This window comes from Coffea arabica, chromosome 5e (genome assembly GCF_036785885.1).
Source record: "Coffea arabica cultivar ET-39 chromosome 5e, Coffea Arabica ET-39 HiFi, whole genome shotgun sequence".
NCBI classification, from domain to species: Eukaryota; Viridiplantae; Streptophyta; class Magnoliopsida; order Gentianales; family Rubiaceae; genus Coffea; species Coffea arabica.
In genome coordinates, this window is record NC_092318.1 from 39,015,874 (window position 1) to 39,087,962 (window position 72,089).

Below are 72,089 nucleotides of genomic sequence, written 5' to 3' on the forward strand. Positions count from 1 at the left end.
TGCATATCATTAAAAGAAATTACTTCACACAACTCATGCAATTGGTCTTGTATTCTACCAAAGTGAGAAGTTAATTCATCTAATCTTTTCTCAATCCTAGCAAAACGGTCGGCTGTTGCATTAGCTAGTCTTTCTAAAGCTAACTCCTAAGATGATTTAGAATCATTAGCTAATGGTTCACTCTCTAATTTTCAAGGTAAAGATGCATTAGCTAACTTTTCTATTGCTAATTCCCAAGAAGGTTAGATTCATATTGGACACATTCGAATTGTAAATCATATAAGTAAGGAGAAACACTATTAACACATTGATTATCCCAACCAGAAGCATACGAATTGCCCCAATTAGGACAATATTGATCAAAATAAGGATTGCAATGTCCAAATTCATCAAAATAATTCACATTTTATACTTGCCTACATGTATGAGTAGCATGATAACTGCCACACAAGTCACAAATCATATTATTAGAATTAAAAGAATTAAAATTTCTCTTTTGTTCAAGCATATTTGAAATGGTGTCCAATTGAATTTTTAACATTATAACATCAAATTTAGCTTTTAAGCATCTTAAACCATCTTCAAATGACATACCTCCGGTAATTTCATGGTTACCTCTATTCAAGGAGCTTTGCATGTAGTAACCATTCGCTACTGAATTTCCATTTCTCATGTATTGTCTGCCCATATTTTCTACTCTTCTTAAGCCCCTAAACATGTTTTCAAAATAATTCAAAAAATACGTTTAATCATGAAGAATAGATGACTCTAAACATACAAAAAATATAAACAAAGATTCAAAAAGGCACTAAACTTAACAAGACACGTGACCTAACAAAAACACCAAAAACACGAAAAATTATCTAAATTAATAAAGTTGTTCTTAGCACCGATATTGACAAATCTTCCCTGAGAATGACGCCAAAAACTTGACGAGTGCGGGGTACACATATATCAATTAGTTCATCCACAATCAAGTTTTACATTTATAAAATCCTAAATACCCTACACACAATTTTTCGTAAGTATACGAATCGTTTATTGAGTATAGGGGTATTAGGTGTTGATCCCACAGGGAAGATTGTCAATTACCGGTGATTTTCAAACTCTTTTATTATTTAAACTATCACAAGTGCAAGGAATTAGATCTACACTATAAAAGTAACAAAAATACAATAAAAAGCTCCTAGAGGTAAGGAATTGCTTACTATTCTTGCAAATAAAGTTATCGGTTAAGTGAATGCTATTATCTTGAATAGTTATGGCGTAATTTCCTCATGTATGTGAAACCTACTCTCGTAGTGAATCAACTATACTTGTAGCTAAACCATACCTACTCTCGTGGTTATGAAATTAACTACAAGTTCATTTCTTCTATGAAATTACATGAAACATGTCATTTAAGCCACATGAGTGCTCCTCCACTCTCGTGAATGAACTCCATAGGTTTATTACTTCCTTGAACTAGTGTTAAATTCTAATTCTCATTATAAATTTAACACCTTTAGATTATCACAATTAATGGTCGGTTAATCAGGATTAGAAAAGTAAAAGTGATAGATAACTTGCTCAAAATAATATCACCAAATAATCAAGTAAACATCACTAACAAGATATAGAAAATTCATCCATACTCTAGACATAAACTTTAGCAACACATGTTAAAACATAAAGCCAAATTTATATTATAACTAAATATGAAATCCAATACAAGAGAAAAAGTAATAGAAGAGATATCAACCTTGTCACATGAGATCAACCTCTCCATATTTGCTCCTTAATCTTCATCCAAATCAAACTACAAATATAAGAAGGAAAAACTACACTAACTATACTATACTAATGAACTAAGAAAAACTAGTGAAAATTATATTTTTGTGAAGTTTCTCTAGCCTTCTAAAGTTGTGAAAATGGTCTCCAAAGGCTATATTTATAGAGAGATTCAAGTTCAAGGTGAGTTGTTTTTTGGTTGGCAAAGTTGGCTTTTAAACTCACCAAGAGTTGTTCTCCAAGTTTTCACACTCTTCTTGGTCAGATATAGCCGAAATTATGAGTTGTAGATGAGCTGGAAAGGTTATGTGAACAAAGAACAAGTTGCAAAGCAAGTTGCAGCAGAAAATGAAGAATACACGACTTGAAAACGGGACCTTAGGTTGCATATTGCCTACCCATGTTTTCTCCTTTGTAGGTTTGCATTTTCTGGACAGAATTCATCCTTGCTCTGTTTTGGGTCCAATTACAACTGATATTTTCTCTATGTTAGAGGCTGAACTAGCTCTTCTGTAAAGCATCAAAGTTGTAACCCTTTGCGTTAGCTTTCCAATGCATCAAGAATCATCCAATTTGGAGCTCTTTGCACCAATAAATGACCAAAATACCCTCGACTCATCAATCTTCTGTTTCAGCTTTTGACAATGAAATTGCACTTCTGTATTTCGACTTTTTGACAAGGAAAACGATTGAACTGGATTTTGATGTTTTCATACCAAATGTAAATCTATCTCATAGCTTCAAAATGTATAAGAATCACCTCAATCCGATGCGTGTAACTCAAGATATAGCCAAAATATCACAAGATATCAAAGCTGAAAAACTTGCATTTCATCCTTTGAGCATTTTGCACTTCATATTCTCTTTTTATCACTTCAAATCATCAATAATCATCTAATTATCTTCTCAATTCATGCCATTTGATAATTGAATCATTAAATCTACAAAAACTTGAAGTTTTCACCATTAAAATCCATAGAAATGCAATTTTTACCACTTAAACCATAAAATGCATATTTTCACTAAAATCGTAGTTAATTAGCTATAAAACTAAATAAAACACACCAAAACTAACTAATAAAACACACTTAAAACACATAAAATATGCACTTATCAGAAACTGTGAAATATGAGGGACAAAAAATTGATTTTGTTAAATGTGAGGGATTATAGATCAGATTATGTAAATTTTGATTTCACAATTTTGCCCTTCAAAAATGATCATGTGCAAGGCACGTGGTGGATTCCGATAAAAAAAATAGCTGAAAATCTAGATAGGGACGAAATTTGACCAATATGAATTTGTAAGGAATGTAAAAGTATACTTTTAAAAGCGAAGGACAAAAAAAGTTATTTTACAAAATGTGAGGGACGTTTTGAACAATTTTCCCTAAAATTTAGTCTTTCCAAAATCCTTGATTTCAAATTCTTTTTTTGCAAATATTTAACGGCCTTTTGGAACTATTCAGGAATTCCAATCAAATTAAGATCATCAACACATACTACAATAATTACAAAATTTGACCTATTTTTCTTTATAAAAACACATGAAGATATTGGGTCATTGGTATAACTTTCTTTAATTAAACATTCACCGAGATGGTCATATTACATAGGTCCAGATTGTTTAAACTCATATAAAGACTTTTACAGTTTAATAGAATAAATATCTTTAAAATTTGATTTGCGTGCTTTTGGCATGTTGAATCCTTTAGGAATTTTCTTGTAAATATCATTATCAAGATTTTCATATAAATAAGTAGTAACTATATCCAATAGACACATATCTAGTTGTTCATGCACTGCTAACTCACAAGATATTCTAAATGTGATCACATCCACTACAGGTGAATACAACATACCTAAATATGATCGCATCTACTACAAGTGAATACGTATCGTCATAATCAAATTCAAGTCTTTGTAAAGATCCTTGGGCTACAAGTCTTACTTTATATCTCATAATTTTATTTATTTTTATTTATAGCCCACTAGCTTTGCACCTTTTGGGTATTTTGGACTATAGGTCCAAAGACTTTTTATTGTGCCAATGAATTTGATGCTGATAGAATCGTATCTTTCCCTTTTGGCCAATCATTTCTATGTCGACATTCATCAATCAATATATATTCATGATCCTCATTTTCTTCCATGATATCAAGTGCTATGCTATATGTACAAATATTTATTTATATTCGTTTAGATTCCCACTTTAAATTTTTTATGATTTCATTCTCTTCAGGAGTAAACTTTGTTAACTCTTTAGGAAGTTGAATTTTGTCATGATATTTATTTAATTTTTAGAGATATTTGAAATCAAAATGTCTATCTAGGTAGACCAACCTTAAATTTATTTGTAGCACTTGTATATATCTTTCAGGGACATCAATTTTAATCAAATTATTTCCTGCAAGAATATTTGCTTTAATAATTCTTCTGGAGTCAATATATTTGACAATTGATTTGCAATTTTGTGCAAACGGATAATCTTTTGAACTTCCAGTTCACATTATTTTGTATAAGGATTAAGAAAATCCAATAATATTTTTTAAGTGATGTCCTTTTTTGACCGATCATTTCTTCCCCCTAATGTTGGGAATTGTAGTTCATCAATAAATTATTCAATATATAGATCACCCATCAAATTTCTGTTTAATTGTAAACAATGATTTATACCCGACATAGATTTTCAAATTTCTATTAGAACCACATATAATATAAAGGGGTATATATGAGCATTTATTAGCTTTTAAATCATGTAAATTCTCACTTTTTGTCAAATCATAAATCCATTGAAATTAGTAAACTACTAGTTTACAATGAGTGATGATTTTGAATTAGTTATGAACCAAATGAGAATGAAGATAATTATATCGATAACCTTTTCTCACTCGAATGGTTATTGTGATATAACCAACATTTGTCTCACTTGATTTCTAAACATGATATTTATTATTGTCTCATTAATTCCTTGATTTGATGTTCATTTTGGTGGATATCTTTAAAATTTAATAAATTCTTCGAGACTTGGGAGAGAGTAATGCTTCATTTATGACAAATTTTTTTTCCTTCGAGGAGAAATACTGCAGTGGCTCTTTCGGAGTTTTCAATGAATTTTAGGACTACAACTTATGAATTCCAATAAGAAAAACATCTTTTATTTTTAAGTATAGTATGCATAGTAACACTATTAATGAGGCACATATCATCATCACTATAATTCTTGTGAGACAAATATCATCACCATAATACTTTGATCCCAAATATTTGGTATCCATTTCTTCAAGAAGAAAATATAAGTATTACTATTATAAATCAAATCGATCATCATACACGTTTAGAGCGTTTAAAGAAATTGACCATGTCAAGATGTTTTATAATTTTGGTTGGTAAAATATATTTCGGGACATTTATTTTCAAGATGTTTATTTTCTTGTCCTTATCATTCTCATTCCACTTCACGTGGTAATTTTTTATCTTACCATGATGAGATACATCTTTATTAAAACCATAGTCATGACCATAACCATAACCATAATTAACAAGTTGAATTTTAGTCAAATTCATTTTTGAGAATGGACAAGAGCTAGTTGGTTGGCTTTCATTGTTGTATTCATTTACAATAAGTACAGAATACTTCTCAAAATTTTCTCTTGACATTGTTGCCACAGGAGCATTTTCGAGGAATCAAGTGTGGATAATATTTTTTTAACATATTTCGTGAGTAATGTTTTCTTTACACAATTTTAACTGAGAAGTAATTCTGAACATTACAGAATTATGTTCTTGCAACCGTAGGTAAATTTACCATACTAATCTTTTGAAAGAACAACCATCTTCAGGCAGTTGAATCTTTTTCTTTAATTATTTCAAAGGACAAGTGGATTCTCAAGCATAATTGATTTTCGACAATAGTGTCTCCAGAACTCGTTGCATCAAAATGTATTTTAACATCTAATATCCATAATAAATAATTCTCCCGATAATAAAGATAAATAAGTAGAATAGAAAAAAGAAATATTACCTCAAAGATACCAAAAAGTATATATTTGTGTTTAGTGATTGCTCAGCAGTATGCACTTGTACTCAAAAGGAGAGTTTAAGAATCGAAAATGTGTTGAACAATCATTCGAAGTAGAGATTCGTGCTTCACTTTCGCCCGAGGTAAAAACTCGTGTTTCATTTTTACTCAGAAGTAGAGACTTGTACTGATAACATGTTATAAAACGTCGCCAAAACTTTGAGAAAAAATGTAACATGAACCTTTTGGATTTCTTTTCCCATTATTTAATTTCACAATTTTTTTCAATTGGCATTCAAATAATCAATTAATCATCATTTTGGGGTTCAAAATGCTAATTTATGTGAGAGAAACTTTTTTTTTCCTTTTAGTTGGAAATGTCTTTTTTTTATCTTCATCAAACTTATATGTAATGTGGAATGGTTATGGACAGTAGGGCCAAATTAATTTGGTTGTATAAAAGATTAATTTTCAGAATAAACGAAACCTCACAAAAATTGTTTCTTAATCTTTTCATGTTTATAATCACATGTTAATGAAACTTAAACTTGGCATGTGTGAAGCCGAGAACAACATAGATTTAACGTTGATGCCATATATATTAGTCTGTAAAATGCAATAATCAAAGAAAAGGGACCTTAGAAAGGATGAAAAAGCCTAACAGCTATTCTTGATGGATTAAATAAGTGAGAATTGATATCCTTCTTCTTCCAAAACATAGATTTAATTACAAAGGTGTAAATTGGTTCATCATAAATCCGACGCACAACATTAATAAAGTTAAAAACAAAAAATTTTAGCATATATCATAAAGTTCGATAGTAATACATCAGAACTATTCAACACATTATCTGGGGATCAAAGGGTAAAAAAAAAAAATGATCTGAGTAAGTTATTTGATGTTGCTCCCAAAACTTATTCAGATTTGCTGCATTATTATACATCTCCTAGTTGTTACTTAACCCTTATTCGAGGGACAATACCATGCCATTTATTTTTTCTTGGATTTGTAAAGTCAAAAGAGATTGAGTTTAAATCCCCTATAGGCACCCAAAAAAAAAAATCCCATATGGGCACCAAAATTTTATGTTAAAGTATTCATTTGAAACCATCTTTAACACTGAATGGTTTTTTTTTTAAGGGGTGTCCCGCAGGGAGTGGACCCCGCAGACTATTCTCCACCCTCCACAACTTGCTGGCAGCAAGGATCGAACCAGGACCCAAGGCTCCATCTTCAGCAATCTCAACCACCAGACCAAACCCCGGAGGGCGGGCATGAATGAATGTGAGTTTGATATTGTGATTGCACATTCTCACCTCTTATCTTGTAGACATTAGTTGCAAGACCCGGTGAGGATTGTTTTGCAATTGTTTTACCAACGTAGGTCATTCGTTTCACTTCAAAAATTTTTCTTCTTCATGAAAAAATAAATTTGAGCAGCCACATATCTCGTTCACGTCAACTACCATTTAATCCTCAATTCCTTCTTCTATTGTATAAGCCTCAGATTCCACAGATGTAACTGTAAAAGTCTCAGATCCCAGAACTTCAGTTTCCATAGACTTGATCATGGAATACTCGTATTTCAAGATCTCAGTTTCTAAATGAGGAACAAAAATCTTAGAATCCTTTTTGGGGGATGATAATGCCATTAATGCAACGATAACAGATCTCATGCTCGGCCTTGATTCAGGTTTTTTATGTGTGCAAAGTTTGGCTAGCTGAAACATCTGCAATCAACCGAATTGTTTTCTTTAAGAAACTAAAGACACAGTTGCAAGAGGACAAGTGCTCAAGTCGTCATGTACTAATTTTTACCTTGCTGACTGATTCGATTGGGTAATTATCCCCAAGTCTCGGGTCAACCAGTTTGCGAAGATCATCATTTGAATCCGGTATTATGGGAACTTGTTCAAACTGTCATATGAGCAACAAAATTATTAGGTCCTCAGAAACTGAAATTTACAAGCCAACAAACAGCCACCAAGTAAATTTAAAGTCTTGGGAGCTATCCGTATTTCTGAAGAGTTTACGGATACAAATATGGAAAGCTCTCAAGTCAAGGAGGTCGGTATGAAGAGTTTTATATAGTTTAACATAGAATCTTTCTTCTTTTTTTTTTAATATCCAACTTTAGTGCATATAGCAATCAAATTTGCCTCCTTATGCATATAAACTTACCAAACCAACAAGGCCCTTAGTATCAGTAGTAGAGCCTCCATCAACTACAGCTGCCTTAGCTGAAATTAGTTCATAAAGCATAACACCAAAGGCATAGACATCAACTTTAGGAGAAACAGTACCACAATTGGCATACCTGCACAAAAGTAGAATGAAGGTTGTTATTGCTTCATGCCATGTAAATCAGATAAAACCAGCAAGAATTCCATCCATGAAAAGTGACTGGCTTGCTCTAGAGAGAACAAAAAAAGGGGGGACTTATTGTTTCTCTACGTGAAAAGCATCATAGAGAATCCAATAGCCAATAGAGGTATTAAAAATGCAAAGATCAGAGTGGCAGGACTGGTGCAATAGTTGTATCTTGACATATTAAAAAATCTATACAAGGAAGCTGGAACCCTTTCACTTTTGATGCCTAACAAATTAAATATGGCTTGAATCTGATATGGCATCATTTTCATATCGACAATTAGCAAGTAATAGTTATAATAAATCCATTAAAAAGAAAATACACAAAAAAGTTTTGCTGCTACCAAGCCATACTTTTAATTACTTCTCCTGAATAAAAGCAAAATGTATGAGCCCAAAACAGAGACTTATGTTCTGCACATAATCGAACATTGCATACACTTCGCCTTAAGTGTCCATAACTCGAAAAAGTGGATCCGAGGGCTGCCTGTCTAGAGCATCATAAGGAGAGAACATATGAATTTCAAGATTCTTTTGTTATGGCATTAATAAGAACGAGTTTTTTTTTATTTTATTACAGTCCTCCAAACCAAGTCAATTCCGGTCTTGGAAACTAAAGGCACAAGCAGCAAGGGACCAACCCAAAGAAAAGGACACTTTTGTGCCAAAAATTTCTCCAGCTTGACGAATGAGTTTAATTGAGAATTTCAAACCCCAACAAATTATCTATCAGATCAGGCCCAAGCTATTTAAACTTAACATCTATGCCAAGTCCCGAGTAGACACTTAACCAGTTTCCTACTTCAAGTATTTTTAGCACATTTACTTGAAGGACTAGGACTCTTCTAGTTAGACAATAATGGAGAAGTTTGTTTTTATTTATGTGCCTTGGTGATTTAACATAGGAAACTAGTTCATGTCATCAAGTATAATCAACTAGTGGCAGACATGGAGCTAATTGTGATGTTTTGCAAAGATAACGTCAGTTGTCAGGTTTTGACTGATAACAATTGTCCTAAGGAATGGTTCCTTACTTTTACTACTATATCATTCTGGAATCAAAACTATTTACTTCACGAAGTTTCTAAAGGCAGATTCTATAATCCTAGACATATAGATTGCAGTCCTGCTAGACTTTTAATTGATGCTTTATTTGAAGCAAGGAAACACGTCTGTGAATGGTTATGTGCAGGAACTCCTTGAGCTGTTTATCAAAATGAAGTTCTTGAAGGTCCTCAGAAGAGGAATACTGTATTTAAAGCTAATTTGAAGGATGAAATGAGGAACAAGTTACAGCAAAAAGTTTTATATTGCACAAAGTGGGTTTTGGGCAACTGTTCATGCTGGCCAGCAATTGGGACACCACAAGAGTCAGAATTAGAGCACATAGTGGACTTCATATTTCTGTGTTCTCAATAGTAGTTGGGAGTTAATTGGCATGATTTTCATATTGTGATAGTAGCAAATATCTCTTTATTGTTTGACAATAGTGCTTATCATTAATCAATTAGTAACTAGTTGTTACTAAATCATGCTAATTCAAATCCAACAAATTCTGCTCCTATCCAATTTCAAGGTTTGAAAATCAATTTCAAATTTAAGTTCAAGAAGAACTACTGCATAATCCCAGAGACAGTTCTAGGAACGAGGTCACAGTACTTCAGATGTGATGGCACGTGATTAACTTGTATGTTTGAGACTATGTAAGAAGAACTACTTTACTGTCTTCATCCGACTAGCTTATAAAAATTCTCCCTAGTATATTTTTTAAGCCAAGCCTTGTTCTCTTCCTTCACATCAGGAAAGAACAAGGAAGGCCTAAATAGTGGGGCGAAAGGAATACATTTGCACACCTCCGAGAGCTGACAAAACCTTGAAACGATACTAGATTTTGGGGAGTGACTAACACAAAGAAAGAAGTCAAAACTTTCTCATTCTCCTCGAATTTTGAATACACAGCTCCTTAGCACTGGAAATTCCCGGGAAGAGTTGAACAAACAAGAGAAGCCATGGACAGAAAACCAGTTACAATTTTTTCACTATGGGCTTTGAAATTCGGACTCTTCTTAGGAAGGGAACTCATAAGATAAGGAAACACCAGAGATAGATTTAACAGGGTAAAATATGTTCAATTTGCAATGTAGCATAATATACGCCAAACTTAGTTAAAATTATCTAGAAATTGAGGATCAAGGAATTTCAACTTGAAAAAGGAATTATCTGCAAGCATTTAAGTAACAGATTTCACTACAAATTCTTTGCAAAACCTAATATTGACATAGCAATGACACAGTTACGTTAACAGTAGTACTAAATTAACTAATCAAAACTTACTCTGGTGCCATGTAGCCAAATGTACCCACAAGATGTGATTGCAAAGATGAACCTCCGACCTCAGCCAATTTTGCTAAACCAAAATCTGCAACCTGCAAAACAAACAATTTAAGCCATAAATTTGGAGATTCTTTACATGATTCATCATAGAACTAGGACCAGGTGACACTACCTTGGCACGAAAATCTTTATCTATCAAAATGTTTGCTGATTTAATGTCACGGTGGATGTAGGCAGGAATAGTATGCTCATGAATGTACTCAAGACCTCTTGCTGAATCCACTGCAATCTGCACCCTGCTGGACCACGACAGTGTGTCGCACCCTAGAACAATCCAGATATCTTAAGAAACACTCACACTGCTAAGAAGAATTACTATCTCTACACAACCATGCTTCAAACCTGTGATTCCAATAAGGAACGCTAGAAAAATAAAAAAAAAACTGATGATGTATTCCAAAAATTGTGAGTAACAAGATGGACGGGTAAAAGGAACTGAATGAGTTTATAAAGATGTAGAATAATAACTATAGATTGACATTACTGGTCCCTTGATTTTGAAACTCGTTTAATTTCTTATGTTTATTAGGTTGTGCCATGTATTGACAATTAACATTTGGCACCATACCAAATACACTTTTGTTATCTAATTGACATATTCTGCTCCTGCCAAACTTTACTTATATAGCCACAGTATGAAAAAAAAAGGTGATTTTGTCAGTAAGAAACACTAAACACCTAAAACATCTTACTTCTATCTTAAGATGTAGGTACTAATTTGAGTACAAATACAGCTCATAAAGAATGCATCAACCACAATGAAATGCGGCAATGTGAATAAAGGCAGATTATGATTGTAACTCTAATGTGACGTACAGTTTATTTTATGATATTCACGTATAGTGAATGACCTAAAAAAATGCATGGATGTTTACAGATGAAATAAAATGACAAAACATTAAGGAAAAATTTGTAAATATGACAGACTTTTTGTCATAGGAAATGATGCATTCCCACCTAGCCCCTGCCCATTCCCTTCCCCCTTCTTCTCCCTTCAATCAGAAACTTTTCAAGACTCATGCACTTGCGATAGATCCAGCTTTGCAAAGGCCTGCCTTGGGGTTTTGCTACTCCATAGAAAAATAGTGCAAGTATGAAAATACGAGAAACACAGATCCAACCATGCAGCCTACAAGTCCGTGGGAATTCTTGCATAACAAACAACGTGTCAGAATTAGCTAGAATGGTGGCAATTATCTTTAAACAATGATCATGACTTCAAATACGAATTGCTAGCTTACCTGATCCTCGAAGATGCTGGCTCAAGTTTCCATTGTCAATGTACTCATATACAAGAAAAAGGGAACCCTTCACACAATATCCAATTAAGCGCACCTGTTTTTCTCACAAATGATTAGTATCAAATGCCAAAAGCACCAATACTATCAGCTTATATTGAAAAGACAAATAAAAAATAACACATGTCTAAGATATGGCCTTACAACAATCGTGCTGTGTGTTTATATCAATCATAAGCAACAGAATCACTGCTGTATAATTTAGCAAACATTTAAACCAACAGTCGTGCGTATTTTCCTAGTTAGAATGAGCTAATTGTGACTAGGAAAATACACAAAACTCTTGGAAAGTCCATAGCACTACTTCTAGTGCTTATGATTTATTAAGAGAAAATAAGCGGATAGCTGAATTTGCAGAGAATTGTTTGCCTTCTTCATTAAAGCTCATGATGGAAAAGAAATCCGTTAGATGCATGCGTTTCAATACAGAGTCTATGCAAAATGCTGAAGTGGAGAAAACATATGGTATTGAAATCTTTCAAATCGAGAGTAGACGGGATGTTAAGATAAGAGCAAATTACATTTTATCCCCTTGTGGTATAGCTAATGTTCATATAAACCCTCTCTAGTTTTAAAAATTATATATAACCCCCTCATAATTTGAATAAAAGTGTTAAAATGGCGGAAATGATTATCTGTAATGGAATCTATGAAAATGTCAAAATTACCATTGTTTAAAAACTAAAATGAAGTTTTATGCATACAAACGTAATATGCATGACACTCTAACCCCATATGATTTTATATTTTACCATATAATCCCCTTATACTTTAGTGCCTTAACATATAACCGCTTTATGATTTTCAATATATATACATAACTCCCCTGTGGTTAATAAATAATTTTTAACTTTATATAGGGATATTTTTGATAACTTAGTTGACTCCGTTATGGATTGCAAATTCTGTCACTTTGCCACTTTAATCCAGACTATGAGGGGTTATGTATAGCTTTTAAAACTATAGGAGGGTTATGCAATAAAGCACTAAACTATAGGGGGGTAAGTAGTAATTTGCCCTTAAAATAAATACTACATGAGTGAAAGTGATATAATTTCTGCACGTACAAATAAGAAAATCAACAGCTAAGTAAAACACATCCAAGAAGCATAAGATTGTTTATTACCAGGTTCTGATGATGTACATGTGTTAAAACCCTAAGTTCAGCAACAAATTCTCTTTTTGCTTTCAAGTCCATTTTCTTGATTGCCGCTTTCTGCACCAGAGTTGGGTGTTAGGAAAAATATAATACATGCAGTTATCATAAAGAAACCTAAAATAAGAAATAAAACCAACTTTGTTTTGGCACATGTACAACAATGGACAAAAATAAGGCAAGGGTTACCATAATAGGTATATATGAGATGTTAAATTGTGTACCACTGACAATAAAATGCTAGAAAAAGCGTAGGAATTCAGTAATTCAGAGACATGTTCGATATAATTCGAGAATTCTCTAAATAACATGACGAAGCTACTCAAGTATGAACAAAAAGACATGGATCCTTGTTCGCATCAATCTTGAAAAAAAAAAAAAAAAGTTTAGTCCTGAAGTAGAATTTCATGGTGCTCATATTACCAGTTTAACATTCTTTCTTTACATGTTGCAGTACATATATGTATGCAAAAATTAGGCAGTCAAAAAGCGTCATAATCAGCTACCATGTTACAACAGAATATCTTGTCAGCAACTACTCACGGCCAATCTAGGATGACTTGAGGTAAAACACCATATAGCCCATAACCTATCTTAAGGCTCAGCTAATGTATCTATTGGGCCACTTTTAAAAGACAAGAAAATCGTGTAATGCGTCTTGCATGCTTATTCTTCTATAAACATTGGAGACATAAAACAAAAAAGCAAAAAAAAGAAAAATAATAATTTGTATTGCTTTGCAGGAACAGGGCAGGGATGGTTGATCTATTAATCGTTCCTGAACAATGTAATATTTTTTGAACGTTTTATAACTCTATGTAAACGTCTTATACATCCTTACAACTAGGCATGTCAATGGGTAGGATCTGGGTTAGATCCCTTTGATCCAGATCCAGACCCATTTAATTTAGTTAGACCCAGACCCAAATCCAGACCCTTTTGGTTCTAAAAAAGTAAATCCATACCCAGACCCTTACGGATCTGGGTATCCAATGGGTATCCATGGGTATTTTTTGAAAATACTAAAGTAAAAATATATTAAAAATATATAGAGTTCATAAATAATAGAAATATCATCCAATTTTTGTTTTCAACTAATAAAATTAACATTCAACAAATTGAATGCAATATTTTGAACTCAAAGAAAGAATTATTATTGACTACTTCTATATATTTTTAAAGATTCAACTGCATCCACAATATTTCATTTATTTGCCTTTACCTTTTCTCCTTTTCTTGAAAAAGTCTGTATCAATTACAATGATAGCTAGGATTAGTTTTTAAAAAAGAAAACAACCATAACATATATAAATATTTAGTTTTATTGAAAAAATGTAATTTTGTACCTCTTTTGCTTATTTAAACCTCAATGGTGGCAGATGTCTCGCAATCCAACACTAAAATAGTGAATGAGATAAAAATCTTTTGATTAAGACCGATGGTGAATAAATAATAGCATAAGAAGATTTATAAACACTTACTCATTTTTTCTTTCATTCAATCCAATCATCAGTAGTCACTAATGTTTCAACAACATCTAGAAACAATTTGGCACGAGTCTCATTAATCGTCCAACCAGCAACATTAATTGCAGATTCTGAATGCCATAAAATCTTACTGTATTTGATCCAATAGCCATAAAATATTATATTATTTTATAAATTTTCTAATATATATTATTTAATTAAATATATATGGGTCTGGATTTGGATATCGATTCTAGAAAACCAGACCCTACCCACACCCACGACTCTCTCATCAGGTCTGGGTCTGGGTAGGGTCTGGATTTGAGAAATTAAATCCAAACCCTACCCAAATATATTGGGTCTGGATTAGATTTGTGGGTCTGGATTGGATTTGGATAAGACCCGACCCATTGATATGCCTACTTACAATTGAGGTGTGATATTTTGTTATTATTTATGTGGATCCCATATGTAATAATTGTGCCTCTATTGTTAAATTTTACAAGTAATTCACGTAGAATTACACCTTATTAAAAAAATGTTATATTGTTCAGAACGGTTGTTACTGAAAACTATTCGTGCCATTTGTCTTTGCTTTACGGATCATACCTATTAATGGCATGCTCTCCTCCACCTTACGTGGTCCGCCTACTACCTCCCCTACTCCCTACCAATTGTCCGATTCCAAGGAAAAAAAATCTAGTTGCTCCCCTAATGCCATCCCCAACTCTGTAGAACTGAATAAACAGCATACTAGGGGTCTGTTTGATAACATAAAAAAGTGCTAAAATTGAACCTTTTCAGGCATTCAGATGTTTTGTGTGTTTGATAAATGAAAATCCATCCGCTGAACTTGTTAAGCAGTGCTATTTTTTTCAGCACAAAAATCCTAACTGAATGCATAATTCTGATAACAATCAATAGAATTACTTTAACTACCTTATATTATCTATCAAATCTACCCTTGTTTGTTAATTATGTTCAAAATTCTTATTTAATTAAACAACCTGATATTCTCTATCTAACGATTTTTTGTTTCTCTTTTTTAATGATTTTCACATCTTCTCCATACTCCTCATATAATATATTTGATCTTTTATATTAATTTGATTTAAAAATAAATATTATCATTTTCATACCTAACAATTTTAAACTAATTAAATCATAGGTTCTATTTCTTTTTTGAATGAAAAGATATAAGGGAAAAATTGTCAAATTAAACTTATTAATCATTCAGTTATAAATATTTATCAAATAGTATAAATAAGATTAGTATTAAAATTCAGACATTCATATATTTTTTTCAGTGATTAAAATTTAGCAAATTAATTGTTTCAGTATTCAGATTTCAGAATTTAGACTTCAGAATTCAGATTCAATTTTATCAAACCAACCTATGAAAGTGTCACAAATAAAAACAACCCAAAGCCTGGTGAACTCCATTCCCACACTAATCTCCTGCCTTCAACAGATCACTATTCCACATCCACCTGCATGTGGCTGGAACCATATCACCAAGCACCACTTTCCCCACTCCCCTCCATCTGCCCAAAGCCCACTTCCCCACATCTCAACTCCACGCCATCCTAGGCCTCCTTCCATCTAGCTACTCAACTACTGTTCTCGTTCCATTTTTCCCACCTTTCCTACCGGCAACTATTTAGAGAAGATTGAGAAAATGGAAAAAATAAAGAGAGAGAGAGAGAGAGAGATTGTAATCAAGTGTTTGCCCTTCGTTGAATGTTGAGACAAAAATCAAGCAGCTATTATGTGGTGTTTTCCAATCTTGAAAGGCTTAAAACTAACAGGAAAACCAAGGGACACAAAGGTGTTTTACCCCTAATTATTTATGCTAATGGTGGATAGGGCAACTCATAAGGCATCTGCTAGCAAATGCTGATTCCATGTTAGAAATTGTCACTGATCATCATTGACCTTACATAGTTAAGGAGTTCAACCTCCATATTGTTGAAACTAGCTGCTCACTGATCACTACCACACGACCTTTCTTTAAAGCTTGTCAATTGTCAAACTAGAAGATATGAACTGAGTGCTATTTCATGAATAAAGAACAAAAGAAATATTGTAACAACTAGGGCTGTGGGCGTGAATTTTAGGGAAATAAGGCATCACTAAATTCAGCATGATGTGGCTGATAGAAAAGAAGCTAGCCCTTTCAGTTGGAGGTCAAGGAGATAGGATCTCAGCCTGTCTTCTAGTAAACAGATATGTATGAGAAAGAAATCCTGAATTCTTTAAATAAACAAAATTTCATGTTAAGGAATCAAAAGCTCCACCATAAGTCTCTTTTAGAGATAGAGTGGTTTGCATGGGTCTGACTTCTACTGTCCTATGTGCATGATAACAAAAATTTGAAGGCAAAGAAAAATAAATTGCAAAAAAATAAAAAAGCAAACTGGTGCGAAAAGAAGATCTGATTTCATACTCTACCCTTTTTTTTTTATTTTGATATAATCAACTTGCTTTTATGGGGAAATCAAATGAACATGACCAGATTATCCTCCAGGGGAGCTTCAAGGGAACCTGTCCACCCATCATTTGCCAAATTCAAGGTGGCTCATTCCCATACAGCTTACATTCAAGAGCAAGTGAAAAATCTTACTCTGATTCAGTAACCAAGGAACTTAACTAAGAAAGAACAAGAATGTGTGCAAGCAATTTCATCTTTCCTTATGCTGCTGTATAGAGAAAGAGATCAACAAACCTCGCCCCCAAGCTCAGCATAATAAACAGAGCCAAAGCCGCCTTCGCCTATCTTATTAGCCAAACTGAAACCTTTAGTAGCTATTGCAAGCTCTTCATACGAGAACTCAAAAGATCTCTCAACAACTACTCCACCAAGGCCTGGAGAATCCCTTTTAGCATCATTAACAGACTCTGGAGCTTTAGCTGCATTATCTTCAGGGTTTCAACCAATGAAGAGAAGAAGAGGATCAATGGAGTCATACATTCAGCATAGAGGGAATACTGTACTGGAAAGAAACACTTAAAATACGCAAATGCTTCTGAATTAGTGAACATAATTCAGTAAGCGTACACGTCTCACTCTGTTGAATTTAAATAATATGAAATACATGCTCTCCAATTTTGTGTAGCAAATGTAAAAGAATATTGACACTAGTGCAGAAGAATGAATATCTTATCATGGGAATATAACAGATAATTATGCTCTATCATACTCCCCACAAAAAGAAAATTAGATGTCACTTGCATCAGATAACAGTTGCCAAAACTGTCTGGCCACATTCAAACTAGGATCGTGACATGCAAATGGCAAAAAAGAAATAAAATCTGCAAAAAATTACACAACATCCATGCAAGGTCTGTGTGTGCAGACTACGAAATTCCATCACGTTTGCAAGCTCCACAGTTTGGCTAAAATGACTTCTGGCTCAAGCATATTAAATTACAGAAACCCGAAACAGTAATTTTTTTCTACTTGAGATAGTTTGACGGAATAAGTTTGTCATCATTTTGCAGAAAGAAACCTATGCAGCAGAGTGGTCTAAAAATGATAATATTAAGTGAATCATAAGATTTAATACGAAAGAAAAAGAAATGCTCTATAAATAAATGGAGAATTCAAGCTTACCAGCTCATTCTTTCATAACATGCCCAACAGTTCTTAATTGATTTTATCTTACACCATTAGTTCCAAGTCAAAAATAAAATTTGAATGAAATAATCTTCAAGGTATTTGCCCTTCTTATGCAACCAGTTTCTCATTTCTCAACTTTTCGATTACCATAGCACTTCTGCTATTAGAATCAGTAACAAGTACATCAATAATTTCAAAAGGCATCTTAAATTTGCAGATTAAAGCTTAGATACTATATTAAACTTAGAGAGAGAGAGAGAGAGAGAGACCAGAAGCAGGTTGCTCAAATTGATCTTTAAGTGATATTTTCTCTGCCTTCCTCTTTCTGTAAACAAGAAGATACCCGCAAGCTGCAAAAAAAAACACTCCAACTACTGCAAGAGATATCCCAGATATAGCTCCACCTGACAATCCTGATCCTAAGGTAGCAAAACCCAGGATGTCAAAAATTCCAACGTCAATCCTCAAGTACATGCGGTAATTGGAAATCAATAAAGGTAAAATGAACCAATATGAGAAGATTGAACCACCTGTGCAGCATAATATGGAATAATATATTGAATTAACAAAATAAGTGTTCGGAATTATAATTGATTTTAACATGATAAATATTTGGAAATATACATATTGAAGTTTAGTTCAAAAACCTCAATGCTACCTTGACGCAGAAGCCGATAGTTTCCACTTAGATCTGCATAACAGTTGAATGTTTAGGTAGCACATTTTGAAGTCACCGTAAAATTACGAATTGAACTACAGCTACAACTCTTCAAGTGACAAACAAGAATATATGGTAGTATGATTTGAGATGGTACTAAAAGTCTAACGCATTGAAATGCAGCAGACCTATTCATTTACATATAAACTAAACAAAGTACAAAATATATTCTATGATCCATGTGTATTCAATAGATAATGGGCTATCTCATATTAGCACATCAAACATCATAGAATTATCAGATAGTAATTCTATCAATTGCCTTGTAGACTTTATGCGTATCATCTCACATACCAGTCACAATGACTTGTACACTGAAATGTTAACATTTTCCCCTTGAAATATCCCCTGTTAAGATTTGTCATCATTCTATTAAACCTCCACATCATTGGCACCAGGATCTGTGATACATATTTATTCATGCATGCGGTAAAACTAAATTCTACAAAATGGTGTGGTGTAGTAGTTTCTAACATTTTTACGGTAAAGTCATTTTCAACCTTTAGAAACTAGACAACACAACAAACATTCACATGTGGTATTAAATAGAACATTCACAAACTAGAAACCGGGTGCTCTGTCCTATAGTAATAAAAGTCTGGGACCCAGATAATATGACTATAAAATAAAGTCAACTAGCCCAGTTTGGCCATTGGTAAATTTCAATTAGTCCTTTGAACTCCAAAATCTCAATTTAATTGAGTGAAATTGGAAAAGTTTCTGTAGACACCAAATTTCTGTCGATTTTTAATATTTTCTCAAAATTTTCTATTTAATAAATTATTTATTTTTTAGCATTTTAATGTGCATTTTTCTCAATTTTGCAGGTTTGTTTAAAAAAAAAAGAAGACAAAACAACAACAAAAATAAAACTAAAAAAAATAAATAAATAAAAATAAAAAAAAAATAAAAAATGAAGTCAAAATCAAATTATTACTAAACTTACACATTTTCATCATTTTCCCCACAAAATACACTTAACCCATTCCTACACTCAACTTTCTTGTCATTTGGTAAAAAAAATAATCATTTGGACCAAACACACACACAAGCTCCTCTTTTTCTCTCCCAATGTACATCTCTCGGCTCTCTCCCTGACAAAACAGAAGAAAGAAAAAAAAAAGCTCCTTCCGGCTCCCTTCCCTCTCCCAATATACACACACAGAATCAAACACAAGAAGGCAAGCAATCGGGCGTGAGGAGATTGGAATTTCATCAAAATTTTAACTAAGGTCATAAGAGGTATTAACACTTCCATTGAACTATTTCCCATCTTTTCTATTTATCATGTTGAATTCATGTATTATTGGTTGTTCCTGCTGTTTTCTTGTTGTTGCTGCTGGTGTTTGTTGAAATTTTGGAGTAATCCACGAATGACATTAAGGGAAAAGAAATGGGCCTGTGAATGCATGTTAAATGCTTGATAAAATGCCGAAATGGAAAAACGGATTAAAAAGCTGAATATTGTGCATGTTGTTGTCAAAATGGGTGACCATTAACTAGCAAAGATCTGAAAATGTTGGGATATCTAAATATTTTGGAGTTTTGAGCTTTAAAGGCATGGAAGTATTTTTCTTCATTTAGGGGCTGTTTTTGCTTTAATTTAGCCTTTTTATGTTGTTTCTTGTCAAATAAAAAATCATAGTTGTATTGTAGAAGTTGTAAGAGTGTTGTAGTATAATTTTCATGATTTTTGGTGAAGGTTTAAGGGGTTAAAAAAAATAAAAACTGAACTGATTTCTTGGCATTTTGACCACTTTTGGGTCATCTTTTGTAAAAACTAACTCCGAAAATGGAATCTACGCGAAAAATGGAGTGGGGAGGTGTATTTTGAGGATTTTTGGTGGCCGGAGAGGTCACCGGCGGCGGCGGCGCCACCGGCAGCCTCCATGGCCACTAGCTGAAGAAGCTTCAGCTGGCCGAACAAGAAGAAGAAGAAACGATTGGGGAAGGAAGAAAAGAAAGGAAAGAAAGAAAGAAGAAAAAAGAAAAGAAATTGGGCTAATGTTTTTCTTCTGATGGGCCAAGAGTTAATTTTGGTTGGGTTTTGGAAATGGGTTTTGTTTTATTTTTTTGGGTTTCGGTTGGGTTAGAAGGTTAGAGCCCATGCATTGTTTTTGTTGGGCTTGAGTGATAAAAAGATGGGCTAGCCTGCTCGTTTGGCTTGGACTTTTAGCTGGGCTTAGGCAGTGTTCGGCCCAAAGAAATAAAATGATGGCCCGATGGCCTTTCCTTGCCCAAATCAGAAACCGAAATTTTCACTTTAGCCCCTGACCTTTGGAGTAGTTTCACTTCGGCCCAGAACATTTTAAATTTATTTCACTAAGGTCCTTAATTTAATTGCATTTTGGTCCTTGAATTTTATCTTTCATTTAATTGTGACCCCTGAACTTTGGAAAATATAATTTCTGTCCCCAACAGTTTTTCAATTTTTGCAATTCAGTCCCTGATGAATTTTGACTCTCTTTATTATGATTGTTTCTTTTCTTTAATAGCTAATTATGCTACTTTTGAATATACTTAACTTGTAATTTTTAGATTTGCTTAAATTTCTTTACGTCTGACATATTAGTGCGAATTTAGTGCTTGTATTATTATTTTCTTTTTCAATTAAATTGGTGCCATGATCCTTTTGTTCATTGTGAGTATAATTAGGACAATTTGACTCCATTTAGTCACCACTTCAAACGGGAGGTACTCCTATTTTATTATTTCAATGTCAATTACGTGTTCTTATGTGCTCCTATGTGTTCCTATGTGTTTATATATCTTTATATGCTTTATTTATTTGATTTAAATATTCATTCAAATTTTCTTACATATGTTTCAGTTAATTTTTATAATGATTCGAGAGGCATTTAAATACCTCAAAATGTAATAGATAGGATAATTAGATTTATTTCATTATATTTTTCCTTTCTAGATTGTAGTTAGGCGCTCCCCGATGTAATAGATAGGTTGCGTGTTTATGTGGCTTATGTGTTATGTGTTTTATCCGCTTTTCTTAGGATTTTGGCATCTAGATATTATGTTTACGTGTTATGTGCTACGTGCTCTTATGTGTTTATTTGTTTTAATTTATGCTTTATTTGTTTCACTATGAATTGTTAATGCATGATGTCACCACACTAGTCCAACGCTAGTTGTGGTTTCTCCCTCCGCTTACTTGCTAGTCCAACGCTAGTAAGGACTTTTAGAAATGGACTAGTCCAACGCTAGACCCTTTAGGTCATCTTGCGCTAGATTTATCTTTGTATGCTATTCACTACATTTTCATGCATATTTTCATTTTTTAGGATCTTTTCTCATTTGCATGATATTCCCTATTATATTATCCCCTACCCGCTATAGGTGCTAATCATGTCATTTAGAATTGCATCTCATTTAAACTAGTTCATTTGCTTGTTCATGTTAGGATAATTATTTTTCAAACATGGGAAATGGGTGATTATAACTTTCTAGTTTAAGTACCCTATTAATCCATGTATAAGAAAATTATGTCACGAGTTTTGCCTCCCGTACCCTTTATGTTGCATTCTCCTTTTCTTTGATCACTTATATATATGTATATAATTTAATTTCTTTTATTTTATTTTAATTTCATCATTTGCATATTCGTGACACTTTCAAGAAATCATTTTGGCCTTCGCAATTAATGCGATTGGTTCAATTAAACCCCTTGAATGAACATTTTGTCCCTTTCGATATATTTAGATTTGCATCCATATAGGAAACATCCAAATATGATAAAATTAAGGGTTAGATTAGGAAAATTTTGACTAAACCTCGCAACTAGCTTAGACTAGGTTGAAAGGGTGCCTTAGGTTTGAGTCAATTGAACCTTTGCCTTCCCTTTCTTCAACCGTGACTCCCGAACCCATTTTCTCTTGTTTTCAAAGACCTGGAGTTGTCAAAAAGGTTTTATTTTATTTTACTTTATTTTTGGGTGACTTGGTACACCAAAACTCAATACCAAGTGGCGACTCTTATTTTTCTAAAAAACCCTTTTAGACTAAATTTTGGACCCAAATTGTCGCATTTTTTTTAAGTCCCATTCTAGGTCCTTTGTCACTTGTTTTAAAATAAAATCACATCTTTTTATAAACACCTTCTTTTTTCCATCGCGAAAAAATGGGGCGCGACAGTTTCTATTTTTTTCAGAGGAAAAGTTTCTATTTGGTCCTTTGAAATACTCTGAAAGTATCAATTTGGTCCCTAATACAAAATCTCAATTTAAATTAAAGACTTCAGTTTAGTCATATAAAGTGAGAAGATTTTTTAATTTAGTCTTCCAAATATATAATGCTAAAAAATATAAAATAAATCTTATATACACTGTCAGTATAAATTCACTTTAGATAGATGTTATAGAAAGTTTACAACTTTATCAAAATCATTTTATTTTTAATAAACTACTTCTAAAAATAAACCTAGTATATTTCACGAATAATTCTGCAAAAGATTTGTTCTTCTCTTCTAATTTCCTACCTTCTAGCATCTACAGCTTCTATTTGACTTTTGCATTATCCAAACCACTAATAGATCTCAACCATGATTGTTTCATAATTAAAATAAGAATAAAAGATTTTTTTATCAATATGGAGGAACTGATGTAAACTAAGAAAATTTTGGGAAAAATTTTTGGATCTAGGGAGGCATGAAATCATGGATCATGTATGGGAAAAAAAAACTTTCTCTTCAAGCTATGGAAAGATATGCATCTTTGTAATTAGATGTAGAGAAAGAAAATTTCGAGGATTTACAAAGGCATGAATTTTGAGATTTGAATTGGGACAAGTGATTTTCACTTCAATTCACCATGCAAGATAAGTGGAAACAGATTGCAGAAAGTGAAAAAGTAAATACATTTAGCGAGTAAAAGCATGAAAACAAAGGCAATGGATGGATAGACTTGTAGGTTTTTCTCAAAATTGATTCTTTAGTTTCATGAGTTTTCATAGTTTTAGTTGAGATAAAGCTCTAATTTTATTAAATTATTGATTTTTTTTGTTTGTATTAACTCTATTTAATTAATTTCTGTGTAATTTAATACTTTTGGAAAATTATTGCTTGTATCATAAACACGTTTTTTAATCACTTTTTATATCACATATATCACATCAAAAGAAAGCTATAATATTTTTTAAAATATTATCCCAAAAAATCTCCTATCCAAATTAGCCATTCCAAGGCTTTTATGCGCTACCGTTCAAGCCACACTTATATCTTTCAAGACCTCCCACTTATAAAAAAGAAAAAACACTTATATTTTTCATTAATGAAAGAAGCTAAACTTAGTTACCCAACAAGTTACGCACCTTCATTAATGAGTTGGCATACAATACTTGACCATTAGTATAAAATGAGTTTACACTAACAGTATATAAAAGATTTATTCAAAACTATATGGATAAAAGACTGACGATTGTCCTTTTCTTTCTTTTGTTTCTTTTTTTGTTTTTGGGCGGGAGAGGGGGGGGGGTCTGGTACAATGCCATCTCTTAGTCAAGTTGAACTTATTCAGCCAGTAAGTTTTATTGAGTTTTGCCAATGTGATACAATGCCCGAAATTGAATTTGATTCCCTTCCATGACTTGTAGATGCTACAACGGAAGGACAATTAAACACTCAAGTAAATTAACAATTTGTGGATTTGCACAGGAAAAAGAAATGTTGCACATGACTGAGTATATAAAATTAATCCAATTCGATAACATCTAATTGTAAAAGCTTACCTTTTGCAGGGATGAACAACAGACCACTCCCAGCAGTAAAATTTGCCGTTGGATTATACCTGCTGATCAAATCAGCACTCAAATTATTAGCAGCAGCTACAGACTCCAAAGTATCCCCAACCTCTATCGGCCAAGTTATGAACAACCCATAATCCTTGGAAATCGCCTTATTCCCGCAAGAACAATTCACAGTAACATTCAGAACTCCAGTATCTGGGATATTATTCTCTGGATAACTATTAAACCTCCGCAACCAAGTGGTACTCGTTAAATTCGCGTAAAAGTGGGACGCAATTATATCATAAGTATCCCCCGATGAAACACTGCAATTGAAGACATGAGCTAGCAAATTCCCATTGATGCAGTCACAAGGAAATGGGATGTTTACTCTCGTCCCTTCAAGGACTGTATCCTCGTCTGGGATGCTGACCGGGTTCCAGGTGATGAGAGTGGAAGTTGGGACGCTGAAAAGTTGGGCGATTATGGTGGGGTTTAAGTTTTGCCAGACGTTGTAGCTGGCTAAAGCTAAGTCACAGCCTTTGCTGCACTGGGAATTGACCTGACAAGTTTGCAGGGAGATTGAGACGACGAGAAAGAGCAAAAGGGCTGTAATTATTCTGGGTTTGATGAAGAATAACATCATGAAATTCGGATTTGGATTGAAAGTATGTGAGATTGGAGAAAGAGGGGTGCTGCAGCTACTGGTGCTTCTTCTTGAGGACGCAGAGGGAGGAGAGAGTGATAGATTTTTGCCAATTTGAATTGATTTAGTTTAATCCATAGTTATTAAACCCAACCCAGGAAGGAACCCGGCGAAGGAGGTGGGTCAACGGGTTATTGGTTTAACCGGTGGGTGAGTGGTTAAATCGGGGGTCACTACATATATTTAAATAATATATTTCATAATTATTTATATAAGATATATGATATAAATTGTAATAAATAATGTCATAACAAAAGCTCATTTAATTTAATTTGTTATAAAATAATTAATTCATATAAGAATCAATCAAATATAAAGTTATTTATTAATATACCAAACTTCAAGTGTAAAATTTTATCTATATTTAGTGTAATTATCTAGCTTATTTATGAATTTTAAGTGTAAAAAATTATTAAAAATAATATTTGTCTTTAAATGAATTATGTAATATGTTATTTTTGGAATCTATTTTATAACTTATAGAGTTTGGAGGGTAATAAATTTTTATTAAAAGATTCCAAATAAATTTGTTTTAGAGAAAAAAAGATAGAATTGAAAAAACATTTATATATCATAATAAAGTTACTATATCAACATATATGGAAGTAGTTTGGTGGTAAGCAGGCGGTAGTGTTGGGGTAGAGGTCCGAAGTTCGAGTTCCAACAATAGCAATATAATTTTTCCACAAAATTCGGTTAGTGACAAAACCGGCCGGGTTTCCGGTTTAATCTGGTTCGACCGCCGGGTCGTTGACTAAGTCAACGGTCTCTTTGCACAAACTAGGGGTGAAATCGAGCCGAGTCGAACTCGAGTAGTGACATACTCGAGATCGAGCTCGATGCTGACCTCCAGAGCTCGAGCTCGAGAAATAAAAATCGAACTCGACTCGATAGTAACATAAATAGGCTCGAACTCGACTCGATTTAGCTCGGCGTGCCATTCGAGCTCGAGCTCGAGCTCGAGTACTCGAGTCCTCGAGCTCGATTTCATCCTGCACCCTTAACACGAGCTCAATATTGAGTCGAGTACTCGACTCGAGATCGAGTACTCGAGCTCGATTTGATCATGCACCCCTACTCGAGCTACTCGACGAGCTAAAAATGCCTCATCCTAACTACTCGAGATCGACTCGTTTCATAGACTCGAGCTACTCGAGCTCGACTCGAGATCGAACAAAATCGATCTCGCGTCGAGTAGCTAATCAAGCTACTCGCGAGCTCGATTCAAGCTACTCGATTGGTGTGCACCCCTAACACAAACGATCTGATTCCAAATCCGGCCCGGTCCAATGACCGGTCCACCGATTTGACCGGTTCGACCGCTGGGCCGGGCCGGGTTTAATAACTATGGTTTAATCTATTCCAGTACGTTGACCTGTCTTTCGTTTTAAGGTTTTTCTCATGCTTTGACTTTCATATGGTCAACTCGGTCAACAGTGGTCTATTCACTCTTTCTAGATTTTTCACTTTGCATATTGTGTTTGGATAGTTTTTATTTGCACAAAAATTATTTATTTGCATTACAAATACATTTGTAATACATTTTTTTATATTTTCAATCATCTTTTATATCACATATATCATATCATAAAAAGTATTACAGTAATTATTCAAAATAATATTTTAAACAAACTCTGAGAAGGGATATATATATATATATATATATATATATATATATATATATATATATATATTTATGCCGTTTTTTATTTGCCTTCCCCAAATTTATATTAGGAAAATTGACTTGCAACTTTTGCAACGACTTCAAAGAAGTCGAAAGAAATTCACATGACGCTTTTAGGATTGATTTCAGCATTAAGGAAAAAGGAGGTAACGACGAAGTTGGATTTCTACAGTGGCATAAAAATTGTCTGAACCAACATCTCTTGATCCAATACTTGACTAGAGAATAACATATTCCTAAATCCGACACATCCCCAAGAAAATGCACCCAAAAGAAATGCTAAATGAATAATAACGCTAAATAAGCTAAGTCAATGTAATATACAAACTCAAATCAGCCCCAAAACCATCGAGTATAGAAAATATTGGGAGAAACAAGTTAACATATTGGGACAATGGGAAGGAGAAGATAGACTCACACCTTCTTGTTAACTTTGAATGGATCAATCGTCTAGATCGATTGAATCAAGAATCGGATGAATGTCGAGACAGGTCAAACAAAACTTTTTCATTGTTTGTGTGTTTTTCATTTTTGTTAATTAATTTTTCCTCGAATTCTCTTGACCTTGACTTGATATTCAAAGCTTTTGTAGTATTCATTTTCAACTATATATGAAATAATTTGGATGACTATAAATGTTCTCATAATTCTTTTTAAATTTCAGTTAGAATCTCTATTTTTATAATTTCGTCAAATTCATGTTATAAATTTAGTTCTAAACTCATTATTTTGCATTTTAACTATTTCAGTTAGGTATTTTTCTATGTAACTTCGTATATGGTTGATACATACTTATGTCATAGTGATAACATCATTCTATTTTCTGGTTTTTTGGTACTTATTTAATCAGTTGAATCCTCGATTCTTAACCACTGAACTTGACCAAGTACAATATGAGCTTCAAAACATTGGACTAATGCAGAAAGTTTTTCTTTCCTATAGACAAGATTCTAGTGTGAAAGAGCAATTATTTCCAACATTGGACTAATGCAGAAAGTTTTTCTTTCCTATAGACAAGATTATAGTGTGAAATAGCAATTATTTCCAGTACCTTTTTAGAGACTATATTTTTCTCATTTTTAATCTCAAATTTTAAACCCTATGACTCCATTGTTTGGAAAGCCATTTTCCATAAAAAAATTTTACGTTTTCTGTGAACACATTTTTCAATTACTTTTTTACCTTACATATATCAAATCGTCATAGTACATTTTCTACAAAAATTCTAGAAAATTGCAATCCAAATACACAGAAAAGTTACTTTAGTAAGATGTCTTGGTAGACAAAGTTTGGGAGAGGACAATGTGCACTTCAATATGATTTTTCATGAAACTCTCGGTCTCAGCTACTTGTGTTGCAGAAAAGCATTGCTACATGTAGATAGAATATTGTATATTTCATGCAAAAATCAATACCAATACCCTTAATAAATGACTCCTTTATTTTTTTTAAAACCTTTGATTTGTAGTCAAACTTGCTCCTCATACTTCACCTGGTTGCTAACTTCATTAAGGCGAGTTGGTTCAAATTATTACTCTTGAAGAAGTGAAAGTCCAAGTGAGCATTTTTTACACATTGATTGGTATGTCCCATTCTCCTGCAATATATTGGCCAAGAAAAATTGTTTGTATTTTTCTTTGCCACCCGGATATTAGTTTCATGATCTATAACACGCAATCCATAAAATACCGAGTTTTACCAAAGTTCATTTAGCCGCGTAATCAGACAAAGAAAAAAAAAGTTGATTTCACATTTTCACTTCAATTATTTAGGGGTAATTCACGCCAATATATGTGGCTGTATTTATTCATGCAAAATTTATAAGCCCAAAATATATGTGGTTGTATTTAATTGAGTGCCCAAAAATGTGGAAGTTGAAATTAGAAGTCAATTCTTGTCCTTCTAAGACCAACGACCTTACCAATTAAATCACAAATCCACCTCTAAATAGTTCCTCGAGAAAATTAACTAACATCAGTGATTTGAGTAGAACAATGTGCATTTTCATCCTTTCATTTTTTTTCAACACATTTTTTTCTTTCAAAGAATAATATATTGTCGTAATTATTAGGGAAAAAAAAAAAAGCAAAGGGCTTGGTTACATCTCCATGTAAGCACCGGATCAATTTTCAACGTGTGAATACGAGTTCCTGCCCAAATCATTCATCTTTCAAAGACGGCATGCATATTTGTCAGCTCGTTCCGCTTTTATGCATCTCAGATGAGGAAAAAAACAAAGTGCTTCTTCGATGTTGTTAGATAATTCTGTCTTATTTGAAACAGTTTATAATTTATATCGAACAGATTGATCCAAATCTACACTGAACCAACAAGGTGAAAAACGTTTGTTATTTGAGGACATTTATAATATTTTTATTCTTTTTTTGTAGGAATTTATAGTTTGACATCAATTAGCACATTTCTTGCATTAAATTTGACGCAGAAGCGTATCTAAGAAATTGTTATACGAATAGTTCCCAAAAAAACTAAGGAAAAGATGCTATGATCTTATCCTGGAAAGTCACAAGAATCAAAAGGAACTCGAGAGAAATTGGTAAATACCAAGAAGAATTGATAATAATTGATGAATGTCTGAATAACAAGATCCTACTATGCCTATATTTATAATATAAGAGTCCTATATAAAGCAAACCGAAAACCAAATAACATGGAAATCCTAAATCCTAAGTGAATTAGGAAGCAATATCAGAAAAAGAAACAAACAATGATAGATATTGCCAAAAGTCAACCATATATGAAAAGGTTCTTTGGGTATCTTGGCACGCTGTTCCTTGTCTCAGAAGGATTGCTCAATTTGTTCCATATCAAAATTCATAAACCTCAATCTTCTCTAGTCATCAAATCTATTTTGGTTGACAAATATAAAACAGTAAATATTGTTTACACTCCAACTATCACCTCTATCACTCCAACTCCTGTTATGTTACTTGAATTTGAAACGTGCCCTATCATTGTCTGCTAGTTATGTTCCTTGAATTTGAGAATCGTTTGTTTCTTCTAGAGGTTTCTAGTGAGAATTTTCTATTTTTCCTAGAAGTTTTAATGAGAATTTTCTATTTTTATCCTAATTTTGTTGTTTGATAAGAAATCATTTCAGATCTGGTTGTCAGATCTGGAATTTTTTTGGGTCTTGGATCTATTTCAATAAATCTCATCATCATTATAGGAGTTTGAATTTATTGATTAGCAGATTTGGTGATTGAAACATGCACAGAATGGAATTGCAGCGACTTATTTTATTAAAAGGCAATTTGAAAATTTCTTATATTGTTCAAATCGATACAAAATCATTCTATATCTACAATTAAATTACAGATATGTTATTTCAACTGCATTTTTAACCTACCACTATAGTAGAGATGTAAATCAAAATCATGTTGGACGATTTTTCATCTTAAGATATTTTCTTACGAATAAAATGAGAAACTAGAAAGGAAAGAGAAAAACCCAAAATTAAAAAAATTGAAAGGCTAAAAAAATTGTATTTAGGAAAGTAATTTGAATATTTTTTAATCATTTAAGGAGAAAATAGATCTCTGAAATTCCTCTTTTTTAATTTCAATCATTAAGGTGAAGATTTTTGTGAGAAAGAGGAAGAATTAAATGAAGTAGAAAGAGAAAAAGAAATAAAAGAAAGGAAAACAAGGTAAATGAAAAGTCAAAATTATGCAAGGGTAATTTTGTCCTAAAGGGGGTTAAGTGAGCAAAATTAAATGTTAGGGAGTAAACTGAGAAATGGGGTATTCTTTAAGGGGATAAAATATGATTAACCCTAAATTATATTGGAGTGCGAATGTGGAGATTCCATCAAATGTGGAACCCTTTAAGTCAAAGTCCTTCCCTACTTAACTAAAATCAACAATTTAATTAATTAATTAATTAATTTTGCATAACTCTCCCAACAATGTACAATTTTAGTGATTTAGTGATGCCTTTTTTAACCAGAAATACCCTTACATGCATTTATTTTTTTGTGCACTATGGTAAATAAAGAGTTGTTCGGTTCTATGTGAACTTGGTGCTTACGCCCAAGTTTTTTGGACTGGAAATTTTTTTTCCAAAAAGTGACGGGTCAAAGTATTTAAATGCAAGATTTGATTTTTTTTTCAATTCCTATTGTGTTAGAATTGTGACTAGTTGGAGTAGAATTGACTAAATTGGCAAAAATATTGAAAAAATAGTGAAAGATCTCAAGCTCGATCCCGCCATGATGCATGACGTGTCAAAGACGAGCTCCAATTTTTCCATCCGTTTGGTTGAGGAATAATAATTACCATGACTAGTCAAGGAATAATAATTATTCTTCCTCTCAATAGTTTATCAAGCCAAAGTACTAAAGAAATGCATCCTATCATAAGGATCAATAAACCAAATAGTAACTGAAAGAAGAAAAATAGTTAATTCAAAAGTAGCTAATATCTGATTCTGGGGAAGTAAAGATAATGCTTTAGAAAATCTCCAACAGGTATAGGCTAAAATAGCTTAATTATTTAGTAATGGATAGTGTGGTACATTTCGACAAATTGGCTTACCATAAAGATCTTATTAATGGACTAGAATAACTTTTGAAGTCATTGGGAGCATGAGTAACTTTTGCAAGGGCTTAGAGGTAGAGGACAATATTTTCATGCTTTCCGCTGCTTATATACTTTGCTTATGCGAAACCAGTTAACAAATTAAATCAACTCACAATCTCAATTTGAAGTTGAATACAAATAGCTTGGTAAATCTCTCTAAGATTAAGTTCTCAATTAGCTTAGTGGATATTGCATAATCAAATTTTATATAGAAAAAGATGTAAAAGTCTATAGGGCTTTTGTTCATATTCACAATTTTGCTGTTTACATTTTCATTCTTCAAAAGTACAAAATAAACAAATATTGTATTAAGAATTAACTCTTAATAATTACCACTATTTCAGCATTTCTTCCTCAATACACCTATAAAGTCATATTAGCTTAAGAGATTGCCATTGCTTCACATTACATCAATGATTATTAGTCCCTTCTTCTTTAATTTTTATAAATACTTTGCAATGAACATAGATCTTAAATAGTATATGCATGGTTAATTAAAGAAACTGTTGAACAAGGATATTAGGACCCTTTTTTTCAATTTAGTCGATTCCAAGTCTTACAAAGTTGAAGGAGAAAAGGGAGATCTTGAGAGTTAAATCAAGAATTTCACTAACATTTTTGCTGAGTTGGGTCTTAAAGACGGATATTAAGATTCTATAATACAGTGAATGATCGCTAAATAATTAATGGTTTTGAATAACCTAAAAGTTGCAAAACCACTAATATATACATATACATAAGTTGTCAAAGGTGGTAATTGTGAAATAAAGGGTCCGTTTGTTTCGGGTGAAAATGTTTTCCAGGAAAATATTTTCCTAATTTCCCGTGTTTGGTTGCACAAAAGTTATTGAAAACATTTTCCTATGTAAAATATTTTCACTCATCTTATGGAAAACAACTTCCCTTCCAAACTTACTGAAGTTGTTTTCCGAAATGCATGCATCCCGCCTGTAGTATGTTCCAAACTTACTGAAAACATCTTGTAGTATGTTCTTTTTTTTTTTTAGTGTAAACAGGAAGATTCGAACCCAAAACCTCTTCCTTACACTTCCTCCCCCGTACCACCCAACCCAACCCAACCCTCCCCCTAGTATATTCAAAATAAAAAAAAAAACTCATCGTGCTCATCCTATGCTAGTAATTAATTATGTATAATAGGGACATTCTTTTCTAGAGAAACTTTCAGCAGTGAGAGTGCAAGATATATGTCACAATAAGCATTGCATGTGATTGATATTTGACACTAAATGACCAGCAATTTGTTTATTGTTTAAGGAGATATTTTTTATTCATATATACATTTCTCCAAGATTTTTTAAAGTTAAACAATGAGATAAATTTTCTTATTTTGCATGGGAAGAAGTATGTAGTTATAATGTGTAGAAAGTAAAGATAGAGATAAAAGTAAAAATATTTCAAAAGTTAAACAAACACCAGAAAAATGAAGTAAGAAAATATTTTCAATAAATTAACCAAACACCTGAAAATGACGAAAGGGAAATGATTTTCATGGAAAATTACTTCCACGGAAAATATTTTCCCAAGGAAAACATTTTACTTCCAACCAAACAGACCCAAAATGTAAAACTAGAATTTGACTACCAGAAACAAAGTCAAATTAAGTATGTAACTATTAACTAAGTCATCTCTAATTAATAAAGTTTTATCATTAACATGAACTGAGTTTTGTCATAAGGGAAAAAGTACCCTAATTGACACCTAAAAACAATGTTGTTTACAAAATCACTCATTATGTATAATTTGCTGTGGTTTGTAAGTAGGATATATTATGATCGCTTTATATGGATATATTATGCAAAATAATTTTTTCTTGCATAAATCTGTTCTTTCAACAAAATAATAATTTGGGCACAAGTTGAAAGAATATCTAATTTGGTCATGCATTTTTAGTCGGCTACAACTAAGAAAAAATTTTCAAAGTCAAAACATATGACTAGTTGTTTGATTTGCGCTTTGCCTTTGAGATGTACTTTTAGGGCTTCTTCCCATTACTCATTAATAAACCTGAGACGAAACCTAAGAGGTTGAGAAATTTGTTCCACAAGAGAGATTAAGAAAGCAATGATCAAGTTCGATTATGTCATGATTCATGCTCTTATGTATGTTTTTTTTTAAAAAAAAAAAGTCCTGTAGTTCTACACTATGTTTTCAGAACCGGAGCAGGTATCGACTCGGTCAAGCTCAGGAGTCAGGGGTCAATGGGTTCAACCGGATTCGATAGGGGTTGAACCGGATGACGTCATAAATAAAAATTATTTAAAAATTAAAATATTATATGTAAAATACCTAATAACATGTTAATATTAATAAAGGTATATTCATATATATTTGATGTTTTAAATATATTTAACAAGAAAATACAAAGAAATTAGAACAATCAAGTAACAATTTATATTATTTAATGAGCATTAACAAGTTTAGAATTAAAATTATGGACTTAATTGAAAAATAATACCAAACTTTAAGAAAATATTGATAAAGTATGAAATATTTGAGGTATATTAATAATTTTTAACAATCTAGGGGTCAAAACATAATATTAAAAAAGTTTGAGTTTTTTTTATAAAAAAACTGTTTGAACCGGAAAATCCGGGTTTTCCGATCAAACCCAATTTTTGACCGGATTTAACCGAATTTTTACTTACCCGATTTTTAAGCATGAATCGGACCGGACACTTGGCCGGTTCCCGGTGGAACCGGCCAAGTGTCCGGTTCGAGTTTTAAAACACAGGTTCTACAACATTGATGCCTTAATCGCTGTTTATGTCATTCAATGAAATAGTTGTTTTTCTCAATAAAAAACTCATCCAAATATCCCAAAGCATGAATACTTTATATCAGTTATAACATGAATATGCTATTATGTCCTTACATATATTTACGCATACATACAGAGATTGAAAAATGATATATGTGTAAAGAGAGATGCAATAGATGAAATTTAAGAAGAACCAAGGACTGTTGTTACTTGATATTCTGAACATATTTTATGCCAACTTTTGGAAGACATGAACACCAATTATAAGTTCGTAGATATTGAAGACATTTGAAACATTTGCAATTTGAGTAGCTAGGGTTTGACATTTTCTTACGACATAAATTGGTGACCTGCTAAGCTTTTGTCTAATATCATTTGATCACACCATATATAGTTTCTCTTACTACTTATTTTCTTTAATTTAATTTGGTACTATAGTATGTAAGTGTAGTTGGATGATGCAAGCGACAAGTTTAAATTAGCGATAATTTCAGAAATCTCCCTTGAGGTTTCTAACAATTTCACTTAGCTCCCCCCAATTTTAGAAAATTACACTAACCTCTTTCGGTTCAATAAAATGACTACAATACCCTCTACTTAATAGATAATTTACCACATATGTGGGATACAAAAACCAAACCAAAAGTAAGAGAAAATATAAGAACCTGCAACAACTCATCATCATTCTCGCCCTACTTTAATTGATAGCAGCTTCTTTTTTCTTTCCTTCCCTTTTTTTTTTTTACCTCTTATGATTCTCTCCTTCTTACCTATAACCCTACAGTCTCTTCCACCCATCAATTACACTACCATGCAAACCTACCCGAAGTGTTTATTTCTTGTCTATCTCTCTCTTTTCGTGGTATTTAACTATCAGCCCCCTTGTTTATTTCTTCTCATATTATAATTTGCATATATTAAAGAATTAAAATTTCCAAAATTACAAATTGAGGGAGCAAATAAAAATTCAGGGTCAAATTAGATAGAGATGATGAAGATGGTTGTGATAGAGAGGAAAAAAATGAAATTAATTGGCTATGGTTGGAAGAGAAAAAGGGATGACCCTGGGTAATGCTATTATGTCTATTACGAACTAGAATCTAATATCTTCATTTAGTTTCATTTTTGGTTGATTTACAAGTATTAGTGGTGGTTTGTTAGAAAGATTAGTTTCTCTGTTCCTAACGGCATTAGAGTATAGGGTTGCTCTTGGCATAGACATCAATAGTGGTTAGCCAAGTCTTTTGTTCAAGAAAGGTGATATGTAATAGGTGTTGGGTTCATAATTTAAGGTGTGAGATTAGCCAATAGACAAAATATAGTGTTAATTTGGGGCGGAAAGCTTTTGAGGGTATTTTAGTTGGTGGTGGTGGTTATGGTTTATTTGTAAAGTGATTCGGGTAGAGTTTGGGATTTTGATGATGCTGAAATTGATAGAATTTGGAGATTAAGTTGGAGTGCGATTTTGGTAAATTTTGGGATTTTAGTGATACCAAAATTGATAGAATTTGGGAATCAAATTGGAGTTTGCTTGAACAATTGATGAAGTTTTGAGTTTACAATTATCGTAGAAGCATAGCAAATTTGGATAAAGGTGTTTGTTACTTTTTTTTTGGGTTAAATTGATCACTGAACTTTTTTTTCATTTTCTTTTGATGTTATGATATTGCATAAAGGTATTTTAGGATACTTAAGTATAATTCTAGGCTAATGGATCTATAATGTTACTTAAAAGTCTTAAATAGTAAAAGCAAGGGAGGTTAGTGTAATTTTCTAAAATTGGGGGGAGCTGAGTGAAATTGTCAGAAACCTCAAGCGAGGTTCTAAAATTATCCCTTGAAATTATTGAGCATAGAACTTGTGTGACTTAGTTGTGGCGCTGGATGAATAATCGTACAACTTTGCTAATTTGTTATAAAGTCCAAATTATTTTGGTAACTTAATATAACTATGCAAGCCGCTTTTATTTATAACTTAGAACTATAAACAATCGTTTAAATATACTCAAGATTACATTAAAATTGTTAATAGAATAATTATCACAATGCAAGGCACATCTTCATACTAGTTTTTTTTTTCGGTTAAAAGACGGGTAGTAAAGACCTGGTGAAACCTAGCTTTTTTTATAAAATTGTTTTATTGTTATTTATCTTTTCCTTGAAATCTCCTGACCTTAGTTTGATTATCAGTATCATTCAAGTTAATTAAGAAATATTTTGGATAACTACAAAAGCTCTCATGAATTTTTTTTTTTAATTGCAGCTGCAATCTCAAATTTTATAGTTTCTCCAAATCGAATTTATAATTTAATTCTAAAATCATCAATTGCATTTTAAGTTTAAAAACACCATACGGTGCTTTTATATGTACTTTTTGTGTAAGTTTACTTCATGTATGATTACTACATATTTATGTCATAATGATGATGTCATTCTATCTTTTTGGTTTTTTGACACTGATCTAATTGGTTGAACCCTTAATCTTTAACCACTATCGTTGACCAAATAGCTCTATGGTCCGATCTTCAAAACATCGGACTCGTACATAAAGTTTTTTGCATTTTTTCTCCTAGACAAGATTAAAGTGTAAAATAACAACTATGGGCCTGTTTGGAACCTGAGTTTTTTGAGAGTTTGTCTAAAACTTTACTGTAGTGCACTGTAGAAGTTTTTGAAAAAATTTTGTAGAAATTTTTGCAAGGTGAAAAACTTTTTTGTAGAAGTTTTTGAAATGTCACTGTAGACGTTTTTTGGATTATTTTTAGAGGTATTTTTAAAACATATTTTTGAGTATTTTATAATTTATAATTTTTATATTTTTATATTTTTAAACATTTATACATTTATAATACATTTATAAATATTTATAAATAAATATATTTATATATTTATATAAAAATATATAAATGTATTATATTATATATAATACGTAATATACATATATTTATAAATGTATAAATGTATAATTAATATAAATGTATAAATTATAAATGAATATTATATAAATGTATAAATTATAATTTATAAATGTATATGATGATTATGTATAAATGTATTAATATTATGTATAAATGTATAATTAATATTGTTTATAATTTATAATTTTTATTGTTTAAATATTTATATGCATTTATGCATTTATAATACATTTATAAATATTTATAAATAAATATATTTATATATTTATATAAAAATATATAAATGTATTATATTATATATAATACATAATATACATATATTTATAAATGTATAATTAATATAAATGTATATATTATAAATGAATATTATATAAATGTATAAATTATAATTTATAAATATATATGATGATTATGTATAACTATATTAATATAATTAATATGAATGTATAAATGTATTAATATTATGTATAAATGTATAATTAATATTGTTTATAATTTATAATTTTTATTGTTTAAATATTTATATATATTTATGCATTTATAATACATTTATAAATAAATATATTTATATAGTTATATAAAAATATATAAATGTATTATATTATATATAATACATAATATAAATATATTTACAAATGTAATAATTGTATATTATTATAAATGAATATTATATAAATATATAAATTAATTTATTATAAATATATAATATTATGTATAAATGTATTAATATAATTAGTATAAATGTATAAATGTATTAGTATTATGTATAAATGTATAATTAATATTGTGTGTTAATATTATGTATAAATGTATTATGTTATACATAATACATAATATAATTGTATATAAATATACATAAATATATATACATAAATGTGTAATATATATAATATGTATTATATATATTTAATATATAATATATAATATTTATATAAATGTATAATTACATATTTATATTAATATTAATTTATATGGTATATAATATTTATATAAATATATAAAAATATATTTTAAATAAAATAAAATATTTATAATATGTTTAAATAAATATATAAATATATAATATATATAATAAATTTTTGAGAGTGAAGGACTCAAAAATTCAAAAAAAAATTTTGAGGTTACCGGCTGCGCCGGAATAGGTGACCGGCGCCGGGAGAGGTGGTGGAGGTTGTGTCTGGTGTGGTGGGTTGGGTGAGGGAGGAAGAAAAGTTTTTGAGAAATTTTTTGTGTATAGATTTTTGAAGTGTGTAGGTAAAAAACTTTAAAAAGTTTTTTGGGGTTCCTGTAGCAAAAGTTGTTAAAAAACTAGTAGGTAAAAAACTTGATAAAAAACTAGGGTGCCAAACAAGCCTAGTTTTTTATCAAGTTTTTTAGCTACTAGTTTTTTAACAACTTTTGCTACAGGAACCCCAAAAAACTTTTTAAAGTTTTTTACCTACACACTTCAAAAATCTATACACAAAAAATTTCTCAAAAACTTTTCTTCCTCCCTCACCCAACCCACCACACCAGACACAACCTCCACCACCTCTCCCGGCGCCGGTCACCTATTCCGGCGCAGCCGGTAACCTCAAAATTTTTTTTTGAATTTTTGAGTCCTTCACTCTCAAAAACTTATTATATATATTATATATTTATATATTTATTTAAACATATTATAAATATTTTATTTTATTTAAAATATATTTTTATATATTTATATAAATATTATATACCATATAAATTAATATTAATATAAATATGTAATTATACATTTATATAAATATTATATATTATATATTTAATATATATAATACATATTATATATATTACACATTTATGTATATATATTTATGTATATTTATATACAATTATATTATGTATTATGTATAACATAATACATTTATACATAATATTAACACACAATATTAATTATACATTTATACATAATACTAATACATTTATACATTTATATTAATTATATTAATACATTTATACATAATATTATATATTTATAATAAATTAATTTATATATTTATATAATATTCATTTATAATAATATACAATTATTACATTTGTAAATATATTTATATTATGTATTATATATAATATAATACATTTATATATTTTTATATAACTATATAAATATATTTATTTATAAATGTATTATAAATGCATAAATATATATAAATATTTAAACAATAAAAATTATAAATTATAAACAATATTAATTATACATTTATACATAATATTAATACATTTATACATTCATATTAATTATATTAATATAGTTATACATAATCATCATATATATTTATAAATTATAATTTATACATTTATATAATATTCATTTATAATATATACATTTATATTAATTATACATTTATAAATATATGTATATTATGTATTATATATAATATAATACATTTATATATTTTTATATAAATATATAAATATATTTATTTATAAATATTTATAAATGTATTATAAATGCATAAATGCATATAAATATTTAAACAATAAAAATTATAAATTATAAACAATATTAATTATACATTTATACATAATATTAATACATTTATACATAATCATCATATACATTTATAAATTATAATTTATACATTTATATAATATTCATTTATAATTTATACATTTATATTAATTATACATTTATACATTTATAAATATATGTATATTACGTATTATATATAATATAATACATTTATATATTTTTATATAAATATATAAATATATTTATTTATAAATATTTATAAATGTATTATAAATGCATAAATGTTTAAAAATATAAAAATATAAAAATTATAAATTATAAAATACTCAAAAATATGTTTTAAAAATACCTCTAAAAATAATCCAAAAAACGTCTACAGTGACATTTCAAAAACTTCTACAAAAAAGTTTTTCACCTTACAAAAATTTCTACAACATTTTTTCAAAAACTTCTACAGTGCACTACAGTAAAGTTTTAGACAAACTCTCTAAAAACTCAGGTTCCAAACAGGCCCTTAGTTTTGTAGATTGGATTGGTAGTCCCATTCTCCAGCTATAATGCTATAATCACCAACGACTTTTCTTAACACCCATTTCACGGTATGAAAAATCTTACTCTATATGGCATATAAATTATACCACGGATATCAATTAAATGATGATCCATTTTTTTTATTTTAGAGGTTTTCATATTTGTATCAATTATTTAGATATGTCATGATTTTTAGTCACTTTTTTGTACATATATTCTTCACATTATTATTCTCATGATCCATAACAAGAAATCACAAAAAATTAATACGTCATATCATCAAAGTTGGTTTCGCAATATCTGTATCGGTCAAAGAAAAAGAAGGGTTGATTTGGCAGTCTTACTTTCACTGCATGCGAATACAGGGTTTATTAGTGCTAGTATTGTTACTTTATTCAAAAAAGGGTTAAAAAAAAAACTCCTATGGTATACCTAATATACAGAAAAACTCCCTCGTGATTCCAAAACATACAAAACGATACCTCATGTTTTGAACTAAATTATAAACTAACAGAATTCATTAAACTTAACGAAAATGACAGTCTCAGTCATTAAACTTACCAGATTCCGTTAAGTTTACCGTTAAATTTACCGGATTCCGTTAAGCTTTCCGTTAAATTTACCGGATTCCTATAAGTTTAACGAATTCTGTTAGTTTACAATTTAGTTCAAAACATGAGATGTCATTTTGTATGTTTTGAAACCACAGGGGGCTTTTCTGTATATTAAATATATCACGGGAGGCTTTTTTGTTTTTAACCCTTCAAAATATGCAAACCCCTCAAAATGTGTAGTTGTCAGTGTGTTTGGATGGTAAATGATCTGACAATATATAGGGGTTATTAGTGCTAGCATTGTTACATATATAGGGGTTATTAGTGCTAGTATTGTTACTTTAATCATTTGAAATTAGAACACGATTAATATCGTCTCATCAAAATGAAAAAAGGGCAGTAGGAGTGCAAATAACATAATAGGAATATAAATAATATCACCTTATTTGTATAGCCTTTAGTAGGACTCCCTAAAACATATCTAAGGCATTTGTCTTAGGATTAAGAGATCAATTCATGTAAAAAATTTACCTATAAATTAAGTTTAAAGAAAGTTTTGAATTTTTTTCAATCTTGTTGTACGTTCTTCTAACCATTCTATTTGGATGTTAAAATTTTTCTGATGTTTTTTAGTTTTTCTCAATTTTGTAGGAAAATTGAGGACAATTTAAATAAATCATTTTTTTAAGGACAATTTCATTCCAATATTTGTACTACTGTCAACAACTACATGACACACATGTCGATTTGAAAATCAATGATGCAACAGATCTTAAAAAACCATGAATTTTATCATAACATTAAAACATCTAGGATATTTTCCATCAAATGAATTTTATTGCAATCTAACAAATCTATGTCCATGTCTTCCGATGGTTGGATAGTCAAATCTGATAAGAAGAAAAATTTAGATCAGATTTTTTGATTTGGTTTCTAAGATTTACCAAATCTTTAATCTCACCAACTGAAAAAAAAGACGATAAACAAAAACACTCTTACAAGGATATCCTAAGAAAGAAAAAAAGCTCCTACTAGAAAATTTTAGGGAAGAAAAATCTCTCACTAGGAAATCTTAAGAGAGAATTTATTCAAACAAAGGAAATAAAACTAGAAAAGAACCCCTCCTATAGAGAAAAACCAGATTGTCTGGTCTCTCTCTGATGGGAGAGTCAAATAAGATATTGGTTGGAGAAGTTTTAGAAAGAAGGAAGAGAGAATGAGTTTTAGAGAAAGAAGGAAGTGAGGAAATTCCATTAAAATAAATCTTTGATGTATTGCTTTTCATAACTGAGTAACCTATGCAATTTCTGCAATTTTTTAAGAATACCCAATTTTTCTGATGATATGACACCATAGATCAATATCCTTAAAAGTTAAAAAAATTTCAAGATAATCAATTTCCATTTTTTCCACTTCAAATTTCTTTGGACAGAGAGTGCTCCCAATTTCTTTGAATTTCTTACAGGCTATTTCAAATACTTTTTGTGATAATCAATTTAAAACAATTTCAAGAGAATGCTCCAAATATCTTTAAAAGTTAAAACAATTTCAAGATAATCAATTTCCATTTTTTCCACTTCAAATTTCTTTGGACAGAGAATGCTCCCAATTTCTTTGAATTTCTTACAGGCTATTTCAAATACTTTTTGTGGTCTTCTTATCTTTGCAGAAGATTAGTATATCATCTATATAGAGAAGACAGAAATTACTTATATCTTTATCACTAAGATAAAATACATAAAACTCCCCTATAGTTTGAGCGAAACTCAAGTAAATGCCTCAGAGTTTAAACATATCCACGTAACTCCCATGTACTTTGAACTGATGTGAAATTTGGACAAAAACCATTTGTCTTAATTGTAGGACTTAAAATACCAACATTACCTTCATGAAACCTCTTCGTCTTTTTCGTATTTTTACCATTTTGGCATTTTGTGAGTTTACCCCAAAAATTAGTGGCTCAAGTTTAAATTACAAAAATTAGTGGACTAAAGTAAAATTTTGAGAAAATGTCTTCTTCTTAACTCACTTAAATAGCAACCAATCTTCTTGAAGAATAGCCATATGAATTGAAAATAGTGGTTGCTCCTCCTTATATCACTTAAATAGCAACCAATCTTATGCAATTTATAGCAAATTTGATCCTTAGGATGAGAAGAAGATAGATATGGCAAAATATTAGCACAAGTAACTGAAACATTACAAGACAAAAATCATAATTTGAATCCACATAAAACCCAGCTTTTTAATATGAACTAATGGAGGTCAAATATAGGCTTCCAACTGTTGGATTCTATCTTTGATCCAAAACCCCATAAAATTCTACAATGAATTTCAATGCCTATCAACAACATACGCCATCTTAGATCCAACTAAATTGAAACAAGGAAAAAAATGAGAAAAGGATCTAAGATTGAAAATAGTGAAAAAAGAGGAGAAGAATCTGATGTTAATTCTTCTTTATCTTTTTCTATTGGCTTTATTGTTTCCTATTCTTATTATAATTCTTTTTTATAGATAAGAATATTCTCTTCTTTATCCTTTATCTTGTCTTTATATAAATATTTTATTAATTTTTGTTTGATTTTTTTAACACTTTCCTTTTTCTTATATAATGCATTTACGAGAAGGTTGTTAATGTGGTTACTAAAAGGGGAGATAAATGTAATTTGGCTAAACCTTGGGGATTGATCAATAGTTTGGCCGAACCTCAGTGCTAGTTGGATTTTCGACAATGTTAAAAGTTAGAGATCCCAGTTCATTTAGCAGAGAGTCCAGATGAATGCATACCTAACCACAATGAGCCCAATATTCCACATAAATATGGATTGCGTCCAACCTAATTCATATTAGTTTAAAGCCCACAATGAACTTGAATATGGATTTCGTCCAACCTAATTCGTATTGGTTTCCAACCCACAGCAAAAATAAAATAAAATAAAATAAAGGGTTCAATTTTTAAATGAATCCCTACTAATTTAGGATTTCTTAGTTCTATTGGGTGTCTATGATCCTTCCAATTTCTGGTTAATGTTATTATATTTTCAGATCTACTGAAAAGTTGTCTATTTCACTTACAATTTATGAATACAAGAAAGTAGTGAAAGTTTTAATAATTTTACTTTTGGTTTTATTCACAGGAAAAAGTAGAAAAAATGAATTAAGATAGCAACGAGGAATTTGGTCTCCAGTTAGCCATTGGGAATTTTTTTTCCATGCTTAGTTGTTTTGTTCTTAAATTCTAAGTAAGGCTATTTACCTTTTTCAATAAGGTTTTTAACTATGCCTAAATTTTTACTTTCACCCTTAAATTTTAAAGTGGAATATTTTAATCCCTAAAATATAATATCTATCCCATTTTAATTCTTAAAATATAAAACCTATCAACTTTAGTTCTCCAAGTATAAAAATGTGCCACTTTAGTTTCTAAATTATAAAATTTACAGTTTCATTAGTATAAATAATTATTCTAACTACTTTATCATTTAAATGCTAAGGAACAACCAAGAGAGCTTTAAGGCTCTACTTGGGTAGAGGTCAAGAGATCAAATCCCCTAATTTGCATATTAAATCTAGAATTTCTTGAAAAATTTCACCAGCAGATGCCTACCTCTAGCATAGACTAGGGCGAAAAAAAATTTTAAATGCTAAGGAACATTACGAATAAATTTATAAAGTACTACAACTACTACTGCAATAGTTTTCCATAATTGTACGACCAACTATAGAGCACGGATTTGAGGCAGCAATGGTCAACAGAGAAATCGTCTGGACCGATTTTGTGCATTTTGTATAAGATATAACTCAATTTGCATACAATGTAACTTATTTTACACAACGTGTAACTATTAAACAAAATTTTGTAGACTCTATACATGATGTGAAAAACGATATATAAAATGAAATTTGAACCCTATATATATATATATAGGGCCAAATTTTGGCCATCAACTATCGTTCAACCGTTGCTGGCCCAAATCCACGGAGCACATACACGATGCTTGTCGGACCAACTCAGTGCTTCACTGGCCTCACCCCCCATTAAACTAGCAAGCCTCAATTAGTTAAAAAAAAACCCATCAGCTTTCCACTACAAATTGCTAAGATGACATGGTACAAGTCATAGTCCGAGTGCAACTGCAGAAAACAATTAGCGTCCAAATTAGACAGTAAATTTTCTCCACACTCACTATTAGGTTCAGGGTTCGAGTCATGCGTTTGACAGTTGAAGATGAAAATGATGTAGAGAAATTAGACTGTTAATATGTGAATTATGGTTTAGTTTGAGTCGTGCAAACTAGCTTTCCATTTTTTTTCTTTTTCAAAATATATGTTCGAGTAACTCATATTAGACCACATCAATTGCAGCTCAATTTGAGCCTTGAGTTGACCTCTCTGTTTAGGAGATTTTTACCACTTAATAGCACAAAATAACCAAAGTAACAAAAAAATTAAAAATAAAAACAAAAGAAAAAGTCAATTCGGATTAGTCAGATAATTCAGCTTACGCGTCCAAAATAGGAGTTAATTAATGATAAATTGAGAATATCAAATGAAAGGTTGGTGCAGCTCATACGGCTGCTATATTACAACCAACCAATGAGTCAATCATTACTTTTGTTAGAACAACTCCGACGAAACCATAGCTAACTCGAAACTGAAGCCATGACAGGACATTGAAATCTTACCATAATAAAGTATTAATCAATCATTTGAGTTCAAATTTTTTTAACAAATAGAACATTGTATATCATGCCATACTGAGATTCCAACGACACTAAAAACAGACTAGATAAAAGAATTTCAGCTGCATAATCAAGGTAGTGAAGGACCATGTTATGGCGTGTGATTAATTAAGATGGACATGGACATGTCTATATCTATTAGGTTGCACTTATTAACCTGGATGAAGATTTGTTCTTCTTTTGAAGTTTTAATGTGATCATCTTGTTTGTCATTTTTCAGAGCTGTCATATTGCGATTGATTTTCACATTTATATGTACGTCTATCATGTTTGATGTACTCTCTACCATTAGTATAGATATCATAATGAAATTTGTTAAGTGTTTATTTGCATAATTTTAATGTGTTTCATTGCTTAATTTTTAGGGTGTTTTAGTGATTTTAAGAGCTAAATAACTAGATTTCTAGTTAATTTTGCATTTTGTAGTTATAGCAGGAAAAATTGCATATCTATGAATTCAAGTGGTTAAAACCTCATGTACTTGTAGGTCTTAATGATTCAATCATCAATTGGAGTGAAGTTAGAAGGTATTTGGATGATTTTTTATTATTTGAAATGATTTCAAGTGAGTATGAAATGCAAAAATATCAAAAGATGAAATGCAATCAAGTTCAAAGAAGAAAAGTGATAGGCATATTTTGTATTATATTTATATGTACAAGTTGCTAGCTAACGATATTATTTGAGCTTTTTATTTTGAATGAAAACTACTTAATTTTGCTCTTATATTATTTTAATAGGTCAAGAGTTCAATTGGAGAGAAAACGGACAAAAAGCGTGGCCCAAAAAAGTAATGGAAGAACAAAATATGAAGAATAAGAGATTTGACAGGATTGACATGTTTCAACTTTTTGATGATAACTTGAGCTACCAAAATTAGATTAAGATGATTCTTGATTCAGTTTGAAGCTAAGGGAATGCTCTACAATTCTTATGAGACATCAAAGTCCGATTCTCACATTTTCGTAGCCAAAAGTCCAAATTATTAAAGTATAGTTGTGCTATGATGCTTTTCTAACTAGTTCTCAATGTTTTGGGCATATCTCAGTGTCCAAACCTCCAAATGACATGATTTTTACTGTATTATAGAAAGATAATTCAAAGGGTTACAACTTTCATGTTTTGAGAAAGAACTGATTTGGCCTTGTTGATAGAGATTTTTGGCATTGAAGTGGATCTATGCACGGATCCCAAGAGATCTTTCTACGGATCTGTAATAGCTTGCGTTGATGTTGATATCAGTCTTCTCGCCGGTATTTCTCTAGTCCCAACACTGGTGCTGGAGTTTAGGCTGGAGTTTAGGCTGGTGTTTGCACCAGTGTTCATCAGAAAAATATGCAAAATTGTCATTTTTCAACTTCAATATATCCAATCCAATACTATTTTAAAAAACTATAAATAGGGCCCTATGTAGGACGTTTTTAGGGGTGGAAAATATTAGTCTAGCCTAGTTTTAACATTTTTCTATAGTTTAATCTTGAGAGATCAAGATCAAACGGAGGCGAATCAAGGAGCATGCAAGGAGAAGATTAGAGTAAGCAACTGAGAAGTTTTTTTAACTCTTTTTCTTATCTTTGTAGCAACTCTTTGAATTCGTGGTTTTAATTTGTTTCCAAGGTTAGGGTTTTTATGAAGGAATTTGATTAATTTTTCTAATTTAATTTCTTACCTTTTGATATGATTTATCTATCTCAATTTTAATTACGTGTTTATGTTTGGCCACCATAGACATGCTCTTAAGGTTTGTATTGAACTGAAAAGGGATATACAGCCATGCACTAGATAAATAAATTTATTTAGCCTAATCACGAGAGTAGGTTAGAATTTGTATAACGCACTTATATCACCAAAGTTCTTAAAAGGTTTAATTGAATACTTGCGATCTCAAAAGAGACGTAAGATTTAATTAGGCACACTTTAAATGTATCAAGAAATAATCTAAAATACAATTGGGTGATGCATTCATGGTTTATTAAGAAATTAACTAGATAATTGATTCAATTTCTGGATTAAAACCTGAAACCCTAGACTCACATCCATTGTTTTCTCTCCACTACTTTATTTGAATTGATTCTTCTTTTATTATTTAGTTAGAAAATATAATTTCCTGAATTTAAATTTTTTTTTATTCTATTAGAATAATTAGAGTAGAAAATTAACTCGTTCCTATGGGTTTGACCCCTGAAATACTCCAGGTGGTTTATTACTATGATCGACCTTGTGTGCTTGCAAGAATTTATCGATCAAAAAGCATTGACAGCCCTGACGCGTTCTTTTATTTCAACTATAACTTGAGTTTATGCATATTGGATTGAGATGATTCTTAAAGCATTGTAAAGTTATGACCTACTTCTACATTTCATATGAGATATTGAAATCTAGTTCACACGTTACGAGGTCAAAAAGCCAAAAATACAATCATATTTTTCTATTGTGAAAATATGGAAAAGGCTACTAATCAGTTAGGGGTATTTATATCATTTTTCAGTCCAAATAACATGATTCTTAATCCATTGGAAAGTTAACTCAATGAATTACAACTTTTATATTATACAAGAGTTAGTTCGTCTTCAATCATCCAAAATTTTGCAGTTCAAATTGGTGCAAAAATAGAGTAACTTTGAGGAATCATCAGAAAGTGTAAACCTGCAATATAATGGAAATGTGGGTGAGGTCCGTGAATCTGCCCAGCTTTTCCTTTTTGCGGCTATGCAACTTATAGATAACTTGCAGGTTGTTCACATAGCTTTTTGGACCACTTTTTTTTTTTTTATCAAATTTTGGCTGCAGCTGCTCAAGAAACATTGAAGATTTCAATCAATAACTTTTGATGATTCTAAGAAGCAAATTATATCAACTCAAACACGATTGCTTAGGGCTTGATTCCTCTATAAATAGAGGCCTTGAAAACACATTCCTGTAAGTTTAGAGTCTAGAAATTATCATAAAAATGTTGTCTTCACTAGAACTTCTTAGTTCATTAGTTAGTATAGTTTAGTGTAGAGTTATTTTGTCTTGGTTCATGCTAAGCAAAGATGAATATTGAGGATTAAAGATGGAGAAGTAGGAGCTCATGTAACAAGGGTAACTTCTCTCCTAACCCTTTATTTCTTGTATTGGATTTTAGTGTTTAGTAATAATACAAGTATGGATCTCTTTTGTTTGTTTTTATATCTTGTTAGTTTTTATACCTAGGGGTGTGGATGAAGTATCTATTCTTGCTATGTGATGTTTTCATGGCTAATTGAGTTATATCTTGTACAAGTGATTTAACAATTTTGATATTACAATCATAATTAATTGATCATTGATTATGATTATCTGAAAGTGTTGATTCATTAATGTAAATTAGGATTCAATACTAGTTCGAGTTCATGGAAGTGTTAAAGCTAGATAGTTAACTCGTTAATGTAAGATTGCAACTTTGTGGTTTTAACCATATAATTTCATAGAATTTAATGAATCTGTGTATAGCTTGTTTCATCATTACGTTAATAAGTGTGAAGTAGTTATAGGTATGGTTGATATTTTTGCGAAAGCGGATATCATGTATATTTGAAAATTATACCATAACAATTCAAAGTGGTAACACTCGTAATAAAGGAGTTCAAATCATATTGGTAATTAATAAAATTTCTCGTGGGATTGACACTCAAATATTCCCTATACTCATGCATGACATATGCACTTGTAGTAGTAGAAGTTTGAATCCAATTTAAATCTTCGTGCAATGAAAATTATCATTTTTATTAAAAAATTTTTAAGGAAGGCCTAGTCAAAAAGGGGTCTAGGTTTAGCTTTGGTGTATACATGTTAGCAACATTGAAGTTGTCCACATTTTGATATCGAACAATGAGATAAATTACTAATGACGATAGCACTTCTACACATGTAGCCAAAAATAATTGTCGCACATATTTGTTTGATCTTGCTACATGGTAATACTACTTATTATTTGACTTGCTATCAAATGTTACATTTTACAGATACCTATGTCTAAGCTCATTCATCGATTAGGACTTGTACCTTAAAAACAATTAAAAAAAAAAAAGAACTTACATTACTGTACAATTGTAACTATTTTTTTAATATAATTGTCGGATTCTTTGATATCTTGGTTGAATTATTCAACACCAAGACTTGACCCATAATTGTGTAAACTTTTGACTTAAAAATTCAGACTTTTACAAGTGATTACATACACATCATACTTGACTATTATCCTATGCCCTTAGGACATAGCATAGAAGAATTCGTTTTAGTTTAGACTATTCTAATAGTACAAACAAATTCTCAATTAAAAACACAAGGTCTTCTTTATTAACTTTTCGTGATTTTAATAACTTCTTCAATTTTATTTTTACTTTTTCAAATTGTAAACGCCTAAAACTTTGAAAAAATTGTCACACAAATTCTTTGGATTTTTCAACTTCTTATCAGAAGAAGACGCGTTGAGTTGGTTAATATTACTCTTTGGTCTTCAGGGTGACTAACTTGAATCATGCAAGTGCATGCGTAATTCATCACGTAAAACAATTCCAATCTTGTTAAATATAAAAATCATTAACAAATATGCCATAATATGACAAAACATAAAATGAAAACGAATAAATCTTTTGATCCTAAAATAAACACGATTATGACAAGATGCAATTAGGACAAGAGATAAAAAGATAAATTAATATGACATGGTACAACTGTAACATAATAAAACCATTTGGAATAATTACTGTAGCACTTTTTATGATGTGATGTATGTGAGATAAAAAGATAATTAAGGATGTAAAAAGGTGGATTGGGAATGTGTTTACGATGCAAGCGAAATATTATTTGAGATATTTGGGCATAGGCCTTGTTTGGATTGTCCGTTTCCGTCGAAAAATTACGTCGTTTTCCGTGATCACATTTCCCTATTACCTTTTTTCCTCATATACATCAAATCGCTACAGTAATTTTTTCATGAAAAATCACGGAAAATGCAATCCAAACACAACTTTATATTCCAAAATTGTAAATTAAACTGTTAATTTACCTAGCCTCTCTGGTGGAAATATCCAGTACTATATCCTAAGTCTCTGGTCTCGCTTGTTTCCTATCCATATTCTTGCTCCTAAGAGCTTGTAACATGAAATCAAATTCTATTTTATTTACCATTGAGTTAAAGTTTTTATTTTCTTTGTTATATGTAACCTTCCCAGAAATTTGTTTGTAGGGCTGCAATATGAATGAACAAATTTCTTTGTTATTATAATTGCTTGGAAATTGCTAATTCTATTCAAAGAATTGAATACCTGACCAATAGATAGCGACTCTCAGAGGATTGGCAGCCTAAGATTGAATCAAGCTGACGCGGCTCAAGTACGTTCATCAATGAAAATTCTTTTTCTTTAACTTTTACTTTAATGACGTAAATTGGGCACCCTTGCCCTTTCCATGCTAGAGTTATAAAAACCCATCAAGCTAAATCTAGCTTTGTTACAAGTTTGTTCGACCAATACTTGAACTCGAGTAGGTTCATATATATTTATTTGTGTGTGTGAAGTTGAAAAGTTTAGCCAAATTTAATCGATCTGCACATATACACATATGCATGCATAGACACATATTTATATATATATGGTTGTCAATATGTTATATTGTTTACTATATAACGTCCATAATAATTGATATTCAAAAGATATAATAAATAGTTTAAACTCGATGGAATTTGATTAAATTAGGTTTAATCAAGATTGAGTACGAACTCGAGCAAACTAAAACCATAAACAAACCGAGTTAAAAAATTCGATATGTTAAAGGTTGAATTCAATTCCACTAGTTTACACCTTTACCAGTGCCGTAAACGGTTTCCGCAATTATCAAAGCAACACGCATACAAACTTCATTGCTAACCCTTAGAATTAACTTGCTAACTCACAAAATATTACTACCATTTAGCATGTTTTTAGCAACTATTAGCCTGTTATACTCGACTTGAATTGGCTCTCAGTAGCCAAATTCATTCACGCATTCAAGCCCCCAATCCCTAATGCATATTTGTTCAACCACAACTTGAACACTAGTTTTGAAAAGTTCCAATCATTCAACAACAGATGGCAACTCTGTCAAAGGTAGCTAAACCATTAAACAATTCAGAAAACAACTCAGTCAACAATCCTTTCAAAGTCTCCCAAGAAACTTTTCATTCCTCCTCCCTCCTCCCTCCAACAGGACCACCATTTCCCCAATCTCCAACCCTCCAATCTCACATGCTTCCAATCCAAATCCAAATCCAAATCTCGATTTCACAATGTTATTCTTCATCAAACCCAGAATTATAACAGCCCTTTTACTCCTTCTCCTTCTCTCAATCTCACTGCAAATTTTTCAAGTCAATTCCCAGTGCAGCAAAGGCTGTGACTTAGCTTTAGCCAGCTTCGACGTCTGGAGAGGTTCAAACGTAACCATAATCGCCCAACTTTTCAGCGTCCCAGTTTCCACTCTCCTCAGCTGGAACCCGGTTACCCTCCCAGACACGAATACAGTCATAGCAGGGACAAGAATAAACATCCCATTTCCTTGTGACTGCATCAGTGGGAATTTCCTAGCTCATGTCTTCAATTACAGTGTTTCAACGGGCGATACTTATGATTTAGTTGCGTCCCGCAATTACGCGAATTTAACGAGTACCACGTGGTTGCGGAGGTTTAATAGTTATCCGGCAAATAATATCCCAGACACTGGATTTCTGAATGTTACTGTGAATTGTTCTTGCGGGAATAAGGCGATTTTCGAGGGCTATGGGTTGTTCATAACTTGGCCTATAGCGGTTGGGGATACTTTGCAGTCTGTAGCTTCTGCTAATAATTTGAGTGCTAATTTGATCAGCAGATATAATCCAACTGCTAATTTTACGTCCGGGAGTGGTCTGTTGTTCATCCCTGGAAAAGGTAAGTTTTTACTATTAGATACTTTTGAATTGATTAATCTTATATGCACCGTGATGTGCAGGAAATTTTTTTTTTTTACTTAGTTTCACAAGTGTATATGTGTTCAACATCTGGAGCCACTAGTGTAAATTAAACTGACTTGTTCAGAAGATTTACTCTTTCAGATATGTGGTTTGCTAGTAGAAGGGAGTTTTTGGATCGGGCCACTTAATAATTAGATATGTTTGTATTGAATTTGATAATTAGAGGTTTCTCTTTGTTTAGGGCTAGCCTCATGAATATTAATGCAAGAATCTTGAGTTGTTTGTGTCAATTGTAACCAAAGTATGTAAATTTGGCGTCATTTTTCAGCAATGTTTGATTTTGAAATTCATGGAACAGTTAGTAGGAAGAAGTATTGGGACGAATTCATTAGATGATTACAGATTTCTCTGAACCTAGGAACATTGTTGCAAGGGACTTGAATTTGCTGTGTTGATTGTTGCCAAACTGGATAATATGGTGTCCTTTTAGTATTTCTTTTCTTTTTTTGTAGGGGGAGGAAGGCATAGAGGAACTTAGTAATAATTTCGTTTTTAGCCAGAAAATGTTGCAAGATTTAGATCGGCTAAAAGAACAATTGGCTGTTTGCAGTTTGATTGACGGTTCCTGATAGGATAGTTTCTGAAGGAACTGCTGATTGATGGTTTTGTTTTCTTTAGTTACTTGTCTTATCTTTGTTGTTCTTGCTTTTGCTTTTTTATTTTATTTTTTCTCTTCTATTTTTTGAATTTTCAATCAAGATTTATATAGAAGTGATTCTGGGACTTGAAAACAGTTTTAGAGATGCATCAATCAAAAATTAGGAAAAGGGGTTCAAGGAACTTTGATAGATTTAATTTGTAACCCACCCATAAATGGTGCGCTTGCAGGGTGTAGGAGAGAATACCATTAATGAATTTCATCAATACTTCTGAAACTAGTGAGATTCTATCTTTTTTACCTTATCATGTAACCAATGGAAAATGTAATGTGAATTTATGAAATGCAAATGGTGGCACTTAATTTACTCTATTAGTGAAGTGTACAAAAATGATAAAGCATTCTTCCTGCTTCGTGCTGATGTTGTATATCCTCAACCTATCACGTGTTGATAATCTTTGTATGACGTAAAAGAAGTTATGGTCTCCATGTCACCTGTTGGATTCGAATCAAAATGGTGCATCATAGTTGAATTACTGCATTGCATTACTTAGAATAAAATCATAAGCTTTAATCTAAACCTTTTGAGCTCAAGTTTGGTTGTAATTAAGGATTTTTACCACTAACAAGTTCGAATCAAGTCTATGGGTTAAATTTGTTTGTTCATTTAATTTTGTGTGATCAAGTGACTGCAGAGTTATCCCAAAATGAGTGCATTTTGAATCAGGAAGAGATTTATACCATATTAATTGACCCTCTAAAGTATGTTGGGCATGGAGCAATGTTGTGAAAGAATAGTGAAGCTGAAATCTTTGTAGAGAGTTAGTGCTGAGGCGTGGTCTGTAGGGATGCAGAAAATGCTAGGACCTTTTGAGGCAATTACAGGTCCTTGATTAAATCAAATATACTTTTTGATGGTCATTGGCATATGATTAATGCTGGATCCACAGTTGATGATGAACCATGAATCCTTGTGGGTAGATATTGACATTTTAGTTGTACAATTTTGATTACTAGGGAAAAGAATCTTGACATGCTTACTTTAATGGACCATTTGTGATTATCTGGTGTAGAAGTTAGCTTGATCTTTATATCTCCATTTGTTTAATGATGTATGCGGTGATACATGCCAAGTTAGAAGGTATTTCTTAAACTTGATATGTGGTACTCTAGGACACATGGATTTGTATGTTGGAACACCATGTCACTGTGCTGAGATGAGAGACGTAGTACTATGCTGATTGTAGATGAATGGCTGAACATATATGTGTTTTAAGTTTGTATACGGAAAGAAATTGCAGTTTTGTTTATGAGCCATTCAGTACGAAGTTGGATTCGCTTCCAAAGGTTTTTGTTATGTAGGAGTTGTAACTATGATGCATATTATCTGAGTTTATGATGAATTTTACATTATGATGTATATCCTCTGAGTTTTACTGAGTTTTAAGCTGACTTAACAACTCTCAACTCTAACATATGTTTTGTGTGCTGCACATTTTTATTCTTTTGCAGATCTAAATGGAAGCTACCGGCCCCTGAAATCCAGGTAGCATTTGAGATGTTTTTTGTGATTTTCAAACTGAATATCTATGTATATCTGAAATTTAACATCAATCATTATTTTGTTCCCCTGTTTTGCAGCAAAGGTATTTTGGCCTTCTGATATTGGTTCAGTTTCGACTTTTTTCTCTCTGGCTGCTAGACATTGTCAACTGAAGTCCCTGTTCTAGCTAAGCTTATTGTTTGCTTCCCTATAATCAGGATTTTCTGGTGGAGCTATAGCTGGCATTGCTGTGGGAGTAGTTGTGGTACTGTTCATTGCTACCTGCTTATATATTGTACGTTACAGAAAGAAGAAGGCACAGAAGATCTCCTTACTCTCAAATTATCAGTTCCAGTTAGCTGCTCCAGGTATATCTCTCTCCCAGTTTATGCTTTTTCTCTGTTTCCTTAGGATAATCACGTTTAAATTTCTTCCTTATTCATCACCAAGGTGAGGCGTCTTTGAGTGCTCAAAGAAAGCAGATGATAACATCTCAACAAAATTTCGTTCCTTCCCTCATCCAAGAATCTGTTTCATCGGCTGACAACTGTACAGACTAGAGGCCAAATATTCTTGAGGACCTAGGGGATTACATAGGTTACCTAACTTCTAAGAGAGCTAAAATCTAAAACGAGACCTAAAGTTAATGGGTAGGCCTTTTTTCATTTGAAGGGTTACATTTGACTCCAAGAACATCCTTGATTTCTGACACTATAGCTGGTCAAGAAGATGTCTGTTCTGGTACTGCTGTGACATACTTCAACATCATCTGAAATTACAAAGCTGTTAGTCAAATGCTGAAATTCTAATGCAACTAATACCGATACTAGTACATTAAATGGCATAAATGCATCATTAGAAACAGCTAGCAAGCCCAGAAATCTATCAATTTTTGGGAGAGCTAAGATGCCTTACATCTTGAAGTTATATTGAAGTAGTTACAAGGTTTTGTGGTCACTTCTGTAGCTCTAAGATACATATGGTGGTTGTCTAAGGGTACAATTTATTGCTGTGCAACTGTAACATATAGAAATCGTTTAGGTTGAATGTTGATCAATGGCCGAGCTGCGACCTTTACCTCTGGACATATTGTATAAGATTGACCTTCAGATCTCAACATTTTTATTGTTAGATTATGCTAAGGAAGGAAAAGAAAATAAAGAAGCAATATGATATCTCACCAATTTCAAATCTTTATAATGAGTTTCACTAGGATGTAAAGTATAATAAAAAGTAAAAAAAAAAGGAGAGAGAGAGAGAGAGATAAGAAAATTAATGGCATTATTGTCCTGTGAACTAGCTTCTTTTTCTGGCTTCTGTACCTTAATCTTAGGCTTCCACTTTCAGTTTACAGAAAGAGATGGAACCCAAGGATTCAATCTGACCCTAAGGATAATTTATTATGTTCACCCTTTGACGATTGAAAAAAGAGATAGATACTTTACCTTGTTAGTAAGGAAATTTACTACATCTAATCAATTTATGCAAAAGGTCGTCTTGTATTCCACAAGGTAATTTTAGATAGGATTAGTGTCATGTGTACATTTGTAATTGAGTAAAAGTACTAGTAAGAAACTGAGGCTTGTTATTAACAAATTCATCAATGACGTCTATTCCTCAACTTCTTCCTTGTGGCTGTTTTCATCTAAAAATTGACTTAGTGGTTTCAATTTTAGTGTGGGCAATTTTCAAATCTTATAAACTTGACGGGATGCAGTGTGGCTTTGAACTGTAAAAATCTACCCTATTCAAAATGGCTGAAAAACGTGCCTACTCCTGGTTTTGGTCGTACCAAATTTACTTTCTAGAGATTTTATGTCATAATTCTTAGAAAGCACTTCAAATGACCATAAGCTCATAATTTGAACTCCCTTACAGATTGCAAAATAGTAGTGTCAGTCATCAGTACCAGATCTTCAATCTTTCTCTTCCAAGAAGATAAGATTACTCATTTAATTTGCATCAATTGCAATGATTTGAACCACTAGTTATTTGGTCCAATTATTAGTTATGTCTGGCATTTGCATATTGCTTGTTTGATGGTGCCAGTCATGGTTTCCAGCTTCTCTGCCAGTGATGCAAATGCTGCCTGTTTTGACTTTATGTTCAATTTATTGTGGCAAGATAATGCGCTAGACATAAGTAACCAAACCAACTCTTCTAAGGTATTCTCGCTACATTCTGTTTTCATATTGAATAGAGAGAAACATGAAGGTATCTCTTCATAAATCGAAATTGACATCATGATAGTGGGTTTTTACGGTGACTGAATAATGATTTCTTTAGGGTACTATATGCACGTTTTAGTTGTTCCTGTACTTGACAGTATTATCTCTGTCCTAATAGAACAAGTTCACTTATCCTCGTCTTTTGTTTATTTGGCTTAGCCCCTGGAGTTGCTGAAGTTAAAACTTCAGACTCCACTGGTGTTGCTGAAGGAACTTCTCCAGGTCTTACTGGCATAACCGTTGACAAATCTGTTGAGTTCTCATATGAAGAGCTTGCAAACGCTACGGACGACTTCAGTTTAGCTAATAAGATTGGTGAAGGTGGCTTTGGCGCTGTTTACTATGCTGAGCTTAGAGGCGAGGTTTGTTGTTTATTTGGATATACCATCCTATGGAATGATGAAGATGTGGACGCTACTTTATTTTTTCCACCATTTCTTGTCCATTCCTCGTTAAGTTTCTTAATTAAAACCAATACATCTATTGCAATTGCATATAGGATGCTTCATCAACAGATAAATTTTGAGGCAAAAAACTTACACCCATTAAACCATTTACATTTAAAGGTGTGTGACCACTCTATTTTTCTCTTATAATGTACTTTCTGTAAGTTAATTGCTGGTTATGTGGTATATTTTGAGGTATGGTTGTGGGAGTTGGGGCCTTGGACAGAGCATGGGAAATGGGAAATGGGAAAGTGATGGATGGAAGGTGGGACCTGGTGGCTGGGTGAGAAATAATGCATAAACTATATAACCAAATGTTAAACTTACGGAATGCTTCATTTCTTGCATGTTAGGAATAAAAGTATTTCCAAATTTTATTGCTTTAGATTTCAGAGTGGTAAGAGTTGAGTTCTGTAATATTCTGCTTGAGGACAAATTATGATTGTTAATGATGGATGTGGACAAGGACCCAATAATTCTTTCATTATCCTTAACTTGCTAGGTTATGCTATATAGGAGCTTCTGAGCAGGAGGATGGCTGGAATAGGATATTAATCTAGAGTTGCAATGCTATATCATAAGGATATGGTTTTCCAGTTACTTATTTGTATTTTGTCATTTCTTTGATGGATTGGTTATTCCGCTATTCAAGATCTTCTAGAATTATGTCTCATATTTGTTTTATTAGCTTTTATTTAATATTCTTCATGAAAATTTAACCAATCAATATCATTTTGATGTCCACTAGTCCAAGTTTCGGATGTCAATTACATGTATTATATTTTTCCTTACCAAATTTTTGTGCAGAAAGCTGCAATCAAGAAAATGGACATGCAAGCAACAAGAGAATTTCTTGCTGAACTGAAGGTTTTAACACATGTCCATCATCTGAACCTGGTAATACGATTTTTGGCATACTTTGGCATATTCTTCTCTAGATTTTGACTTTCATATTATTATATGCTGAAATAATTCCATTTTCACCCCCGCTAACCTTATATATCACTCTTATTTGCATTTGAATCAGTTATACTGCTATACTATCCTTGTTTTTCAACAATTATTTGTGAAAATCACAGCATCTAACCAATTGTTGTTCAATGTGAACACTGGTGCTTGTGAATCTAGCATTGGCTATTGGTGATTTGACTTTTATTCTCGTAACCTGCAAAGTTACTGCAGTTGAATTTTAGACATATATGTAGACTAAGTCATGCACATTTGAAGTTAGAGTTGTATATATCTTCCTGAGAAGTAGACGAAGTTATGTGGGATATAACCACAAGAAACAAATAGTGACATTCCATTGAGGGGAATTAGCAGAAAGTGAGTCTGTAAGATTGGTCTAAATTTAGACTTTATCAATCTTCAGAAGAATATATATATATATATATATATGAATATTTGGAAATTAAAATGTCTTTAGAATAGTTGCAGATTACTATTGAGTTGCAAGAAATGAATTACCATGAAAGGGAAACAGAAGTTCTACAAATCTTGCTTCTCCACTACCACTGGTTTTCTGTCATCTATGATGATTATTCTTTCTCATGTTTTATGGGCCATTCGGCCCGACTGTGATGTATTATGCATCTCTCTCCCTGTCTTTCTAACGTTAGACATACATTTTGCCAGCCATTTATTTAATTGTGGTTATGTAGGTTTTTGTGCATTAAATTATCCTGTCCAATCAATTAATATGATTGTAAGAGAAGGGATCAATCCTAGAATAGGTCAGATCCACAAGTGATCAACCAATATAACCTATGGTATTGGATCTGCCAATGTTTGACTTGATACTTTTTACCAAATAAAGCATATACTGACCAGCTTAAAACTTGTTCTGCCAAACTAACACATTCTCCAGCCGACTTGCTTAATTAACCTTGCCTTTATTATGTAAAAAAGTAGGTGAGAATCTTAGCGTTCCTAGTGGTGGCCTTTACATTTCTGGATTACATAGGCCTGTTTAATTCCCATATTTGTCTTCTTCCTTTGCATATTAGATGTAAATCAAGTGACTAGAGGAGAATTTTCAGTACGTGAATCGGTCTTATAGAGCTGAACAACTATGTAACAGTGAAGCACATGTTACTTACCAAATCCTTAGACTTAATTCTGGCTTTTCATCTAGTTGGATCAGCCTTAATCCTGTTCATTCAGAACTCAAATCACTGCTGAAACTTGTTTCAGTTGGTTTGATCTTTAAAATATTTTGTCAGTTATTTTGCTGCTGGCACCTGTCAGCATATTCTAGTGGGATCGTAGTCAAATATGTGCAAGTTTTTAAAAACTGTCTTTTCATGGTTAGATACTAATATAATTGGTGCTTTTGGCATGTCAATTTGTTCATGCAATACAGGTGCGCTTGATAGGATATTGTGTTGAGGGTTCCCTTTTCCTTGTATATGAATACATTGAAAATGGCAACTTGAGCCAGCATCTTCGTGGATCAGGTATGCCTACACTTTGAGTTTCAGTTCTCAGTCATGTTTTGTAGGCTCCAGCTGGTGGAAAAGTCATTACTGAATGGCGCCATCCCAGATCTTGCATAATGATTGTTATAGAAAAGTTCCGTGAAAATGTGAACTAGGTAGCATGGATGGGTCTTTGTTTCTCCAGTTTTTCATGCTCCTTTAATCTTCTTTAGATTATTATGACCAGGATTTAGATTCATGTCATAATCAGATTGACATGCATCTTGGTGATGTGATGATTTTATATATCTGCCTTTACTTTATAGGGAGGGAGCCACTGTCATGGTCAGCCAGGGTGCAAATTGCCCTGGATTCAGCAAGAGGTCTTGAGTACATTCATGAGCATACTGTGCCTGTCTACATCCATCGTGACATTAAATCAGCGAACATTTTGATAGACAAAAATTTCCATGCCAAGGTAATACAACAAGCCCTTTGTTTTATGATTGATTATCAACAGCCTCTTCAGACCTAATTGGTCGTGTACATCGCTGATTTTGCAGGTTGCAGATTTTGGTTTAACAAAACTGACTGAGGTTGGAAGTTCATCTTTGCCCACACGTCTAGTGGGTACATTTGGCTACATGCCACCAGAGTAAGTTTTATTAGCTATTTTTATACTGTTGGCATGTATGTCTGACCATGTATAAAGTACAACACTTCAGTGTAGTGCCTATTTGATCTGTTGCTTGGGTGCATTTCACCTATTATTAACCAGTTCTGGTTAAAGTTATGCACGTATCCTCTGTATTTTAAGTCTGTCCTTGATGTGTCCAAATGCTGTGTGTTGCCTTCTGAGAAGGAAAACAATACTTGAGAACCCTGCGCTTCTCCTTTTACTTGCATCTGAAGGAATATTCAGAGTCAAAAGGATACCCAAATTTTGGGAAGGCATTAATGACAAATCTAATCGAGCTACTAAATCACAAGAAGTCTAAAATCTCGAGTGGCCTTACACTTCTTGTCAGGTTACTTTCAGAATATGAGTCTCCTTCTTAGGTCTTTTGCTTTTTATATTTACTCAGAAAGGTAGTGGTTGATGGTGCAACTTAGGGTCACCACAAAAATATTCAGTTAGGAATTGGTACCCTTTATCTATTTTATCTTAGTACTGCGCTGATGCTCATCAAATTCATGCCCTATTTGAACTGGTCAAGCATCAAATGTGGGATTCATTGTGTGCAGGTATGCGCAGTATGGTGATGTTTCTCCCAAAGTTGATGTGTATGCTTTTGGTGTAGTACTTTATGAGTTAATTTCGGCCAAGGAAGCCATAGTTAAGGGAGGTCCTGTTGCTGAATCTAAGGGCCTTGTAGCTTTGGTAAGTTTCTTCCCTTTGAGATAAACGGTAGAAAGGAGCAATTTGGTAATGTTTTATAGTGGGATGATTTGCAATAAAGGTGGGCATCTTTCGATGAAAATGAGTGGAAAAAAATAGTTTGATCACTGTCAAGTTTTCGTCTTAGCAGTGAGTCAATCACAGACTTCTAACTGCTAACATGTTGGCTAGTTTTATAATTTGTTAAGAAAATAATTGACTTTTGAGTTTCTCACTACAGTTTGAAGAAGTTCTTAGTCAGCCAGATCCCAATGATGATCTCCGCAAAGTGGTTGACCCTAGACTTGGAGATTCTTATCCCCTTGACTCAGCCCGCAAGGTAAATTATATCTAGCATAACAACTTTGCAATTTCAGTCTTCCATTTTCTTTCTTAAAAAGCTCTTTTGTATACTTGCACCAGATGGCACAGCTTGCAAAAGCTTGCACGCACGAAAATCCTCAGCTTCGGCCGAGCATGAGATCTATCGTGGTTGCGCTAATGACACTTTCCTCCTCCACTGAGGACTGGGATGTTGGGTCCTTCTATGGAAACCAAGGGATTGTAAATCTTATGTCGGGAAGATAGAGCAGAGGTAGTCAATCACAATGTGGCTTCTGCATAATTCATTTTTTGGTTTGTGAATGAGAAAGTGAATGGAGCTGTTTTAGACACTAGCTTTGCGTAAAGATCTGTACATGTTTGCAACATATGTATGTATGTATAATGTACGAGTAATTATCAAAATCGACATCAATTCAAAGGACTGAACCACATTTGCAGTTACTCCCTTTCACAAACTAACACATTTTTTGCTGGAAGATTTCTCTTTTGCATCTCTATGATGCCCAAAACCCCAGGTTCATAGTTCAAACTAATAAGAAACTTGTCCAAATCTATAGACTGAGTCCTTCAAACTGTTAGAGATTCCAACGTAGATGTAGTCACTTGCAAGGATTCCACATCAAATGCAAAGTTAGAGATTGGGAGAGTATGGTCTGAAGCAACATGTTAGCATAGCAGATTGACTGCTAAGGCAGTTATAAAAATTTGATCATGTCATTTCCATTTCACCTCCTAATGGTTCCGCTGTAAATAGAATTAATTTCTAATAATCATGTGTCAAATATAGACATAGAGGGGTTAAACATTTTTTAGACTATATCTTACATAACATGGAGGTCAATCGAGCTTAAGCATCAGTCTTACGCCTAAGCTACAAAATAATTGATGACCTGGACCATCATCACTAGTGATGTTAAACCATATAGTTTATCACACCAAAGATTTGTAATTCTAATTTATGTAATTGCAGTTCTTTTAGGGACCTAAAAATTGCCACTTTATGCCTAAGATACAAGTTCCCTACGCTATCATGCAGTTTATCTCTTGATAAATGTAATTTTTTTGCACAAAAGTCAGGAAAAAATGTAAAAATAAATCCTTAATAGTTAGCAATCCATCATACGGGGTACCAGTGTGTAATGCTATTTTTTTTTTTCCCACTTACTAGTACTGAGTTTTTGTTGTTTCCTAATAGGTTGAGTTGCTATGCTTTCTCCCAAATAGGCATAGAAAAGAGCCGAGCTCAATTGAGCTTGCTCGATCAAAGTTCAAACTCGCGATTGCATTGATGTAATTGAGTCGAGTTCAAGCAGTGCGATTCGGTTGAGGAGCTCAAGCTAGATCCTTATATGTGAAGCTGGAAATCATGTCCTTCAATATATTAGTTTAAAATTCTTAATATTTATTAGTGTGAATCTTCTATCATATCCCTCTCTTAAAATCATATAACATAATAATTTACTAAGATTCAGCTTTGCATATAACATAATAATATTAGAAAATAATAATCTATAGATTTTTGCTACTTAATACATTTTTTTGTACATATTTAGTTGAAGAATCCATGATTTTAACAATAAAGACAATAGTCTAGGAGTTTCGAAAGGAAGAGCAGCCCAAGGTGTTTAAAAGCTGGTAAACTGACAAATAGATGTTATGCATTGTAATTTCAAGTGTAAATTATCTAAGGAGCCCTAAAATTATTTCAATTGCCAACTTTTGGCTCTTTATCTATTTCAAATCTCAAATTGCTTCTCAATAATAAAAAGTGTCAAATTTGATTTTACAATTCATTTTCACTATTAAATCTATCAAATTTCGGCCCTATACCTATCAACTTTAATGGTGGAGATGGACTAAAGGATCAAAATTTGACGCTTTTATTATTGAGAGATCAGTTTGAGACTTAAAATAGATAAGAGGCCAAAATAGATAGTTAGAATAGTTTAGGGACTCATTAGTTAATCTACTCCAACTTCTACAAATCCTTCAACATGAAATCTCACCCCATCCATCATTTGGCTGATCTGACCCGCACCTTGCGGGTCAGCTATTTTCTGACCTTTACCCGCCCCGCATATCAGCGGGTACCTGATTATAAAGTACTCGCTGAGATAGGGTTGGATCAACCGGTACCTGTTTCACTCCATTTATCATTTAATTTTTTAAAATGATTTATACTAATTTAATTTTATATTTTACTTTTTTTTTTGACAAACGTCAAAATTATATTTTACATATTCATCTAAAATTTAATAAAGTTTTTTCTCAAAAAAAGCCTCCCACCAAGAAACAAGCATGCGAAGAGAATACAAGATAAAGGAAAAAAATTAAAAGAATTCAAAATCAATAAAAGTTGAAATAAGTAGCACAACTTTTTAAATATATGTTCCACATTAATTAAACTCTTTTCTATAAAACATAAGATCGTGACCTCTACAAATGAATCTTGTAAATAAACTATAATCTCTCATATTTGTAATGCAATTTGTTCAATAAAATTACTTATTTAGCTCTAAATTATTATTGTATAGTATGTTTATAAAAATTAAAAAAATAAAAATTATATGTATGTGGGGCAGGTCCAGTACCCGAGGATTTTTAATTATTTGACCCTACCCCGCCCACATCTTAGCGGATACTTGACTTTCTTTTGACCCGATCAAATAATACAAATAAAGTATTCTAATTTTTTGATTGAATCAGATCGAATATTCTGAGGACCTGGAAAATTTTGTTGTATTTTATTTCTTTGAATGCATTTTCTTTACTTTAAATTATTGCCTTAATTTCCTCGATATTTTTATAAGTGAGTCAAGTTTTTAAAATCATTTTCTTTGTATAAGTTAGTACATATTAAGTTTGAAGTGCATTATGGAAGTGGAACCCGCTAATGCGGTAAGTGCGATAAATTTTTGAGGAATAGGAGGAGTTTTGTGCAAATGGATATTATTTTATAAGGTGTTAAGAGATAATTAAAGGTTGGCTAGATGTTTTAGTGATTGGAAGACTATAGGATGAGGATTAACCCTTGGATGCCATTTGTCCTTGAAGCATTGAACCTTGACTTTGATTTGGACTTTTCTTAACCTTTACTAAACCAAATTTTGACCAAAATTCTTTCATTTCCTTCTAGCTTTGGCCGGCCATATGGAGAGAGAAAGAGAGGAAATAAGCTTCAACTTCAACTTCCATTTCAAGCTTGAATCCTTGAGTTTTCACCATAAACTTGCAATCTACTCCATAAAAGTTGACCTTTAGAAAGGATCAAAGGCTTTGGTGGAGAGATTTTGGAGAGAGAAGCACTTCGTTTCCATTTTCCTTGGGGTTTCAAGATATTTATGACAAGAAACTTCTTTTGCTTTTAATTTTTGAATACTAGTGGCTTTAGAGTTGGATTTTGGTAGTTTATATGGAAATTTTCATGATTTAAGTTGTTGGCAAATATCAGCTTTTGGTGAAAATTTTCAGCCTTGATATGATGGTTTAAGTTTGGTCATGGTCTATTACCCTTGCCATGTGATTTTCCAGCTTTTATATGCTTCTTTGGCTTTATAATAGAATTTTCCAGCTTGTTATTATGAATTTCAGCCTAGGGTTCCCATTTTCCAACTTTATTATGGTAGTTCTTGAGCTAGATAAATTGCTATATTTGGATGATTTTGTGGTCTTAAACAAATATGTTGATAGCTTGTGACTTGTGGTTGTGATTGAGGTTAAACTGAGATGAAATTTAGTGTTGAGTTTGAATGGAAAAGTAAAGAAAACAAGAGAAGGTGCTGCTGAAAATTTTTCGCAGGGAACCTTGAGCAGTCTGGGGAAATCTATTATATCTTGGTGTAGAAAACTCAGAATTTAGTTTCATTTATTGCATTTGAAACTAGATTCAGAGTACTTTCAACCGTGAAAATTTCATAATTTTTCTTAATTTCTATGAATATTTATGATTTTTCAAAGTTAACTGAATTTCCATACCTGTTCTGTCTTTCTACTAGATGAAGCAGCAACTTTAGGTTGGAATTTGACTGACTTGTTGACAGAATCTTTTAAAGGTGTCTTTTGAAAAATTGTAATCCTTTGAATCTATTTTCCGACGGTATAAAGTTTATAAATTTTGGACTTAAGAAGCTTGAGATATGATTTTTCAAATAGTATCGCGTAAAATTGGAAAAATTTTGTTTTCCTAGAACTGTTCTTACTTTCATTTCCAACTTTAAGATTGGAGTTAGTAAACTATTTTGAGTTTGATTTATGAGTGGAATTGAGGTTTAAATGAAAGATGAAAGGAAATGAATTTTTGGAAACCTTAAGTTCTTCATGTTTTTTGGCTTTGTATTGCTAGTATTTTAATATAGTATATGACCACAGGACTCGAGAGAGTTCAAGAGGACGAACCAGGGTTAAAGTAAAGGGTTGCAATTAATTGGTGAGCGTTCCAACTGCATGTTACCTGTTCATTGTTGCTAGAAATTGCTAAGTATTTGAATTATCGTCTTATAGGCAAGTGTGTACTTTATCGCGCTTGACTTAGCTCGACTAAACTTTTAATATTCTGTTAAAACATGTATTGGTCGTTTTGCTATAACTGGAATGTAGCCAGAATCTAGCCACTTTCTGGCTAGATTTCAGGCCAGATTCGAGGCAGTGAGAATAAAAAATTTTTATGTTTTCCCTGACAATCCGACCTTTAATCCGGCCAATATTTGACCGGATTTGCTACCAAAATTTCTGACTTTCTGCAGTTGTTCCTCCAGTTTTCTGGTTTGATCAGGTTTTCGCATCCACCCGATTTTCAACTGTTTAGACTTGAAATACTTAAAATGATTGAAATATGATATACTGAACTTATTTGTGACTTGAGCCTGTTTAGGCGAGTGTGCTCTTATGTACACTCAATTGACCTGACATGACGAAACAATTGATATCTCATTTATGCATGAACAAGTAACTTGATTTGTATATGACCTGTACATTGACTTGAAATACTTGGAATGCTTGAGAATGTGAATTGCTGGACATTACTTGTGACATGATTATGGCGAGGCGAGTGTTTCCTTATTCGCCCTCGACCTCCATGAACTTGAATTAATTGATACTGCATGCAGACTTGCATGTTTATATGTATGTTTGTAGACCGGCTGTATTCTTCTTATAGCGGTTGAACTGTAGACCGGCTGCATTTCTCTTGTGGTGGTTGAGTTGTACACCGGCTACATCTTTCTTGTAGCGGTCGAATTGTAGACCAGTTACATCTTTCTTATAGTGGTTGAATTGGGTTTTGGACCTTATCCGAGACATCGGGTAAGGGGAATCTAGGGTTACTCATGCGTATGCGTGAATGTAAGTCGGTAACGGCTGAATTGAACCCTCGTTGGACTTCTTGCTTTAGACCAGCCTCAGAGCGGCCGGCTAAGTTGGAAAATCTTGGATAAAGGACAAAGTTCCTAACCTGTTTACTCTTGACTGGAATTCATCACTTGAACACTGATATTACTAAATAGGCTAGTGACAATTAACGTCTCCAATCATTTACTGCGTGAGCATTGGATAACAGCCAACGACTCCACTCTTGAATATCTGAATACTTGGGGCTATAAGCCAGATCCTGAATTACTGAATATTTAGGACTATAAGTCCAACCCAGGACTAGTTGGTCGAATCGAGTCGGCAAGGACTTGGTCGAGGAGATCGACGAACCTTGGATACTTCTTTGGTGTTCGGGCCCAGTAAGGGGTATGTTTGGTGGACGAAAATTGGTGTAAAGTGGAGATCTACGGATATTATACTTTCATGGTTGACGGAGAGTCAACGGATCTTGATCAAGTTGCAATGGAACTTGCTCCTGAGAGCAATCTATATCCTTTACCATGAATATGTTCTTTATTGTACATTTTTGCATGATCTATTTGGCTACTTGCTTAACTATATATTCGGTCATGATCTATTTGAGTTTTGACTTGTTTCTTGATATCCGGTGTATGGTCTTGCCTGTTATATTATCTGCCGATTTTCTTGGAACCTTACTGGGTTTAGCTCATTCCATGAAATTTGTTTTTCTTACAGGGATGAGAACACGAGAGGTTGAATTGAGGAAGGCCTCGATTTCTTTTAAATTTGTTAGTTGCTCGAGCGAGTACTTCATAGATGTCTAGCCAACTTGTCCGGTTTGATTTTTGCAAGTTTGACTCATTGGTTGTATTATAGATTGTGCGGACATTGGAGGTTCATGAGTATATCTATATTGAAGGTTGTAATTAATATCATTTTTTTTATTGAGGTTTATATTTGTAATTTTCATGATACGTGACTGAGTCCTGACGAGAGTTGAGCAGGCGGCTCGCCAAATCCTTGGGTACGCCCTAGAGAGAGGTGGGGTTGTCACAAATATAATGGATTTTTGGGTTAGCAGATAAATTTACCTACCCCTAAATCTCGTAGTTTGACACTTAGAAGTGTTGACTATTTAGCATATCCCGTATTAGGCTTTGGCGCTTTGCCTCAAAGACATCAATTAATGTGGGACAATTTGAATTTAGAAATTTTCTGAGCAATATGACTACTAAAGAAAGGAAATAAAAATTTATTTTCTCATCTCAGAAATAAGAAAATCAACTAAAGTCTTAATGAGAGTGCTTGAGTTAGGATCATTTCTATTGGATTTCTCTCCATTGGTTTGTTTATTTATTCACATCTAAATTTATTTTATGTTATTATGTCATTAATTTTCTTTTAATCTCCAAATCAACATATGAAAAAAATGATTTTTTTAAGGATATTTTGATATTCAATTTATATGAAACATTCAGACAGTAAAACTTCAAAAAGTGGTATGAATACAATTTTTCCCAACCTTTATTTTTTGATACACATTGAATGCCTTCAATTACAATGCTAGAAATTTATATAGGATTACTACAAAGAAAGCTGCAATTTTGAAGAACAAGATGGACTTGGTCGAGCACATTCAACTCAAAAACATTATTCATCAACAACATTCATTGAAAAAGGTAAATTTATTGCCTCATAAATCTTTAATTTAGAAAATTCCTTAAAAAAATAGCCAGACATCATAAAAACAATAACAAATTACTGCTGTTCTGCAACATGCTTTCTACACTTTCAACACAATTGTTAATGATATAAAGAACAAAGCCGAACCATACTACAATACTTGCAAAGGATACAACACCAAAATTATCAACTTCGAAAAAGATATAGAATGCCCCAAATGCAATTATCCAACAAAAAATTTTACACCAAGATAAGTCATTCAATTGAATTCATGACATAAGAGCTAGATTTAAAAGACAAACCCGAAAAGCACAATTAACAACTTAATATAATTTCCAAAATAGGTACAATATAAGGATGGAAGTCGTTGATGGACAAGTTGTAGAAACAATTGCTCTGGGGTGAAAATTTACATTATTTTTTCAGTGGTGCAGATCTCTTTTCTATGTATGTTGGCGAAGGCGAAGCTTTGTTGCGTAGTACATTTTGGAGGGCTCGTCTTGCAGCTCCTAGTATAATTTTTTTCGACGAGGCTGATGTTGTTGCTGCAAGACGGTAAATATTGTTTTTGTTTACTGCTTTTTCTTTTTGCAACAAACTTTTTTGTATCAGGGACACAGATCGAAACTCAATTCTTTAGCATTTTATCATACTTCAACCAGGTGTAAGCTGTTACCATATGTTGTGGTTTTCTTGAGTTTGAACTAGTGCTTGTTGAAGTTGCATGCCTGAACAGTGTATTCAAACTTGCATGTATGGCAACTGATGCTTCTGATGCCTGCACAGTTCGATCATTGGTCTCTTAAATGGTTTTTTGCACCTGCTGACAAATAACACTTCTCTTGCTTTATGGTTCCTGAAAGAAATCTGTCAAATCTCTTTAACACCTTTTTTTATTGTGTTCGAACATATGGTTTTAAGTCAAGAAGGCCAGTAAGTAGTTATTTGAAGCTTGAAGATACTGTGTGCTGATATAAATTAACCCTTTCTCTATGAAGACATAAAAGCATCATTTGGAAGTTCTTCAAGTTCTTTCAGAGTTGGTTTCAAATGCAAATGATTTGCTGACCTGGTCCACTGTTGAGAAATTTTTTTCCAATTTTCATTGCGTAATAGTTAGAAGTGTTTGCTTGTATGCTTTTGGATTTAGTCTGCTTAAGTTTCCTCTTGGAATCCTTTTCTTGTTTGGCATTCTACCTCATATTGTTTAGCTTGTGTAATGACTCAAAATGGGCAACTATATAAATTTAATGGTTTAATGTCACTTTCCATCCAATGATATTGTGGATTGTCAGTCAGTCAATTGTATGCTAGGCATTTAGGTGATAGATATAGGTCACGTGTATGACATATAGTATATGGTATGCTACTATATGTAGTTTCACTTGGACATTTAGACAGATGGAGAAGGTTTTTTTTAATATTCTTATTGTTGTAGTTAGCTCTTCCTTTCTGAGACTATAGTTCCTTTTCCTTTACGGGAGATATCATTAGAGTTGGGGTGAGACACCACTAAAGTTGGAGTCATACACATGCATTCACACTTTTAACTTTTCGAGTCCATTTTGATTTCTGGTACCATTTTTCCTTTAATTACCGAGGAGGAAGTTCAAGTGGCAGCACTACAGTGGGTGAGAGACTTTTATCTGCTCTACTAACAGAAATGGATGGTTTAGAGCAGGCAAAAGTGAGCATGACAATTATTAATTACTCTTCGGCTTTAGAGTTGAGGTGTTAATATTTTTTGGCCTGACTGCTAATTTCTTTTCTCAGGGCATTCTTGTTTTGGCTGCTACAAACCGTCCTCATGCAATTGATGCTGCACTTATGCGACCTAGACGCTTTGATCTAGTAAGGTTTCTTAATAGAAATGAGCTATTACTGTGTTTTTATTATCCAAAAGGTAGAAAAACATGCACATTTTCTGAAGCATTATATTTTCCTTTGGCTTTTGCATATTCTCTATGTTGTTCTTTGTGCCTCTCCTTATCCTTCAGAGAAGAGTAAGATAGCTTTACTTATAGCTGCTGACGAGTCTGTTATCATATCATGAGTTAGGGGTAGAAATTGTCTTTTTTTTAATTGTGTTACTGAGATAGAATAGGGGGAACCAGGCTTGCTTTGAAAGATGTGTGTCCAAGTGGAAAGTTGCTGTTTTCATGCACCACAGATCTGTCTTGATTTGTAAATTTTCATAATTACTTCATGGAGTACTATGAATTGTCTAATGTTACATAATGCAGGGACTCAAGTAACTTCTTGAAAGGAGTAAATGCTGATGAGTGGCTAATTCGGATAATTTTTGTAGGTGCTTTATGTCCCACCACCTGATCTAGAAGCTCGGTATGAAATTCTTCGAGTTCATACGCATTGTATGAAAGTGGATCCTGATGTTGATTTGAGACAGATAACAGCAGATACGGAGCTCTTCACTGGGGCTGAACTGGAGGTGCTCTGCAAAGAGGCTGGAATTGTAGCTTTGAGAGAAGATATATCGGCCACTCTTGTCTGTAGTAGGCATTTCCAAACAGTCAGGAATTCCCTAAAACCAGCTTACAAGAGAGGATATCAATTTGTATTCCTCATTCATGAAAAATCCCTTATCGAGGTCTTCTGCTCCATCTAAACCACCCAGGTCCAACCATAGAGTCTAGGAGACCAAGAAACTTTTCATTTCGACGACAGCCATTACGCTTGGTGTCATTGGTTTTATGTTGTGTGGTGGTATGAAATATTTTTTGACGTCTCCGGACAGAGTACCATTGGTTTTAGCCAGCACATGATGGATGAGTCACATTTCACTATAATTGCATCAAGATTTTTTTTTTTTGGTGAAAACGGCGTAATATATAAAAGCAATCAAAAGTTTCCCTAGCTATTATAGAAACGTTCTAATGCTACGGGGATAACAGATGCCCCTGGTGTCCTCATCAAAAGCAAAAAGGAGTTCTCGAGGACATGATTCAAAAATCACAAAGGTTTGATCCAGCTTGTTGCCCAATTTCGCTAAGACATCTGCACATCTGTTGGCCTCACGGTAGACATGCCTGAGTTTAACATGCTGGAGCTGCAAAAGCAGGCATTTGCAGTCCATGATAATTGGATGAAAATGATGATCAGGATTCACAGTAGAATTTAGGAGAGAAGTTAAATCAGCACAATCAACTTCAACTTCTAAGCAGGGGATTTTTAGCGCAATAGCAAGTTGAAGTCCATCTCTAATTCCCTATAGTTCAGCTAGGATGTTAGACGCGATGCCTAACTTTCTACTGTAACCCTTAATCCAACAGCCGGAAGAGTCACGAAAGATCCCCCCTGCACCTGCTATCCCAGGATTATTGAGGGCAGAGCCGTCAGAGTTGAGTTTAACCCAGCCACAAGGTGGAGGAATCCATCTTACCAGCACTTGGGATTTCTTGTGGGGAATGGATTGAGATTGTGGGCCTAGAGTCATGAATTCGACAGCCAGGTCTATACACCACTTCAAAGGATTTGAGACTAATTTGTGAGGTTCAAAGATTTTTTTGTTGCAAGTGTTCCAGATAACCCAAAGAGCAA

General features: G+C 32.4%; 3 protein-coding genes and 1 long non-coding RNA gene across 4 annotated transcripts; 3 read left to right on the top strand and 1 right to left on the bottom strand.

Annotated features, from left to right (window-relative positions):
* Nucleotides 1-7,261: 7,261 nt before the first annotated feature.
* On the bottom strand, nt 7,262-25,237 carry LOC113687310 (chitin elicitor receptor kinase 1-like). The gene is made up of 12 exons (XM_072049671.1): nt 24,529-25,237; nt 24,362-24,416; nt 18,754-18,786; nt 18,365-18,625; nt 17,202-17,395; nt 12,981-13,070; nt 11,798-11,891; nt 10,669-10,820; nt 10,497-10,588; nt 7,974-8,109; nt 7,611-7,709; nt 7,262-7,522 (listed from the first exon to the last, which is right to left on the bottom strand). Exons 1-12 carry the CDS (start codon nt 25,189-25,191, stop codon nt 7,262-7,264), a joined length of 2,130 nt encoding a protein of 709 aa, XP_071905772.1. The 5' UTR covers nt 25,192-25,237.
* Nucleotides 19,725-22,586, top strand: LOC140006552 (uncharacterized). The gene is made up of 2 exons (XR_011814219.1): nt 19,725-20,055; nt 21,644-22,586. It is a non-coding gene; the product is annotated as an uncharacterized lncRNA (long non-coding RNA).
* Nucleotides 25,238-51,701: 26,464 nt separating the features above from the next.
* LOC113688112 (chitin elicitor receptor kinase 1) lies at nt 51,702-61,938 on the top strand. The gene is given in 11 exon segments (XM_072048649.1): nt 51,702-52,482; nt 54,676-54,709; nt 54,899-55,074; nt 57,094-57,296; nt 58,188-58,277; nt 59,743-59,836; nt 60,124-60,275; nt 60,361-60,452; nt 61,043-61,178; nt 61,417-61,515; nt 61,599-61,938. Coding segments are annotated over 11 exon segments (1,881 nt in total). The 5' UTR covers nt 51,702-51,842; the 3' UTR covers nt 61,764-61,938.
* Nucleotides 61,939-69,843: 7,905 nt separating this feature from the next.
* Nucleotides 69,844-71,157, top strand: LOC140006999 (cell division control protein 48 homolog B-like). Its single transcript, XM_072049672.1, has 3 exons — nt 69,844-70,218; nt 70,305-70,382; nt 70,840-71,157. Exons 1-3 carry the CDS (start codon nt 70,195-70,197, stop codon nt 71,155-71,157), a joined length of 420 nt encoding a protein of 139 aa, XP_071905773.1. The 5' UTR covers nt 69,844-70,194.
* The last annotated feature ends 932 nt before the right edge of the window (nt 71,158-72,089 follow it).

Bases quoted from the DNA above. Each gene is read 5' to 3' on its own strand.
- LOC113687310 (XM_072049671.1), bottom strand. From the start codon at position 25,191: ATGATGTTATTCTTCATCAAACCCAGAATAATTACAGCCCTTTTGCTC. The intron at 24,417-24,528 runs GTTATCGAATTG...CTTCCGTTGTAG, and splicing joins GTAAGCTTTTACAATTAGAT to CATCTACAAGTCATGGAAGG. The intron at 18,787-24,361 runs GCAAAACTCAAT...ACTGTTATGCAG, and splicing joins TCGGGCATTGTATCACATTG to ATCTAAGTGGAAACTATCGG.
- LOC140006999 (XM_072049672.1), top strand. From the start codon at position 70,195: ATGGATGGTTTAGAGCAGGCAAAA. The intron at 70,219-70,304 runs GTGAGCATGACA...TTCTTTTCTCAG, and splicing joins ATGGTTTAGAGCAGGCAAAA to GGCATTCTTGTTTTGGCTGC. The intron at 70,383-70,839 runs GTAAGGTTTCTT...TAATTTTTGTAG, and splicing joins GACCTAGACGCTTTGATCTA to GTGCTTTATGTCCCACCACC.